The sequence below is a fragment of the Oenanthe melanoleuca genome, chromosome 6 (genome assembly GCF_029582105.1).
Source record: "Oenanthe melanoleuca isolate GR-GAL-2019-014 chromosome 6, OMel1.0, whole genome shotgun sequence".
Classification (NCBI taxonomy): domain Eukaryota; kingdom Metazoa; phylum Chordata; class Aves; order Passeriformes; family Muscicapidae; genus Oenanthe; species Oenanthe melanoleuca.
Window position 1 is genome coordinate 479,679 of NC_079340.1, and position 72,089 is coordinate 551,767.

General features: G+C 41.6%; 1 long non-coding RNA gene across 2 annotated transcripts; it reads left to right on the forward strand.

The window, feature by feature from the left end:
* Positions 1-6,976: 6,976 nt before the first annotated feature.
* LOC130254861 (uncharacterized) lies at positions 6,977-41,207 on the forward strand. 2 transcript variants are annotated; one of them, XR_008840826.1, is made up of 3 exons: positions 6,977-7,206; positions 36,582-36,694; positions 40,383-41,191. It is a non-coding gene; the product is annotated as an uncharacterized LOC130254861 (long non-coding RNA). The 2 variants fall into 2 exon arrangements; XR_008840827.1 differs by lacking the exon at positions 6,977-7,206 and adding an exon at positions 29,261-29,639 and having other exon boundaries at positions 40,383-41,207.
* Positions 41,208-72,089: the final 30,882 nt, after the last annotated feature.

Consider the following 72,089-nt stretch of genomic DNA (forward strand, 5'->3'; position numbering starts at 1 on the left):
TGGGAGTAAAAACTTAATATTTCAGGTGCTGGTGTTTCTTTGAAATCAATAACCTAGTCCTGTATATATTTGATGCAATATAATGCTGTCTGAGGAGAATAGCCATAATAATTTAAAAATTGGCTGAATTGTTCAGAGTTTTCTTTCTTCCCTTTCTTCACTTTTACTCCAGGTTTTTTAGTGTTTTCTCCATGTTTCTGCTTATCATTATGTGTAAGTCTCAGCCAAAGTCCATCAAACAAAATCCAAGGGAATTAATTCTTTTATTCTTTTTGATTGTGCTCCAGGGAGGTTTTGTGTTGGTTCAGCTGCCTCCACAGACGAGGTTACTTTCTCCTTTTGCATATATTGAATGGAGAACACCTGTTCCCTTCTCCCGCTTCAACTCTTCCATGACGATAATAGGCAGAAAACAGGAGTTAAATGGGAATAGAGAAGCTGTCCAATCTGCTGGGCGAGGCAGGAAATAAATTTCCGCCAAAGACTCTCTGTAGTAGTGCAGAATGCCAAGAGCTGAGCCTAGGATGAGATGGAAACATGTAAGTTCTCATTTGCAGCCTGTTGAAGTCTTTTACCAGTTTGGGGGTTCAAGTGTGCCACTCTGGACCTGCTGCTGCAGAATGGAATTGACTGTGGTTGCTTTCCTGGAACGAATTCCTCTGTTCAGTTACTAAAGCACAGCACAGCTGTTTGCCCTGAAGCAGCTCACTTGTGTCCTGTTTGCAGCAAGCATCCCTTTTCCCTTCAGAGGATCAGGATACTTGGCTGCCAGGATTGCCATACAGGGAATGGAGTCTTCATCCTACAATGTAACTACTAAACCAAGTTTGAATAAGCAATAATCTCATTATTAATAAATTAATAAATTTACCTCTTGGTGCAAAATGTAGTCTTCATTGTGTGAGGACTGAAAAAAAAATTAAATCTTTCTGGAAGAGAGAAGGGGGGAATGTGGTGGTAAAAGAGCTTAGTCTGAAGGTGAATGAGGCAACAGTAGCTTGATATTGACCTCTGTCCTTGAATTAGATAGGCACTGGCTGATAAAATATCCCTATTTTTCTAGGTGTCATCACATATTTCCAAAATATCCTACTTACCTGCTGGCTGCACAGCTTTGGAAGCGAGGCCTGCTCTGCCTCTCAATGAAGCCTCTTTATTGGACAGTAGAATAGACATGTTAAACTAACAAATAAAACTAACAGCGAGAAGGTACCACCAAATAAAAGGTTCTGTTTAACATACCAAGTATGAGTTTCCATTTCAGGGAAATGTGCCTTTTCAAATGACATTGCCTCAGCATTAAATACCACAGGCAGCAATGATGCAGAAACAGGACACCATTGTGGCCCTGTTGCAATCTGATCCATCTATTCCGAGAAAATTTGCACAACATGTGAATGCAAATGCAGCTTCTAGGCCAAAAGAGAGAAAGGAGGAGGAAGAAGCCCCACCTCACTGCCATTTCTCATATAACTCTTCGCCAGAACTTGTCTCCTTGGGTGCTGGCGATGCCTGACAGAGCTGTCCATAACCTTTGGCCTCCCAACCCTTGAGCGGGATGAGAGACTGCAGAGCCTCTGTACCTCATTCAGCACTCCAACTCTCAGGGTGAAGGGAAATCTAAAAAACCCTGTCCAGGAAAACAAAATGGTGCCTCCATGTAATGTGTTTGAAAGATCTACAGTGACACTGTTACCTAGGTAGTACAGCAAGTAAATTAGCAACACTGCTGTAAGATAAGCTGATAAACAAGACCTGACTTAAAATTCTAATGGTTGTAAATATGAATGTGAAGGAAATTAGTTCTCTAGGATGTCTCTCTCTATTTCATAGAAAACAATAATATATGGCCCATCATGGAAAGCATTTATCTGTGTTCAACCTTGCCTCCCCCTAAAAATGGTTCTGCATCTGCAGATAGGAATTTAAGTGTGAACACGAGTTTCCACAGATGGATCGCTGTTCGGCAGATCCTTTATCTTACTGTTTTGTCACTAAGGTAAAGTTGCCTTAATTTATAGATATCATTTTGTAGGCTGCTAATTTTAGTCGGTCACAGTAAGTGAAAGTCTTTATCTTCTGTAATTTCTCATCTTTTTGGCGTCTTAAGAAATGCTGGTTTTGATTAGCATGATTTATGTCAATGAAGTTAGTAATTTGATTAAGTTGGGTGGTTGGAAGGCTCTTGAAAGTATAGGACCTTTAGGAATTCTAAACCTAATCATTGTCTACACTCAGAATATCCTTTATATTTAATACCACACTTGATAGGTTGTTTTCTGTATCAGCATGCCAAGATTGCAGGCCTTCATTCCTTATGATGCAATCTCCCCTTTACTTGAATGTACCCTTGTCCACTGGAAACAACATGGTGCTATTCAGTGCTGGGGCATTGGTTCCTCAGCAATGTGTTGTAAAGAGCATCACTGGAATCTCATTGAATGTATCACATCACTAGTGACAGAGAATTACTGCCAGAAAGTTCTCAGGTAATTGGCTAAAAAATACCCCACCTTCCTTTGATTCCTTAATGTATCTTGATATTGAAAGACCTCATAAAATGACTAAGTTTATATTTAAGGATTGTTGCATTTTTCATTTGTTATTAGGCACAGAGAATAAAACATATCAGATTTGGCAATCTTATCTTAATGTATTTTCTTCAGTTGTTTTAAATGCTAACTCTTGTCTAAGGAAAGAGCTGTTCCTTACAAGTCTAGGCAGAATGGAGGCTTAGCAGTAACTTACTATTTTCTTTTGATTTTTGTGTAAACCTTTAAATGGGTTTTCACCCATTTCACCTCTCTGTGTGAATGCTCCCAAAAGTTTATTCCCAGTAGCATTAACACTGTTGTTACCTTTCATTATTTATGGGCAGATAGTAATTGCATATTCAGTTATGAAATTAAGGTGACTTCAAAGTCCAACAGTTCTGTTTCTTCTGTTTAAAGACATTTTCAGGTAACTTTTTAATGCTAATTCCATAATCTGTGCAGATATAAAACTTGGTGAAGTTCTGCAATAGAAGTGAATAGAAACTCCTTCTCCTTGGAGGCTTCTGATAAAAGTCCCCAGATAAATATCTACATTCCCATTTTTTTCTTGTATCACTGGAGGTTGTGTTAAGAGTAAAAATTACTTTAGAAAGTGAACATTTCAAAATGCTCAACCTAGCATTTTATATCTGGAAATCCCTTTTTAGACAATTATATTAATAAATGACCCCTTACTTTTGCTTTTACTGTTCTTTTTTCTAATTCAACTGCACATGGAAATTTGGTCTTCTTTATCTCTTGGATTGCCACAAGTGACACATTACAAAGATATTCTCTGGATATTCTCTGCAATGAAAATTCTCTTTTTTCAGTTTCCTTGGCAAACTGCTATGTCAACAAACTGACTGGGATAGCTGCTGTGCTTTCCTTCCTGGTTTCCTAATAGTTTGCATGACCAAATTCTTTTTTCTGGGTGAGAAATTTCCCAGTGGGAGTCTACTCTTCTACCCCTTACCAGGTAGAAGTGATATATTTTTAATTCTTCTATAATAATTTACATTACCACATACACTGCAGTTTGGATCTGGCAGGGCTGTGGCTTTGCCCTACCCCAGAGGCATTCCAGCTGGTGCTCCTTAAATGACTCTTCTCCAAATTCCAGAGGCTTTTTGTTGTTTTGAAATACATTCTGTCTTAATTTTTCTTTGAAAGACCAAACTATTCATTTGCATTGTTTGCATAGCACCACTTCCAATGGACATGGGACTTTTTCCACCACTCACATCTTAATTAAATACTAGGAATTTATGAAGGATGAGGGCTTTATTCAGTGAAATTATTCAAATTGGTGACGGTGATTATGAAACCACATTTGAATTAATCTGACTTTATCAGCATCAAAAATTGTTTTTGTAATAAAATATATTAACTCCTGATCATATAAATAAATTAAAAAATACAGGTATTGGAGATATGTGATATAAGAGAAAATGTTCTTACATGAAACATTTGCTGATAAGTAGGTATGTACTGCCTATGTTCTGATAACAGTTTCCCTCAAATGCTATTTCAGATTTGCAAATCCTTGACAGAGAACTGCAGGCTGTGAAATTAGTTTGTCTTACAACAAATTATTCAGAAACTTTGTATTAGATGGAAGACAGCCATGTCTACTCTGGGCTGCAGATAATCCAGACAGGAACAATATTCATGTGAGCCTCTTGCATATTAGATCTGGCAGGAAATAAATGCCTTTCCTTGACATTAGCTTCTGCCTACACGGAATTTCCCAGCACCGCTACATGACTGCTTCTTGGCAGGGGGAATGAACCTACATGGGACAGGAGAGTACCTCAAGGTGTTGACTTTTCTCCTGTTCCTCCTCCTGGTGAGGATGCAGGAAGTGGCACAGCACAGGCAATAGTCCCTCATCTCTCCTGTGCTGGACTGCTGCAATATTCTCATGCTCTAGTTCCTTCAACTAAATCAAACTTTCAAATATGTGCTTCTTACAGCAGTCATAGCTAATCTTTGGACTGCTGTTCCTGAATCTGTTTTAAAAAACATTTATGAAGCACTCAGTGCCATGGTTTAGCTGATAAAGATACATTAGGTTGTAGGTTGGGCTTGATGATCTCAAAGATCTTTTCCAATGTAGTTTCTTCTGTGATTCTGTGATTTTAGCTTTTTAATTTTTTTAAATCTTCACTTATGTTTTTTTAAATTTGATTTTTCCATAACTAGTGGGATTTGAATAGCATGTTCTATAGATTCCTTGACGTCCTTTACAGGACAATTCAAAGAGGAGGAAAATGGAAACGTTTCGTTTACTGATCACTATTACAGGGAACTGTAAAATGAGAATGGATACCTGCAATACAGGGAGAAAGTCAAAATACTAACAGAAACTACTAGCTATTATTACATTAAGTAATTGTCATTCAATTCAGCACTTGCACAGTGAATGCAAAATAAATCAATTTTTGACATCTCATCAGTATTGCTACATAGACAATTTGTCAGATTATTAAAAATACTGCTACCTGCAAGCTGGCATTGGGGTATCCCCAGAGAGAGGGTTAATGCTTAATCAAATGGTTTCACATTAGACAAGGTCTCCATGAATCAGTAATGAAATGGTTCATAAAATGGTTTAGTTGCTTTTAACCCAGTAATTTTTTTTTTTTAATTTTTATTTTATGGCAGTGTTAGTGTGTTCTTACACTAATTTACTGCAGTTCTGCCATGGTGCAGTAAAATTGAGCAGGATTAACAATGCCATGTTGGGAATTAGTAAATGCATTATTGTAACTGGTTTCCATTGCTTCAGAAGGCAAGACATCCACATTGCTAAATCCTGTAATGTCTAAAGGCCGTAACACAGGGAGTGGAATGCAAAGGAATCTTCCTATGCAGATGATTTGAGTTGCACTTCCTTTCTCAGAAAGCTCTATGAATTCACAGATTATGAGACAGCTCCATACAAAACCAACCTCCAAACCTCAAACCCTCCAGCGCTCCTTAGCAGCACTGAAATGACTAGGAAGACCTTCAATCTTTCAACTCCGTTTAAAGTCAAATGAAAATCTCTCAAAACTTCAAATTTTTTCTGTAACCACCTCTCTGTTGTGGGCACACCCAGATATCTCTGGAAGATAGCAAGGCTGGAAGGTTTCATACATTATTGGGAGAATTGTGCTTGCTGGGGCTGGAACAGGGATTTGGAGTTTTTCTGAAGATCCATGCTAGTGGCTGGTGTGGAAACCCCGAAGAGGAGCCTTTTGCTTTTTGCCTGGGATGTGCTTGTGGCTAACCAGCTCCTCTTGTGACACAATAATTCAGCATGGTATTTTGTTTAAGACTGCCAAGCACAGCTGGGATTCAGAAATCCTGGAGAATCCTACAAAACAAATACTTCCATGTGCACAGTGGTTAGCTTTGTTCTGCTCTCAAAGATGAACCTGAGGTAATTCTGTAATGGCAAGAAGTGTAAGTAAAAACATAATTTAATCATAACTGAATAGATTATGTTCAGTTCCCAATGGGAATTACACTGAGAGCTGGGCAGAGTTAAGAAAAATGAGCTATCATGGCACCCCTGGGACTGGAGGGAGCCACAGTCCATGAGAAAGCTGCAGGAACTGGCAGGATGGGAGATGGAAAAGACAACAATGAAGCAAGGACTGATGGATGGAAAAAGCTAATCTTGAAAGGTTTTTTTGGGAAAGCATATAGCTCTGCAGAAGATGTTTCTGTCCCTGATATTGGGGACACACCAACAGTTGAATGTCTCAATGGTATTGTGTTTGCAAACTTGGGTATTGCAGTTCAGAACTTGCAAAAAATTAAGGCTTCCATCTCATATGAAAATGTGATATTTTGTGGCTTCATTTCCATAGCCAGGGAACAAACTCCTGACCCATCATTTTGCCCAGATGTCTGTTGTCACAATGAATGACAAGGTCTACACTATGAGAAATCCAAGAAAAGTTAAAATGCAGAATGAAGTGTGTGTGTGTACAAAGAGAGATGTGTGTCTAAGCAGGGCTACATGTATATAAAATGTCATCTGTGTGTCTGTACAAATCTGATTTAACTATTTTCTACAGATTTTATCTAAATTGGAATTTTATTTTATTTTTCTTTGTCATAAAGATCCAAACTGTTGTTTGTTTGGCCATATAGATCCTTCAACACACTGGCTGGCAGTACCCCTATGTGCTTCACAAAAATATCTCTGTTTTTTCACATGATTGTCTTGCTTTGAAAGACAAGTGTCTGCTAAGGAAGGCAGGAGCCTCTCTTGGAATGGAAAATGTAAACCCCTTCCCTCCGAATTATTATAATTTTGAAATTAAGGGGCTCTCAGGCAAAATATGTGAGAATAGGAATAGCAGCTCTTTACTAGTATGTAAAATAAAGCAAACAAACAACAACTACTACAGCAGAAGCAACAAAAGAGAACCAGGAACCAGTGAGAGCTTTCTCTCGGCCGCGGGCACGCTCCCTCTGGTGCAGTTCCGGTCACAGCCGGCAGGGGGCGCGGGCGGGCTCCCGGTGGGCAGCGCAGGTGGCTCGGGCGGCACGCAGCAATGGCGGCTCGGCCCGGGCGGGAAGGGGTGCAGGAGAGGTTTTGCTTCACAGATCCCCAGGGGACAGTCAATCCCGGTGCCCCAGCAGGACTCTTGGAAGCAACAAGCTGGGCCGGCAGGTAGGCTGTACCGGCAGGTAGGGGGTGCAGGGCTACAGTGCAGCGAAAACTCAAAGCAGTGCCGATGAAGCAGCGGTGACCTGGCTCCCAGCATAGGGCAGGGAGAGGCGAGCTCAGGATCCCGGGCACCCGAGCAGATGTTGATAGGTCTCTCTTTTAGTGAGACAGGTGATCATAAGGTCCCAGTTCAGTGCCTGCTCTCACAAACAGAGGCTCACCCCACGGCAGAAGCAGCAGCTCTGGGCTGGACTGCTTCGGCAGCAGCGAATTCCTCTCCCCAAGCAGCAGCTCCGACCATCCTCCTCTGAAGCTGAGAGAGAGAGATAGCAGCTGCCCCCCGCTCTGTCTTTTATGTTTTCTAGCAACTTAAGTGAAAAGGAAAAAAAGGAAAGAAACCTAACCCCCAACAATGATGCAGATTGCCAAATTTGGTAAACTTCCTTAGGAATCATTGAGATTAGCTCTGCCTTGCAACCATCTTTTGGTGTCTGGAGTTTCCTGATCACCTCTCTGCTATAAAACACCCCAGTTTGTGCACTTGCCAGTACATGCCTCTGCTCCTTCTGTTTTCTTTACCAGAGTGAAATGCAGTTGAGTTTTTTTTCTGGATGCAGAGTGATCCTTGCATCTGCACTGTTTGAGCAGAAATTTGCTTTTCACTAAAATTTAGCTGTTCTTTACAAGAATAATTATTCCTTCCTTAAATTCCCAGTAAACAGTAAACCTTTAGTAAGCTACAAAGAAAAGTGTTGATGTGAGCACTGCCCCGGAATGCATGGGAAGCATGACACTGAACATGAGCAGGAGTCTAAGTATTCTCAGTTTAAAATTCCTTATTGGTGTTTCTTAGGGAAACTGAAGAAAAGTAGAAAAAAGCTTTCATGAGCTATATAGGTAGCTTTACTGCTATTTCTATACTTCCAGAAGTAGTTGGAATTTGGCTCGGCAATGGGAATAAGTCTGGGATGAGCTCAGTTGGTCAGAGCATGGTGCTGATAACACCAAGGCCATAGGTTTGATCCCTGTACAAGCCATTCATTTGAGAGTTGGGCTTGGTGATCCTTGTGAGGCCCTTCCAGCTCAGAACATCTGGTGACTGTGACAGGATACAATAGCTTCCTTTAATGTTCTGCATCTTCTAGGACTGATGGGAAGGTTGTTGCAGTGTATTCTCAACACAGAGCTGAAAGAGGGTTTTAACCGTTTTTTCCTTGTTCCTTTTTGGGTGACACAACTGCTTAGAGGTGGTAGGATGGAATTTCAGGGATATTGTGAAAGCATATGTAGGTTGTAGCACAGGATTCCAAGGGAACTGGAGCTGTAATTGTTGCTGGGTGAAGAGCTCTGACTAGCCAGGATTTTTGGCTCCTGTTTTACATGTTTTTTTAACATCACTGGCCTGCCCTGTTCCAAGGAATTTGAAGTGCAGATGTGTATGCACTGCCAGTTTCCTTCCATGACTTACAAAGTCAGCATGTTCTTAGCTGTATGGTGGCCCTGGATAATAAGATTCATCTTTTCCATGACATATTCCAGGGCATGTGCCTTCCCACAACTGTCATAACATAAAAAATACCTGAGTAAATAAAATACAATTTACAAAAATTAAAAATAACAAGAGAAGCAAAATCATTACTGCGAATGATTCAGGAAACCCAATCTAGATTGTACTTCACCATCAGGTTCCTTGGGAAGAGTGATTAGCAGAATCTGTCTGATGCTGAGTGAGCCACATGGAATTTCTTGTAAGATAAAGATTTCAGCACATAATCAGAATTTTAGCATGGACAAAACTTTTATGAGCATGTCTCTTTAGCAGATCTGGGCCTTGTGTGAAAATATGTAGATTATAGCTTTAATGTAATTTGAAATGAGGTTGTTTTGCAGCAAGCAAACCCTTAGAACAGCTTCCATAAATCTTTCAAAAAAAGTAAGAATCCAAAACCAACATACTGCAACTCTGAGGTTTCTTATTTTTGAGAAAGGCCTCTCAGAATGTCATCAGACAGGTATGTTGTTATCAGGCTACTCAAAGCCCACTTATACTTTAGAAGTCATGTCCTGTCTGCTTGTGTTGGTTTTTTCCAGCTGTTGAACAAAGTGATGGCACACATTCAGAGAGACAAAATTGAGGAAGCACAGAGAAAACTCCCATTTGATTTGTTGAATGTAATGTGAAATAAACTCTCCTGTCTTTGCTGGGAACTCAGTGATTTGGAAGAAATATAGTACTGGGCTTCAGTGTAGGTAACATACGTATTATGGTTATTATCCCATGGGGTTGTTGTGTGTTTTAGTAACGACTATTGTCCAATGAGGTGAACAAATAAACCATTTCCTTTCCTAGTGTTGAAAGCACTGCAATAAGCTTATTAAAAGGTCCAGTATCTGTATTGATTATATGGTATCTAGTTGAGCATTAAACATGCTTCAGAAGTGTTTGGACAACAGTTTTAGGCACAGGGTGGGATTATTGGTGTGTCTGTGAAGGTCCAGGAGTTAGGCACAGTGATCCTGATCCCTTCCAGCTCAGGATATTTTGTTATTCTATGATTCTGTTTCCTTCTTGCACTGTCAAGTAGGTAAAGGGACTTACTGCTCCTGAGTTAAACCAGAGGGTGATTGTGAGGTATGGAAATACCTCCAGGACAGCCAGTTCTTTCTCCACATTACAGCCTTTTCTGGATGACTATCCCAAGTTGGTATTGGGGTGAGTGAAGGGATGTTGTATCTACATCTGTATATGACAGGAGTGTCACATCAGTCTTCCCTAAAGGTAACCTAGAGATGCCAGGGAACACACAGTGGGAGAACAGGAAGGGATTTGCAGGATCCAGAGGTGGCCGTGTGCTCTACTGGTGTGTGGGAGCTGATGCAATTGTCACTACAGCACCAATTGGCCAGGAGTGTGCTGTGAGCACGAGAGTGCCTTAGTTAAGTCTGCCAGGTCACACTGCAGTGCTTGCTTTGTCAAATCCAAGACTGTGTGGGGCAGAAGTGTGGGAGCTCCAGCTTCCCTGTGGGAAAGGGTAAAGGGTTGGAATAAGGCTCTGGGGAGCTTCAGTGCCCCAGCATGGCAAAAGCCCAACTCTGAAACTAAACACCTTTCAGAATCTTCCTAAACATTTTATAAGATTCAGGACATAGCCAGAGCCCTGGATAAGTGTCAGAGCTTTCAGGCTCACTCTCTTTAGTGCTTTTTGAAAGGCTCTGTGCCATGGGAGCAGAACCCCAGCTGCTGCTCTTCCCACAGGAGCAGGGGCTGTGATGGCCAGGGGAAATGGGAATGTGAGCTGAGGTGGGCTGGAGCTGGATCTGGTGCTGCCAGTGTGTTCATGGAATGAAAATAATGAGAAACACCCGCAAAAAGGGGGTGGAGTAGGAATAGTAAAGTAAGCAGTGGAGCAGCTTCTGTTTGTAGCTAGTCTTGCAGTTGTGCTCTCAGAGGTTCAGGCATGGCAGGTGAGCTGCTGGTGACACCCAGCACTGCTGTCAGTATGGAGCCCTGGGGCGTTGCTTCTGCCCACATGGCTGGGCACTGTTGTGCTGCAAACAGTTAGACTTTTCCAGCTGGGCCAGGCCCTGGTGCCTGGTGGTAGCTGGAAAGGTGGAGAGCATGGACTTGGAGTGTGGATGAAGCAGAATCCCTTTCAGGGCCTCCCTGGAAAATCATCCCTTAGATGAGAAATTGCTTCCTTAGAATGACTCATGCTAGAAGCATCTCAGCCCCCTGTAGATCCCTGCATTATCTTTTAGTGCTCTAATTGGTCCCTTTTTCCTCTAAGTAATTGGTCACTTCTTCACCTAAAACCTCTAAGTTATTGGATAGTTTTCAATCTCTAATATTATTGGTCTATTTTCTAAGGCACCCCAACCCTATAAAAATCCCTTTGGTACTCTGTGTGCTCAGACTGATGCCGGACCCCTTCATAGAAATAAAGTTGCCTGCAGAACCTCTTTCAGCTTTCTCAGATCTCCTCTTCGCTGGCTAAGAAGGTACTGCGAGCAAAAATGATCTCAGAAAAGAGCTGATAGCCTAAGGTTTAGGCATTGCTTGCATCTAAACACCTTGTGGCTGAAGCCTGCCTGAAGCAGCCAGGAAAAGCTGTTCCATTTGGAATGTTTTATCCTGGCTTGTTGTAACAGTCTGGGGCAAAACACAAGCCCCAGCAGCAACATTGGAGGAGTCTGAAATGGAAAAAGCTTATGCATGAGAATGGCTGAAATAGCACAATAGGTTTGGGAATACCATCTCTCTGTGCCAGTTCCACTCCTCTCAGATCTTCTGCTTTCCTACTTGGCTCTCAGACTTGCATGTCCACTCCTAAGAGAAGTGTGTCCATCTTCCTCCCACACCATGACTTACATTCCTCATCTGTTTCATTAAACCTTCCAGGTACTGCCCATATCCTCTCTGATCCAACAATGCCTGTTTGGATAAGATGGGTTTGGTACAGGCTGTGTTAACTCTCACTGCACACAGAATGGCTACTGCATTTGCCTGCCCAGTCTGATGGTGAAGGCTTGTCTATTGATTTTGATTGTCCTGAATCAGAAAGAAACTACAGTAAATAAATTCCAAATGTATTCTGTTACACAAAAAACCCTACCCAAGCTAGAGGGAAGTAACCATACATTTGCTTCATAGGCACCAAAACAGCCACCCTGAAACCTGTCCTTTCCTCCCTCACTCTCACCCTTGCCCAGGAAATCCCTCAATAACAAGCAACACAGTTTTAGTGTTGCACAGTAAACAACAGTTTTTCCCCAGAAATTATGGGCATAAATCAATGAAAGGTGGGATTAAGACTGCTTGGCTGTTCTGCTGATATTTATATATTGAGTTACTGTGAACCTTGATTAATTTTACAACCCTAAATAAAAAAATCTAAGGATTAACAGTAAGTTAACTGTGACTGATGTCATTTGGAGATGTTAAGAGATTGTAAAGAATCAATGGATAGAATATATGCTAGGGCCAAAAAAAGCAATTTCACTCAGTTATTCTGGGCTTTCTCTCAAAGCCTGTGCTGCAGCATTTGTGTTTTGATGAGGAGATGACGGTGCTCATTTCTCCTCTGCTTGGCAGAGTGCCTTTCTGAGCACTCTGGTGGATGGAGCTGCATCTATTGCAACATGGCTCCATAGGAAAAAAGCTTGGTGTCTTAGGTTACAATGTAAGATGTAACCAAAAGTATGTATTCTATCACCATCTTCATACAGTGTCAAAAACAGTTTTCTTTATCTCTTCCATGAAACATCCCTTCATGACTACTCCCTTCGTGGGGTAGGGGGGATATCTTCTGCTAATGGGCCATCTAGTCTCACTACATTACTGATAAAATTAAATCATCCCATTGTGAAATGCTGCACCCAGGGGGTGGAACCAAACATTCCTACCTGGATGTAGTCTGAGGTTTGGAACACCACTGGCGGACTTATCTACTGGATTCCAAGAGGACAAGCTCAATAACCACCACTGGACCTATCACTTCAACAGGATTGCAGCCACCATTTAATAGGACTGCTACCACCACCCTGACTAACAGGTGTCAGGTTGTATCCTGATTCTGTCAGTTTAAGCCAGTGTTTTCTGCCTCTATTTTAATTTTCCTATTAAATTGTAATTCTAACTTGGAACGTCTCACTGTAGCTTTTAAGCTAGTACACATGGAAACAGGTCGTGTATTTAATATATGAAAGACAGACCAGCAATCTAGGACTTGTAGTGCTTGCAAGAGACAACTGGGGCTTCTTTTCAGTCCCTTCCCTGTATGTGTGAAAAAAGAACCCATATACTTCCAATGTTTTCCTCTTTTGAAGATGGGAATTGACTGTATAAATTCAAAGGGAATTCCTCCCTTGACTGAAGTGTTTACGGCCTAATTGCTGGAAGAATTTGAAGCAGCAGCTATGCTGTGTTTGGGGCAGGGTACTTCAGTGGAAGTGGGATTAAGGCAATATTTCTAGATGGAGCTACAGCCCCCAGCAGTTCAGTAAGCAGGGTAGGGGAGTTTCAGCAGTGAAGAACACTGTAGGCTTGCTGCTCTGTACAATTAGAGTGCTGAAACCAGAGAATTGCCATTGTTTTCATCTTTTGCTTTCGCTGAGGGACATTCACAATATTTAGCATCTTTCTAGGAGATTTCTTTTGAAGGTCAAATCTTTATGCTTCTTGTTATTGTTGATAGGCCTCTGAGTGGGGATTTGATGAAGGCATCTGCAATGGGATGGAAGTGCTAGGGGGGGAAGTAGGTGTAAGGAGAGACAGGAGAATATAACTGAAGGATTAGATGGTTTTTTGGAGCCAGGAGTAGGCTTTGGAAGTGAGTTTAGCCTCAGGCCACCCAGCAAATGGGCTGCTGTCCTAAAAATAAGACACAGGACAACAGATGGAACTTCAGGAATATAATCCAAATTATTTGCTGTGGTAAAGTTTCGTCCTATATTTGAACCTTCAGATGTGGCAATGATAAACACACAGGTCAGTGCATCCTGACAGTCTGTTCTGCAGAATGGGTGCTGGTGCTCAGGATGTGGTGCAAAACTGGGTACCCTTGCACAAGAGGGAAGGGGGATTGACTGAAACAGTAATTGATAGAAACACCAGGACAGGATGTTCTCAGAGGCTTTCCTAAATTCATGTTGTCATTGTACTAAATAATGACATGTTTTTGTGCAATGAAAAATACTGCTCTTCTGAATGCTATGCTCTCTTCACTGAACTATTTGTTCCAAGTTATATCAGTGACCCATCTTTCATAATTAAGTTGACATGCTCTTCAGTGCCCTTGGCAAGTGTTACTCAAAATAATGCAAACAAAAATAGCATATCTCAGTCTCCAGGGCTGAAATTTGCATGTTAATGGTCTTCCAGTGATGCTCTTTAGTCATCGAGTGGTGACTGAAGGTAAAATGCTGTGGAGGAAATGGCAGTGTGTTGGTTGGGAATAGCTCTGCATTTCTGTAGTTGGGGTTCCAGGGCATAGCTATAGTTCTGTTCTTTCTCTTTCCAGCCAAAAACTGCAGTAGATTGTTGGAGATAAAATAATGACAAGGTAATAAAATGCCAGCAAAGTAATTGTTGAGAGATAGCTTGTCATTAACAAATAATGTTGTAGCTTCTAGCTACAAACCTCCTCATGTTCAGCAGGGAGAAATAAAAAAAATACAAAAAGTAAAAGGGATAATTAATTGAGTGAAGAAAAACAAAAGTGTTCACAAACATTGCAGGGGAGGACAGAATAGAAAGTTAAGGAAAGGAAAATAATTGCATGAGAAATCTACAGAAAAAATTGGGTTGTGTTAGATCAGTTCCATATCTATTCATGTTTCCTGAAGAAAGCCCAATCCCACACTGAAAGAAACATGAACACAGAGTGGTTCACAACAGCCCCCTGAAGAGAAAGGATACTTTTTTCACTAAGCTGCTGCTCTGTTACCCAAAGGAACTGAACTGTCTTTCTGACCTCTTAAAATTTTATACGTCACCTTGAGCCAAGGCTTGAATTGCTCTTGTCTGAGGATTTAATGACACATTCCTGTGCAGAAGGATCTGTGAGCAGATTGGTGGTGAGAGGTGACTGGGAATTTTTTAGGAGCTTGTGTGCATGGCAGGAGTAGGGCTGTGAGCCTCAGCTTCCCCAGTGACAGACTCCTGGCCTGGTACATTGCTGCTCTTGGCCTTCTTCCCTGCCAGACCTATTCACTACATAGTGATTAGCCGGGCTACTAATTAGGGACTGGCTGGTTGGGCAGTTCGGGCTGGTGATAATAAAGGCAGCAGAGCTCACCTGAAGGCTTGTTCTCAGGGAGAAAGGAGAGCTGTGTCCTGCCCTGTGCCTCCCTCTTGCCCCTGGCTATTGTCCCCTGTATTGCACTGGCCCTAGGCTCCCTTCACCCTACCATGAGCCAGTTCAATGACATACCAGAAAGTTAGTTGCGGGTTTTTTTTTTTTTTTCTTCTTTTGCCTGATTGCTGTTTTCCATCACGTTAGGGTCTGGTGGTGTCCTTGAAAAGCACAAGTGGTGGAGTTTGGGGCAGGGCTGAATGGATGATGCTGGTCAGCAAAATATTAAAGTTTGAGTTATATGCTTTATTTCCATGCCACTTAAAATTGCAAATTTACTTTTCTGTAATGATTATTTTAAGATAGCCCCACTGCTGCTGGGATCTCCTAATTATCTGAGTATATTTTATCCAAATCCATCCCCAGGATGGCTGGTGCAAGGGCTCACAACAGAAAAGGTAATGAGAATGCAAATGGAGATGTGAGATATCCACGTGAGAAATACAGATGCATGAGTTCTCAACAGTATGCAGGTTGTTATTTATTCTGGCATTTGAACAATGACCTGATCCACTATAGGGTAAAGCTCTGAACTATAATCTGTTACCAGAATGCTCTAAAAGGTTAGGGTTGGTAGCACGCACATAACTTACTATGAGGGATAGGTATTGCCAAATGAAAATGGGAAATAAAAACAAGCAGGGGGCAGGGCAGGAAATGTGAATGAATTGGGAACTTGAAAGCAAACCAAACCAAACCTTTGGTTACAGGACAGTGCATTTCTGAGATATCCCACAGAGAACCATTCTTTTGGGCCATGTTTTGGATACCAGACAAATTAGTTCTAACTTTTATTTTTGGCAGTGGATATGATGATAAAATATTTTAGGGTTTGAATTAGATTAAAAATTTAACTTGTGTAGAAGATCCAGAACACAACAAATAGTAAATAAGTCTAGGTGGTATAGGGCTTTTCATTATCAAGGCTGAAAATTATTTAGAAAGCAAGTCTTTTCTTCTCAGGTTATTTCCCTAAAAACCAAGGAGTGAACCTGGTAAGGCTTGTTACAGGAAACGAGAAAATTACCAAGAGGCATTAGTACAGTTGATGTGAGTAAATAATTCTGTTTGCATTTTGGGGATATAATATTCTTGACTGAACTATCAGAGCTTGAGATATTTTAGCCTTTCATATATATTTGCATGTGTCATTCTGTTGTTGCAGATAAGCAAGCCCAGAGTTCTTTGCATGTACAATAATGTTATTATCTGTTCTGTGATAAGACCAAATGAATGCACTTTCTTTCTTTCCTCCTGATGCAGCTTGGCAGCCAAAATATTCTTGAGTTCAGCAAACCTGAAAATAGTTTCCTTCAATTTTGTGCAAAGGAGAAGAAGAGATGAAGGTTAAAGGATGAAATGAGATGTGAAGTGTGAGGGGTTAGCAAAACCCCCAGATCCAGCTGTGGAGGGGAAGAGAAATGAGGAATTGGTTTATCAAGTGTTGGCAGTTGATGTGCAAATTTACAGAATTGCAGAATGAACAAGGTTGGAAAAGACCTTTAAGATCATCTAGTCCAACATATGAGCTAACACCTCCTCATCAACTAAACTGTGGCACTGAGTTCTATGTCCAGTCTTTTTTCAAATGTGTCCAGGTTCGGTGACTCCACTGCCTCCCTGGGCAGATGATTCCAGTGCTCAGTTTTTCAGTGAAGAATTTCTTATATCTAACCTAAACTCCCCTTGGTTCAGCTTAAGACTGTTGTCTTGTTCTATCAGTGGTTGCCTGGGAGAAGAGACCAACCCCCACCTGGCTACAATCACCTTTTAGGTAGCTGTAGAGAGGGATAAGGCCACCCCTGAGTCTCCTTTTTTTCCAGGCTAAACAAGCCTAGCTCCCTCAGTCATTCCTCATAGAGCTTGTGTTCCAAGCCCCTCACTAGCCTCGTCGCCCTCCTGTGGTGTAACTGTTGGGACAGACATGACATACAAAGTAACACTTGCAACAGGTAAAATGACTTTTTTTTTTGTTATAACTGCGCATTCTCTTTTTATGCATTCTTCAACACGGTGCCTGCTTCATTCATTAGTTACAATAACACAGCTCATCATGTTCATTGGTACAAAGCAGTCAGCATCACTGTTCTTGGGCAGGCTTTTTACAAGAATTTTGCAAACAGATAATAGTTCTGTTTTTCTAACTGCAGGTGTCTGGTGTTTATCTCTGTTCTCTCAGTTCCAATGTGAACAACTTCGTCTTCTTCTTCCCTTCATGGTTAAATATGAATCTTATCAATTTCTTCTTCTGTGAGCTCACTCCACTGGCTCACAGACCAGCTGTCAGCCTCTTCCACACTCTGGATGTGTTTGAAAATCTCAACATCTTTCCTAAATTGAGGGACCCAGAACTGGACAGAGTACTCAAGGTACGGCCTCACCAGTGCCGAGTACAGGAGAAGCATGACCTCCCTGATCCTGCTGGCTACACTATTCTTGATGCAGGCCAGGTGCCATTGGCCTTCTTGGCCACCTGGCTCAGTCAGCTGTCAATCAATACACTGTTCAGCCACTCTGTCCCCAGCATATAGCATTGCAGGAGGTTGTTGTAGACAAAGTGCAAGACCCGGCACTTGGACTTGTTAAACTTCATGTTGTTGGACTCATCATATCTATCCAGCCTGTCCAGGTCCCTTTGCAGAGCCCTCCTACCTTCCAACAGATCAACACATGCTCCCAGCTTAGGGTCATCTACAATTTTAGGGATGGAGGACTCAATCCCCTCATCCAGATCATCAGTGAAGATATTAAAGAGGACTGGCCCCAGCACTGACCCCTGGGGGACACCACTAGTGACTGGCCACCAGCTGGATACAGCACTGTTCACCACCTCCTGTCCATCCAGCCAGGTCTTAACCCAGTGAAGAGTGCTCCTGTCCAAGCCGTGGGCTGCCAGTTTTTCCAGGAGTATGCTGTGGGAGACAGTGGCAAAGGCCTTACTGAAGTCCAGGTAGCCAACATTGACAGCCTTTTCTGCATCAGCCAGGTGGGTCACTTGGTCATAAAAGCAGATCAAGTTGGTCAAGCATGACCTGCCCCTCCTAAACCCATGCTGGCTAGGTGTGATACCCTGGCCATCCCGTGAGTGCTGTGTGATGGCACTCAGTATAAAGTGTTCCATTACCTTACCAGGTACTGAGGTCAGGCTGACTGGCCTAGAATTACCAGGATCCTCCTTCCAGCCCTTCTTGTGGATGGGTGTCACACTGGCCAGTTTCCAGTCATCTGGAACCTCACTAGTGAGCCAGGACTGTTGGCAAATGATGGAGAGTGGCTTTGCAGCTTCCTTATAACCCTAGGATGGATCTTAGATTCATGAGCATCTAAGTGGCTCAGCAGGTCTCTGACTGCTTCCTCCTGGATAACAGGGGGGCTATTCTGCTCCCTGACACCATCTACCAGCCCAAGAGGACTCTTGTCTTGAGGACAACTTGTGTTTCTGTTGAAAGCTGAGGCAAAGACGATGTTCACTACCTCTACTTTTTTCCTCACCTCTAGTTATTGAATTCTCTCCCGCTTCTAATAGAGGACGAAGGTTGTCTTACTCTTAATTTTGCCATTATGTATTTATAAATATATTTTTTATTTTCCTTCACAGAAGTTGCCAGTTTGAGTTCTAACTGGGCTTTTGTCTCTCTATTTTTTTTCTACATTCCCTAGCAACCCCCTGAAATATTTCCTGACATATCTTACCCTCCTTCCAAAGGTGACACACTCTCTTTTTTTTCCTTAGTTCCTTCAAGAGCTCCTTGCCCATCCAGACTGGTTGTTTTTCTTGTTGACTCATCTTTTGGCACATAGTCTGTTCTTTTTCCCTCAAGATCTCTGTTTTGAAGCATGCCCATCCTTCCTGGACTCCTTAAGGAGTTCTTAAGGGCTGCTTCCCAAGGAACTCTCTGAGTAAGTCTCTTGAAGAGGCCAAAGTCTGCCCTCTAGAAGTCCAGTGTGAAAGTTTTATTGATGCTCCTCCTTATTTCACCAAATATTGAGAACTCTATAATTTCATTATCACTATGTCCCAAATGGCCTCCCAACACCGTATCTCCCACCAGCCCATCTGTGTTTGCAAACAGCAGGTCAGGTGTCGTCCCTTCCCTGGTAGGCTCACTTACCAGCAGTGACAAGAAGTTGTCCTCCACACACTCTAAGAACCTCCTAGACTGCCTAATGTCTGCTGTGTTGAGTTCCCAGCAGATGCCTGATAGGTTAAAGTCACCTACAAGAACAAGGGCAGGTGATCTTGAAACATCCTCCAGCTGCTTGTAGAATAAGTTATCCATCTCCTCTTCCTGCTTAGGTGGTAGATAACAGATTCCCACCAGGATGCCTTCCACCTGATTCTTACTCATAGGCACTCAACTTTATTGTCATTAGTTTCAATTTCTATGGCTTCAACAGCCTCCCTCATATAAAGAGCTACCCCTCCACATCTTCTCCCTCTCCAGTCTCTTCTGAAGAGCCTGTAGTCATCCAGTGCAGCGCTCCAGTTATGTGAGTCATCCCACCATGTTTTCGTGATGGTGACCATGTCATGGGTCCCTTGCTGTACCATGACTTCCAGCTCCTCTTGTTTGTTACCCATGCTGCCTGCATTCGTGTATATGCACTTCATATGAGCCGATTTCACCCTGACTCTGGCTTACTACCCTTGGGCTGGCTTCTGGAGAGCTTAGTTGCATCCTCTTCCCCCTTCAAACCCAGTTTAAGACCCTCTCAATGAGTCCCGGCAATTCATGGGCTAGAATTCTTTGGCCCTTAACCGAGAAATGAAGCCCATTTAGGTCCAGCAGGCCAGGTGCTGTGAAAGTTGCCCTGTCATCAAAGAACCCAGAATTCTGCTGATGACATCAGCCTTTAAGCCACTTGTTGATAATGTGGGCTGTCTTGTTTCTTTTGTCATTTGCCTCTGTCACTGAAAGGACTGCGCAAAACACCACCTGTACTCCTTGACCCAGAGACCTGAAGTCACTTTTAATTGCCCTGGTCCTCTTCTTTTCAATCTCATCACTGCCAGCCTGGAGTATCAGCAGTGGGTAATAATCAGAGGGCTGAATCAGCCCAGGGAGTCTCCTGGTGACATCCCATTCCCAGGACCCAGGGAGGCAACAAACCTCCCTGTTGGATGGGTCTGGTTGACATGTAGGGCCCTCTGTTCCCCTCAGAAGGGAGACACCTACTACAACTACCCTTCTTATATTTTTAATGCTAGAGGCAGTGATCCGTCTGACAGATGAAGTGCAATTGGGAGGCTCTCCAGGCAGATTTTTTTTTTTTATGTCATTAGGCTGACTCTCTGGGTCCATGGCCTCATACCAATTCTGAAGTGGCACCTGAGTAGGTGATGGAGTTTGGGAGGAATTTTTATTACCTCTCCGAGGAGGGATCCATTTCCACTCCCCTTCATCAACTAGGTCTCCTTCTGCCTGATGGTAGGAGGCATGGGAGTCCTCTGACATCTGGTGGGCTTCTCTCAGGGGTGGAATGATGAAACTCCACCAGTCTAATTCCCTTTCACTTTCTCTAATACTCCTTAGTCTTCCTACTTCCTCCTTAAGCTCAGCCACCAGACAGAGGAGATCATTCACCTGTTCTCACCACACACAGGTGTACTACTGAAAGGCTCAAACACTCCTTGCAGGAAGTGGCCTGGACAGATGCATCCTTCTTGAAGGATTCTATTTGGCTTGGTACACTTATTGCTTAGAGACCATTGCAGGAAAAAAAAAAAAACAAAAAAACAAACAAAAAAAGAGAAATCACTACCAAAATCAAGCTAAATAAAAATGTCACTAGCAGGAGCATGCCTACAACCCTACCTGTGCAAACTGCTGTGCCATACTCCTGTTTGGCCCCTCCAGATCACCGTGCTCCCTACAGCCTTCTTTTAATCTCGCCTCTGATGGCTGGAGGAAGCCCCTCCCTGCACCTGAATAGCTAGTGAGAAAAAAGGGGAACACCTGCTCAGCTTCCTGAGAACAAGGGAAGCACTTGCTCCAGCAGAAAGAATAATCTCCAAGTATAATTGGAGAATAATTACCAAGTGCTGTGCTGCTACAGAGTCCTTTAAGGATTCAGCTGAAATTTCCTTGCAGTGCAGTGCAGTGCAGAAATCGTGTGCTGAAAAAGCAGCCAGAATTTCCAACGCTTAATGCTGAACCATTAATAGCTGTGATGGAGATCAGGATCTTTAGGATTCAGTCTGAGTGCAAATACCTCTGACAACACTCTGCCTGCTTATAAAGTCAATCTGATAAGGACAGTCCCCACACAAGAAGCCCAGTATTAGGAAGAAAGTTAACAGATAATACACCTTTGTTCAGCACCTGTGAAATGCTAGCAAGGATGCCAACATCTTTGCTAATTCTCCTGCCCCTACTTTTGGCTTTACAACCTCTTCCTCAGGCCCCCTTACTTTTCCCCTGGCTTAGATAAAGATTGAGATTTATGGAAAAAATCAATTTGTCTACAGTGCTCTGTGAAGGGATTGACTTTTAGATTTGTTTTGGTGGTGGTGGTGGTGTTGTTTCGAGCCCATGATGAAAATTCTGGAAATGCAAAGCTCAGGTTGGATGATCAAGTTTGAAATCTTAAGCACTGAGAAGAGATCTTGGAAACAGAGAGAAGTAGATGGAGCCAAGGAACAACAACATTTAAATTAGGCAGATATTGATTTCACTGAAATGACCATCAAGTTTTATTGATCTGAGAGATAAATATTGACGGAAGCATCCTCATGTGTTCCCTAACTTGTGCAGTTGTTTTTCCCCTGAAACAGGTTTCCTTCTTTTCCCTTGTCCCTTCCCAGAGAATATCTTATCTCAGCTGCTCTAAACTTGTGGTGTTTTTTAAAGCCAGCAGTTTTCCACCTTGCTGTTGTAAAAATCAGAGACAGGAAAAATGGCTGTGACTTTATAAATCAATAAAGCCCTGTGCCCAAAAAGCTATTAACAAACTAAAAAGATGCTTGGAAATCCAAACATCCTGTTATAAAGTAATAACAAAAGGCTCTGCAGCATATTCTTGGCTCCCCTTATAGAGAAAATATTTTTTTTAAAAAGTGAAATTGCACTTTGAGGAAGTGACGATTTTTAATTTTTTTAGGGAAAAAAATATTTCCTAATTCCTAATGCTCTCTAAAATATTTTATGGAACTTATACTTTATTACATTAATGTAGATGCCAGTTTACAAGGGCACAGAATCTTTGCAAGTAGTGGAGAAATGAGAATTTGGAGGGAAGGAGCAAAATAGACAATATAGGCCAATAGTGAAACAATTACTTTTGAACTAAAAGACTGGGTATACCTCTGTGGTAAAGGGATGAAAATTCAAACATTTCAAACCTTGAGGAGCAGCTACATGATTGCAGCATGTTCATCTGGACAAGTGCAGGATCCAAGTGAGGAAAGGGGGCTTTTACTATGGATCTTACTGAAATATTTAGAAATGTACAAATTCTGAAATTGTTTTCAAGATTTTATAATGCTTAAGGTTCTGCATGCTGCGCATGGAAGACTGCCCAGGAAGGCAAATGAGTGAGGATCATATGGTAACGCAGATGGAGGGAGGAAGAGACAAACGGCTACAAATCCTCTCCAGGCAAGTTCTTGCCTTTTGAAACACTAAATCATTTTGTTTCCCACTGAAAACAAATTCACATTGGATTTAAGCAATCATGAAATGTGGAGACAGGGAACGCCCCCCCCCGACTTTCTCCCTGTGGATCAGAAGTAACTCTGACCTTTGTATGTCTGAAATTGCCAGTTTGGGCAGCTAAAGAGAAAACCCAAGTGGAATTTAGACCTACATTTATGATAATTTAGATTTCATGGTGACCTAATTCTGAAATTGCTTATCAGTTAATTTCACTCTGAGGAAATGGAGACATATGGCCCAGAGGGAAAGGATTTATTCACAGCAAGCTCCTGTCAGAAGCAGATTGCCAATGGAAGAATGAGTTTGGGTTCATTGTATCTTTCAGATGTAAAGACAAGTTTTGAGTAGAAAGTCTGGAATAACAGAATCACGCGAATGTGGGGTGAAAGTGCCTGCCACCAAGAGAAATCAATCAGTGGGTTTGGAAAGAGCCCAAGGTGGAAGGACCCGGTGGGGTGCCAGAGAAGCTCTGTCCCTCGGGAAGCAAGGAACAGGTATGTTTTTAATTACTAAGCAGCTATCTGTACAGAGCTTTTCAAAAACAGCTTTTTGAAAACCTGTGATTGTTTGGGAAGAAAAATTGTGAAAAATAAACATCCTGATTTCATATTTTATGTCATATTTCCTTCATGGTTTTTTCTCATCGGAAGTCCCTCAGTTACCAGTTGCTGTCTTTCAGCACTGTAGTCGTCTCTGATGTGAAAGCCCCACAATTTTCTTTTAATATCATTTTGTCAGAAATATTTTTTTTGTGTGTGGGAAGAACATCTCCTTTGCTGTATTGTTTGAGAGAGCATCCAGTATGTTCCCGTGTTCACCATGTGCACTTTTTCTGGTATAATTATTGTGATGACGCACAGCTCTGTGTGTTCTTGTGGAAAAAGTTTATCAGAAAATACTATTCAAGCAAAGAGAAAGAATCCCATTTAAAACTCACTGACATTTTCCAGGCAGTTTTTCTGTTTGATTGGTACATTTAATGTCACCAGGTATAGCATTGGTCTTGTAAATGAGAAGCCTGCATTAACAGAAATGGCCTAACAAACCAGGGACTGGGGAAGCATTCAGGTTGGCAACAAATGTGGAAAGAGAGATAGTTTTAGAAGAATCATGACATGCTAAGACTATGACATTCCTGAAACAAACAGGCATCCTTAAGCATGGTCATGCTATGATGAGCTGGGAATCATTTCTGCTACCTTCTCCTTCAAATTCCTTTGCCTAAGGTAAGATGGGATGAGTTCTGTGTATCCTCCAGAACTGAACCAACATTTTTCTTATCACCAGGTACTTTTACTGTATCTTCCTCTTAGATTTCATAAAAATAGCCCTGAAGGACAAGTTTTTATTCCTCCCAGATTCTTGGAGTTTCCTAAGCTTCAAAAAAACCTCAAACTTGAGGATTTTCTTCCTTCTCATCTCAACATTCACGTAGAATTCCACCTGCTTAAAACAAATCCCTATCAGTGCACAGGGCAGTGCAAGCAGACAGTGCCAAGCTGCTGCGGCTCCTCTCCAAGGATATAGGATCAGCCCGGGCCAAACTGAAAGTCACTGCCAGTAATGAGTTGCAGATATTTTTCTTTCTGCTCACTGAAAAATATGTGGTGATTTCTTGAGGCCCTAAATGCAGGCAGGATTGCTCTCCTTGCAGAAAGCTCTATGTGTGTGCAAATGCCTTGAGATGGGGACAGTTGAGATGGAGCCCACTTGGCACAGGACCTGTAGTGATGTGGCCTGAGGAGCATGCAATCATCACCTTCTTTCATTCTTCTGACTTCATCCTTACCAGGTATTTTTTCTGTTCTCAAACTTTCTGTTTTCTGTGGAGATAAACAGAGGTTTTCACCCACAGCAGTCTTCCAGTCAACTGGAAGGAAAGACTGCAGGAACGGACTGGAGGCTCAGATGATCCTAAAAATCATAGGATTAATCTTCATTTGTGATGGCTACGTATATGCAGTGCTCAGAAAATGTAAGAGCTCCCAGCAAATTTATATCATAGCTGTTTATTTTATTGTGCTTGTTCTTCAGCTGTCTCAAGCTGCATTGTTTTAACAGAGGCATGGCTTTTCCTACAGCTTCCTACTTCTTCCTTGCAGGACATTGCTGGATAGGAAAAGGACAAAAGGAAAAATATTATGGAGGGACATGTGGCTGAATAAATTGACAGCCCAGGGAAAAAGCAATAAGATGGGAGTAGATGTGGATCTCAAGCAAAGACAGAATATTGTGAGTAGCTTATTATGGAGAATATGACAAATTTCTCAAGTCAGTCAGTCAATTTCTCAAGCAAGTCAGTAGACATTTGTAAGTTGTTAATTAGTGATGAAATAATTATTTTAAAGCAGAAGGTAAATTTAATTGGTTTCTTTGCAAAGTAGTAAAGTTTAGAGCACCAAATACTTTTAAATGCGGTATTAAAGCTACAACAGTGATTCTGCCCATCACCTTAGGATCTTGGGTGTTAGATTCTGCCTTTCTTTCACAAACTGCTGGGTTGCGTCAGATCCAATTTTGGCTCTGTTTTGATGTAGGACACCACAGATGCTTTGAATACATGCTCATAAATAGAACATGGAAGTAATGGAAAGACTCCTTTGTAACTTGATATTGCAAGGGAATACATCATGATATACTAACCCTGTTAGTAAGTTAAATGAAATTTGACTTATGAAAATTGCTGTGTGAATCCATAGAGAAAATTAAAATCAAACCTGACTTTGAAAGTTTGAAATATCACATTTATTTCTCACTCCATCCCATTATTTTTCACGATCTCATACTATCTTGAGACCAGAAAAAATAAATTGGAAAGAGAGGAGTTCTTCCCTAATTCTACTTCTCCAGAAAAACAGGAATCTTACAAAGAAATCCTCTTCCTATGAGAATTTGAATACAATTTGCAGCCCTCCAAAAAGTGAGGTATTTAACAAAATAATTCAGTTAGAATCTGGACTGGAAGCCTTCCACTTGGCAGCTCTTTTGTGACTGATCTCTGCAAAACTTCAGCAGTACAGATGTGGTAAGATTTATTTCAGGAAGCGTATCTGTTTGTATTTATTCTGGCTCTTTAGTGAATGTCACAGGTAAGGATGTTATTGGAGGGAAAGGATATTGCAGCTGCACAGCATGGTTTAAGTTCTAGCATGTTTTACTAACATTTCCACAAACAATACCCACAGCCAAAAGCAATGTCCTCATTTTTAAACAGTGATCCACCTGCAGCCTAACTTAATTGTTTTGTATGACTAGGTCCTATAACGATTTTCCCTCTCCTCTCCTCTCCTCTCCTCTCCTCTCCTCTCCTCTCCTCTCCTCTCCTCTCCTCTCCTCTCCTCTCCTCTCCTCTCCTCTCCTCTCCTCTCCTCTCCTCTCCTCTCCTCTCCTCTCCTCTCCTCTCCTCTCCTCTCCTCTCCTCTCCTCTCCTCTCCTCTCCTCTCCTCTCCTCTCCTCTCCTCTCCTCTCCTCTCCTCTCCTCTCCTCTCCTCTCCTCTCCTCTCCTCTCCTCTCCTCTCCTCTCCTCTCCTCTCTTTTGTAGTAATTCAAACCAGTCATGTTTGCAAACTAGTTTTGCTATTGATTTTATTGACTGTTCTTCCAGAATTTCTCCTTTGACAAGTTTCTTATTGTTCCTTATGTGCTTATCTATTAAAATTAGCATGTGAACTTAGAGCATGAGGATATGGCCTTGCTTTATGTTTTCTGGAGGTGACAGCAGCCTGTGCACTGGGATTTCCTGAGCACACAGGTATGGAGTGTCTCTGGGGAGCTCCATCATGATGGCTGTGCACAGATTGGCTCAGCAGTTTCAGTGTTTGCAGGAGCCCAGAGGCAGAGGGGTTTTTTTCTGCTTTATAGCACAACTCCTGCTGTTACAGACAACAAGAAGAAAAAAGGCAATTGTGTTATTTGTTTGGAAAAAGTGGCTGAGCTATATTTTCTCTGTGCCCTTATGATGACAAAATTTTGTGAGATCTGTCTTGAAATTAAGATGTGTCGGAATACACTCTTGAATTTTAACATATAGTTTGATACTTTACTATAGAAAAGATATATTGGAGCTACCAAGTCATCATCATGCAGTTATCTCTTATACTGTAGGAGTTTTCAGCTGCACTCTCAGGAAGAACAAACTCTTTTTGAAGCTAATGGCTCTTTTTACTCATTGTAAGTCACATACAGCTGAGTATCAGGTGCTTGCATAAGACCACACAACTCACAGATCTGCTCTTACAAATGGAAGAACTAAAGAGCAATCTCATATGCCACTCTTTAAACATAAGAAAGAGAGCAATTTGAAAACTCTGGTACCATGCTTATTATTTTTTAATGTTTAAAACAGGGTTTCTCTCTTGCCTATGTCTTCTTCCAGAGGAAATGCTCTGAGGTGCTGTAGTACTAATCCTCATCACAGTCTGTCTAAGATGATTTCTGGTGCTTAAACACAACCCCGGAAATCCAAGTTAAATTAGTTGGAGTAAATGTGAAGCCACTAAAGAGAAGCACTAGAATACTAACAGATCTTTACTATGGTGCAACACTACATGTATGCAATGCAGTCTCTGTTGCTTTTAGAATATTGACATCTATGAATGGTATACTGACATGAAACCTTAACAATTAAAATAGTCATGTGCGAGGTGTAAGGAATTTGTAACACTGCTCCAGCTTGAAAAAAACTAGGAGATTGACTCTTTGGAACAGTGAAATCTCTCTTTTACCTGAGGATTATAAATGGACCGGGTTTATATTTCCTTTTAATATCAGTAAAGGACTGTTTTGCCATATTTCTTTATTCCACTAATGTTTTCACTGTAGGAGTATTTGATATTTCCTCATTCTTGCATATGTATGAACTAGTGTCAGTGAAATCTCCACCAGACACAAAACATTTCAGATATGCTGGCAAGAATCATTAACATGCTTAGTAATTTTAAAAAGGACTTTCGAGTATCTTAATCCAGTTGTACCATTGATTGCTACTAGCTCCACCTAGTACAGATTTGCATGAAGCTCCTTGGATGAAAAAATTCAAAAAAGAATTTGCAGTTTTAGGCAACCTTAAGGTAGGGTTTTCTTAATTGGAAAATAGAGGAAATTTCTAAAGAGAGGGAATTCAGTTGCTTTCTAAGATGGAATTCCTTGCTGTTGTAATGCCAAAATTAGAGTCACCCAATGACTGTTCCAGTCTCCTCCTTAGACCTGCCTATGGGAGGAGAAGCTGGAGTACAGAGGAGACAGCAGGGAAGAGAAACCAATTGACATAATAAAAATGACATTAAATATTACCAGAGGAGAAAGTGAAAATGTGTCATGTAGTTTAGTGGGAATAAGCATTTATTCTTGTAGTGGTTTTGGTTCACCAATTTGAGATTTCTCGGCTCATGTACCAATTTATGTGGTGGATCTAGCACTGGCTAAATTGCCAGTGCACTCACTAGAATTATTTACTCATTTCCTTGCCATGAGATAGGATTAGAAGGAAGGGAAAATAGGCTCAGACTTTAAGGAGTACAAAGAAAACCTTTATTACTAGAAACTATAAGAAAAAATAAGGACCAGAATAAAAGTTTCAGAACACTTTCTCCTCCCCCCACGACTCCTTTTCTTTTTCACTGATGACATACAGAAACAAATCAGTCAGTTTACCATCTGTAAAATGGTCTTCTTCAATTTATGTAGGGAGAGGAGACTTCTCTTCAGTCTATGGAGATTTTTTTCTCCACAGGAAACAATTTTCTCGTGTCTTTGATGTCACAGTGGATCAGCTGCCCAGGAGAATGGAAATCTGATCACTGTAAAAATTTTTTCCTCGCCTAACAGTCTTCCCACAACTGTTATAGAGGACCATGTTCAACTTAGGGGCACACTTAAAGGATTATAACAATTCAAACAAAAGTTCTCTTCATCTTTGAACAGAGGTCTTTCTTCTTCTCTTCCCTGGGGGGCAGGCCTCTCTGTTCAAACTTCTCATGGGATCACATCTACTTCAACATCTGGTTACTTTAGCACAAGTGCCTTTGCTTGTATCTACAGCTAGAACATTTCATCCACCCCATAATGCATTCCATGAGTTACACGGAAAAAAAGAGTCTGATATATCAATAATATTTTCTCCATACCCTTAAAAGGAGGATTTCAGCTCAAGAGTGAGGCGTCTCCATCAATCCCTCCATCTGGAACCTGACTTCTTCTTCACTGACCTTGATGTCTTCATGTTGTTTCTCAGTGTGTCTATCACTGTCCTTTTCTTTGACTCAGGAGAGAGAACATAGTGTCCGTCAGTCTCATCTGGGCAATGAAAGAGTTAATATCTGCCTGGGCCTGCAGATGGTCATGTGATCCCTGCCAGATGCTGGATGGAGCTGCTTACCATGGATCATTCTTTGGTAGCCATGCTGGGGAACAGCTAGCATCTTAGCAGGGGCCCAGCCAGAATGGTGTGTACTGCTCTGGCTGAATTCCCTTCCAAGGGTGCCCGGCTCAGCCCCCTCCATGCTGGGCCACAGGGGCTGTAGCAGGCAGGCCCAGCCCGGAGCCACTCCCAGGGCCCCTTGGACCCCCTGGCTTGGCCCAGGCCAGCAGTAGGGCTGGGTTTTAATGTCGGCCAGATGCTCAGCTGAGCCATAGGCCCCCAGGCCGTGCCGGGGTAGGGGGGCACTAGGATCTTAACAGCTGAGCAGGCCTCCCCTCCCTATTGTATCAAACACTAGGGGCCTCGGCCGAAAATGGGGCCCAATGGGCTTCCTGAGCCCTGCATCAGAGCCCACTCGACCCTGCCTGGCCCGGCTCGGCCTGGCCTCGCTAGGCCCTCAGGCTGCGCGGGGCCTGGCCTGGAAGACTAGGACTGGTTACCTTCTGAGAGGCCGGAAACAGAAAAGAGATTCCCAGAGTTTATTCATCTTAAAATGTGAATTTCACAGAGGTGTGTCCATCTCTTTCAGCTGTTTAACTGGTTGTCAGTTCTCAAAACCAATCACTGATTACTTTTTTTGTCAGACATAGAGGAAGCTACCCACAGGGAACTATTTCAGGAAATTAATACAAACTACTGCAACTCTGCACAATCACTACTTAATGAACAGATCTAGCAAAATGCGCATTTTGTGTGTAGAACTGTAGTTTCACTCATAAAGTGAAGTGAAGGAACTGTAGGCTTTGAAATATGAAAGTTTTAAATTAGTGTGCGTAGATGGGAAATGGATGTTTATTAGTTATAAAATAACACATTAATGATTCTCTGGTGATACTGAGTAATCTCTTTGTAGCAGAGTATGTAATATTCCAGTCAGTAATTCCACTCATAGGGCTCGGAAATAGGTGGCTTACTGGAGGCTCCTGTCCTTGTCCATTGACAATTTTGGAAGCCAAAGTATATGACTCAGTCTTAATGGTTCATTTTTGGATGGTGAAACTTAGGCAGTTTAGGGAAGTAAGTCCTATGCTCTCCATGATGCAGATCCTTAGATATTGTTAAGCTGCCAAATAAATTTTAAAGTGAAGATTGAGGCCAAACATCTGTGAGAGTGCCTACCATGACAAACCTGGATCTCCTGTTAAGCAGCCTGCTCCCTGCTTCGGTATGAACTTAAGCAGCCTTACACATTAGAATCCTTTGTACTTTTCCTGGGCTTAGTTTAAAGCTTTTTTTTTTTTGCTTTCTCTTTGTTTTTCTCTTTGCTCTCAACTTCTGTTTTCCTCATTTCTTAATGATGGAGTTGTGCCATGTCATTAACTGTAAGAAGTGTGTCTGCAAATGTTAAAAGAATCATGGATTTTATTATGCTGTCACCACAGCCATGTTGAGGAGGCCATCTTTAATGTATTATTGATACTCTAAACCATTATTTTTAATAGCATTATGCACTGGGATAATGCTGCCAGTGGAATGGAAGTTTCAGATGAAGAACAGTTCTGGAGCAATAATCCAAGTCAGTCTCTCAGAAGCATGATTGAACACGTGCACTCCTTTACTTTGAACCATTAACTGTGAAGGATGGATATACTGCTGGAAATATAGGATAATTTGATAACTTTTATTTAATTTTTATATAGGTAAAAATCACATGGATAGAACTTACATGGTAAATTTTTACTCTTTTTCAGACCTAGCTAAATGAATTCCCTGTGGCAGTCCAGCATCAGTCATTGTAGGCACATGGTTTTGTAAGTGGTTCATGCATTATTTCCTCCTTGTCTTGGTTTGAAAGACAGATGTCTGCTAAGGAAGGCAGGAGCCTCTCTTGAAATGGAAAATGTATCCCTCCAAATTATTATAAATTTGAAATTAAGGAGCTCTCAGGCAAAGATATGGAAATAGGCATAACAGTTCTTTATGAGGAAAAAAAATAAAGTAAAAATATAGTAATACAAAAAACCCAAACAAACAAACAAACAAACAAAAAAAAAACCAAATAAAACCAAACCAAAACAAAACCCAAAACACTGACAGAGTCAGACTACAACCTGACACCCCATCAGTCAGGGTGTTGGTAGCAGTCCAATTAAATGGTGGCTGCAGTCCTCCTAGAGCGACAGATGTGGTTCAGTTGAAGTAGTGCTCCTATAGAAGGAGTTTTTCTCTGAAGGTCCAGTGATGATATGGAAAGATCTGGTTTTTCTGTGGGAATCCAGTGGAAAAAGACTGCTCTGATGTCCCAAATCTCAGATTTTATCCAGGTAGAAAATACTTGTCTCCTCCTCCTGGATGGAGCATCTCACAATGCAATGATGTAATTTTATCAGTCATGTAGTGGGACTCAATGGCCCATTAGCAGAAGATATCTCCCTGGAGGAAGGATGGGCTGTGGAAAAAATAAAGAATGCTTCCCCACCTGGTTTCAACAGATGGTCCATTAAGATATCTCCCCCAGAGGTAGAGATCACTGCCCCACATGGTTTCAACAGATGGTGATAGAATACATACTTTTGGTTACATCCTGCTTTGCAAGCCGAAACACTCATTTTCCAGCATTTTTAGTTTGGATTTTAGTTTGTTTTTCTTTTTCCTCACCCATAAGACTGAAAAGTTAGTGTATTTTCTAACTTACAGTTTCTGTAGGTAATTCCAAATCTAGAGCAACATTATGCCACCAAATAACTAAGCTTTATCTTCTAGGAATGAAGGATTTTATTTCTAATTTTCAGTACTTGAAAACATAAATTTTCAAATATCTTCCTTGCCAGCATAAAGGTTAGAGTGAGTCTTTGCCCCAGGGGGCATACATGATGTGTTGCTTCCACACTGACATCTCAAAACCTGCCAGAGGCCCAAAAGGGAGGCAGATAATCCCCTGAGTTGGTGACAATATCATAAAATAGATGTGGTGAAATTTGCATTTTAGTGCCCAAATTAAGGTTTCTCTATTTACCTCACCTCTTGCAAGGTGAAAACAGCGTTGAACATGTTTATTTACATTCATGTATTGTAAATACATTCAAAGAAACTCTGAAGCCTGACATTACCCAGAGGAAATTAATCTGTTTCTCTCTTGTTTTGTGTTTATAAGGAGAAATTCAGTGGTCTGCCTTGAGCTTTTCCTGTTAGAGAAGAACTCCCAAGGGGCTCCCAGCTGGGGTTCTATGTCTGCACGTGAAAGGCAAAGTGAATGTGATATGACAGGCTCTGATGCTTGAGCTAAAAAACCCAAAAACCTAGCAAATTCCAGCAGTAAGGAAGGGTGCCAGAGGACAGTTTTAGGCCAGGCTGGAGAATTTTGTACATTATGGATTCTAATCCTACAAACAGAGCAAGAGGGAATTCCTGATAAAATAAGCAGGTGAATGTCAATGTTGATGTTGCTTTTCTGCCAAATTAGCAAGGCAGAAGGCAGGTGCTAGCACAAGGGTTGGGTTATTCAGCTCAGATTGAGGATGTGTTTTCTTCAGGCATTATGTCTTTGTTTCTTGGGGCTGCCTTGTTATTACACCCACCTCTTTCCAAAGCCTCAGCATAAACCAGTGCCCTCCCTTAGAGTTCCCTTCTGTGCCAGCTCCTTCTCCAGCCAGGGAAGTGCCAGCTCGGCCCCCTGGTTCTAGCCAGGTGACCTTTCAAATCCAAGGAAGAGAGGAAAAAAAAGCCATCATCAAGCAAAGCACAAACAACCTGCTGGTCTGCCAATTGATGGGGGTGATTTAAAGAATACAGACACCAATGGAAAGAATGATCTTATTTTGCTATGAAAATAAAGGCAACACAAAAGTAAAAAATACATTGAATAAAACTACGCACTTGGCTTTAGCAACAAGCAAAAGTAAGCAAGGTAATGCACCTAATCATTACTATATGAGAGAAAAGAAAGAATAGTGATTAAGAAAGATACATCATTAATTGCCCAAATACTCCACCATCATCCAGAGACTGTGTTCTCTGGGGATCCCCATTTCACATTGAGGACCTGGAGAACCTTCTCAGCAATTGGGAAAATCCTGTGTGGTGTGTCCACCCATAGGTGAGGTCTCTGAATTTATCCTGAAAGTGGGTCCAGTTTTATATGCCCAAACCAATAAGTTGAAATGACTTGGTTATATGTTTAGCAGAGAAACTCCTGTATCTGATGGCACGCTTCCCAACCAGCCAGGACCCGGGCCTCAGTTGGGAGGATTTTCCCAAAAAAAAACCCCTGCAAACAAGCCTCTCTTCATGTCAGTTGGGAAAATTTCTTAAAATGAGTCATTTCTTGCAGATAACTACATGAGGTGATACAGAGCTAGCATAAGCATCTTTGTCATCTAATTTTAGCTAAATAATACAGATGGTATTAATCACATAATGCCCAGGATTCATCTTGTAATTCAACTCTGGCCAAAGCTTGCTACACAGTGTGATGATCAAAAAAGATCACACTGGTCATAAAAACCAGTGATCAAAACAGTTATTCTTTCTCACCCACTGCCTTTGGGCAAAGGGAATTCTTTTGATGTTCTTAATGTTAGAAATTTTGTAGGTATTTTATTTCTTTTGCCTTGCATCTGTCTTCATTCTTTTGCAGCTGTACCTGTGGCACTTCCCTGCTCATGTGCCATCCATCCTAGGCACAGAGAGCTGTTCAGTCCTGCAGCCTATTGCCTGATGGAGCTATTGCAGTGTCCTGTCCTCCTGCTGCTCCTCAGGCAAAGCAGGTCCAATTCTGCCATCTCTTCCTGCCCCTCTGTCCATGTACAGCACAGGGACATTTCCTTCCCACCAGGAATAATCCTGGAGCTGTGTGTGTATATGGCATATGCATGGTCTGTAGGGTTATATCCAATGTCTTTATAGCAAGCAATCATAGAGATTCATACCTTCAGCATTTGTTTTGTTACATGGAGCTAAAGGACAAGTTGCCTTTTCCCCAAACACAAACATTCCCTTTTCCTTCCAGCCCATGCACGCAGCCCGTGCATGGTGCTGAATGCACCTGCTGCTGCAGGAAAAGCCATTCCTCACCATTGGAGTCAGGACAGTGTCCTTGCAGTGCTGGCATGGCATTCCAGAAGCATCATTTGACATTGTCTCAGTGGTATGCAGGACCATGACTCTGAAATATGATGCTCCTTTACTAAAAAGTCACTCTGCCTCCTGGTCACTGAAGTTCTTCCATGGAGAGGAGTGTCTGAAGGAAAAAGGGGTTTTTCGGAAGTACATATGTGTGTTCTGGTTTCACTTGAGCAATGCAGTGGTACCTTTTACAATTTTAATTTCTGTTCTGAGGATGTTAATTGCACCTGGAGCTGCATCCAACACTGAGTTGTTACGTGCTCATAAATATTCTGGATCTGCCAATGTTGCTGAGGTGTTGCTGGAACCTTCTCAAGAATACCCATCTAACAACAGTTTCCTTGAATGGAAGTACTTTCAGAGGCCTGCCAGGGTCTGTTTAATGGGAAAGATTTAATAATATGGAGTAATTGGTGCGGCAGACAAATTGACAATGTGCATGGATTTGTATTTCCATGCTAAATATTTGCCAACATTAAAATCCCTTAACAATTATCTTGTTTTCCCACCTCCATGAAGCCAGTTATTACCCACATTACGTTGCACTGAACTCTCAGTTCCTAGACAACCTTACACTTGCTATAAAGATCTGAAAATTTCTGATAATTTTGTGCTGGGGAAAAAAAAGGGAAATATCTGATCATATATAAAACTTTTGAGCTTATGGTGTAGTAACATTGTGTAATGAATGAAAATAGTGTCTGACAACTCTAAACAATAACAGTGTTGCTGTGATCTTAACCAGGAATAAAATTTCATCTTTTCTGGTCCTGTTACAGCAACAAATTTTCTTAAGAAGTGGAGCAAGTTCATAATTGTAGATTCAGTAGTTCAAACTTGTTTGGCTACTAAAATTTTTGGATTAGAAATGCAGGGAGAACAAGTAGATTATTAGGAAAGTAAACTCCTTTTAGCTGCTTGCTATGAGATTAGAAGAGAGGTCATGGAACAGGGGAAGGTAAGCACACAGAGTAGCTCTGTGCTGTCTTATAAAACTGATGTTTCAAAACCCAGTAAATCCAGAAATTGCTTCCATCTACATGTGTATAATATTTTGATCTAGATGAAAAATTTGCTTTTAGCTTCTAAGGGTCCTTTACAGAAGTTTTACATCACTAAGGATGCTCTTGATTTTAAGGGTTTTCTTCCTACTGAGCTATGTGTTGTTTCTACAAGAGTAAATTATTTAGAAGCTTATCTTCAGGGTAGGTAAAAGGGCAGAGAGGTAAGTTAATGTATCAGGCACAGTGATGCTTAGCAGATATGTGTAAACAACCTTTATGGCATTTTCATGGCTCGGGGTTTCCTGGCTGCACAGCTGTAGCAAGAATGTTGCTTTTGCTGGCCAGGAGCAACATGGGGCATTGACCTACCTGTCATTCCCAAGCACCACTGAAGCTTGACACTGAAGTAGTGTCAGATATTAGAGAAGCCTTTATCTGTCTTTTGCCAAGGCTGCCCTTGACAGAGCACCTCAAATCATCTCTCTGCCTTTTCTGCCTTGTCCTTGGGTCTGCAGCTGCTGAGAGTCTTCGAGGATTCTCCTGCCATGAACAGGCAGAGTTCAGACACATCCCTGGAGGGCTGACTCGGCTCCTTTCATGATGTACTGGGAATGAAGTCCTGCTTTCTGCTTTTGAATATCACATGAAATGTTGGGCCTCATTGTGTCCAAGGCACATCAGCCTCCTTCCTTCTGTGCAGGCCTGCTCTGGATGTCAGAGCGTCATGGCTAACTCTGCGTGTGTGCAGACTTGCCCCCAAGCAAGCCTCAGGGCAGGGCTTGTGCTTCATCTTTTCAGGTGTCCCCCTTGGCTTGGCAGAGAGCTCATGTTTGTCTGCTGAGCACAGCCAAGCCATGGTGGAGCATCCTCAGGCAGGATGGTGACCCTAGCCCCTTCTGCCTGACCTGGGGCTTTTGTTTAAACGTTTGGCTCCAGACACTTAAGCAGTTGATATAATTTCAAACTAAAACTGGCAACTGGCATTCCAGCTGCTGAGCTGTGTCAGGTTGGAACACCCCACTGATATGCACAAACAAATGAGACTAGGATTTTTACTCCCTTAACATCAGACTCTTCTCATTTCTGTCATTTTCAGGAACTCTCTGCCCATTACAGCTACAAGTTCTGACATTGTATTTACCTGCTCCTCATTTAAGTGCTTCTAGGAGGACGCAATCTCTGAAGCCCACTTTCCCTCTTTATACTATAACTGGATTAAAAACTTAGGTAAAGCATCCTCCCTTAGCCTGTTTCCCCAGTGGAAGCAGAGCTCAAATGGTAATGCATCCTTGCTGGTGATTCTACGTCTTAGAGCAATGGTTATTCATATTTGTCTACAGTTTTCTCTAGAATACTAACTTAGTTTTTTTTTTTCTTTCTGCAGGCACTTCTGATTATGCATTTGAGCTCCAGAGGTCTTTTTATGGTCACCTTATGGAAATTTGTTCAACCCTACTGTTAAGAATTATTTCTGCTTGAAATTTTCTTCCTCACAAGGTTATTTCACTTTTCTGGACACTCTGTTTCTTATTTAGGAGGTGTCAGTGATATATCTCTTATTTTTTCTTTTGCAGAAACAAGAAAAAAATTACATCTTTAAAAAAAGATTTGCAGGGATATTGTTTGGAAGAAATTTTTATGTGTTCAGCCATCTTATTCAATGCATTTTTTCAACTGAGATAAGGAGTTTTTTGCCATGGTGAATTCACACTGGGTGGGAACTTCTGCATTCAGAATCAGTATGTTCAGTGGTAAAGTAACTGTGGGAAATCCTAAAGGATGTTATGGAGTTTGTGGTACTGAATGTGTAGCCAGGATCTAATCTGGTCTTCTAAAGGTGTCATTGGTACATAAAGGCAAAGTGGAAAAATACTAAGTTGATGAATCATATTTGGAACTGAAATAAAGCTGAAACATCCGCTTTATACACAACCCCACACCTTCGCACATACAAAAATGCTTTAATTTAGAAGAACATCCAGGTCTTTGCTCATATTGCCAGAGCAAAGTAATTTGGGATTGATCTGTGTCCAAGTAAAACCCCTGAGCAAAAGCCTGTCCTTGAGATCTTTCACACTTGAGTATTTCCATTGCTCCTATAATTCTCAATATACATTTATTCCCTTATCTTTCTATGACACTAATAATGATATTATATCTCCTATTATAGCCTAAGAACAAAAATTATCCTTATCTGGCTTGACTTGGGAAGCTTATTTTCTCTTCAAGGGTTCTTGAGATTCAAAGCCAGAGGTTTGCTCTCCAGCAGTTTTAATGAGGGATTGTGAATAGCAGCACATTGTCAGGTTTTGCAGTCACATTTAATCCTTAGTTTACCCCTTTTACTAAGATGTGTCTAGAATTTATTTGGATAAATGGGCAGATGTTCAGTTGCAGTGAATTGGCACAGTTTTGTTTCAATGGGTGCATTTACCCTATGTGAATGTTGAGCTACAATAATTAGCTGAAATATGTTTACTGAATTATGAAATATGTTACTGTTAGGGTAACCTTTTTTTTTTTTTTTTTTTTGTTTCCTTGCAGAAAATTGGATTTCTGTTAGGTAAAATGTTAGTAGCAAAAGTGCTCCAAAGAGTATAAAAATGAGTTTGAGTCTGCTTGTATAGACTTCACATAAATTCCTTATGTGAATTACATCTGTCTGATAAGGGAGTAGATAAATTGCTGTGTGACCCTGAAGACCATGCAGATGGCACATTACAGACAGCCACTATTTGAAATATCAGTTTTCGTCAAAAAATTGCAGGCAGATGCAAATATGCTGAGCTGTGTTTCAGTAAAGTTCTGGATAACAAGCCTAGAGTGAAAGTTTGCAAGTAGCCAGAAGGCATAGCATTTCTCCAGGATCATTCATTCATCTGAATTGGGAATGTGCCTGGAGAATGTTTCTTCAGGGGGATTGTACAAGCAGAGATTCTGCCCATGAATGATGCTTCACATCCTGCCAATACTGGAACAGACTGGGGGAAGGAAGGAGCAGTCCCTGGGCCCTGGGATCAATGTGCTGGACTGGGACAGGCTGTTGGAAATATAGGACTCCCCTGGACACAGGTATACATGTAGCTTAGCAGACTAGATGTAATCCTCTTCATTGTCTGAAGAATGAATAGTCTATGCCATGTCACAGCATTTCCTCAGCTTAGGAAAGCCTGCCCAGAGATATTTGCTGATGTTCTCTCATCCCCTTACAGCAGCAAGATGAAAATGAAACCATTTGCTCAAACTGCCCTTAAAAATTACAATCCAAAGTGATACAGGTCAATGGACAATAGAAGACATTGAGAATACCAAGAATTTAAAAACTAGTTTATACAAAGCACAAGAAAATGTAGCACTGCTCTGGGATAGGGAAGGATGAATAGATATGCTTGCAGCCCACAAAGACGACTGTGTCCTGGGCTGATCCCACATTGTAGGCAGCAGGTTGAGAGGGCATTTTGCCTCTCTACTCTACTTAGGTGAGATCCCACCTTCAGAGCTGCATTGAGCTATGGGGCCCTAGTGCAGGAGGATATGGAGCTGTTGGAGTGAGTCCAGAGGAGGTCATGGAGCTGTTCCGAAAGCTGGAGCCCCTCTTCTCTGGAGCCAGGCTGGGAGAGCTGGGGATGTTCACCTGGAGAAGAGAAGGCTCCAAGGGGACCTCAGAGCCCCTTCCGGTGCCTAAAGGGGCTCCGGGAGAGCTGGAGAAGGGACTGGGGACAAGGTGTGGAGGGAGAGGACACAGGGAATAGCTTCCCAGAGCCAGAGGGCAGGGATGGATGGGATATTGGGAAGGAATTGTTCCCTGTGAGGGTGGGTAGGCCCTGGCACAGGGTGCCCAGAGCAGCTGTGGCTGTCCCTGGATCCCTGGAAGCGTCCAAGGTCAGGTTGGACAGGGCTTGGAGCAATCTGGAATAGTAGAAGATGTCCCTGCCCATGGCAGAGCGGAGGAACTGGATGGGTTTAAGATCCCTTCCAACCCAAACTGTCTGTGATTCTGTGATACTGCCCATCTGATTTGGATTTGCCTGCTCCCTTCAGGAAAACTGTCAGAACTAAGCACCTGTCTAAGGGGAGTTACTAACAGGGTTGTCTTTGGGCACTTTTACCACAGACAAAGTTTGGGAATGTAGCCCAGACTTCAGGGGCCTGTAGACAAAAAATAAGCTGGATGGCAAATGCATACATGTATGTCCGTGCATGTCTGCCTGGTTAGAAAGCTGAGGTTTGTGTGCTACTGCTGCATTGCCAGCAGGTGGGCTAAAGATGTGTCCTTTCTATAATGATTTTAAGTAGGTGTCCTGGGATGACTTTGTGGTGCTTGTATCCCCAGTTGTCTGTTCTCTTTATGCTGGATATTGAGTTCTGCACCTTTAAGACTGATTCTGAGAGCAAAGGGTGAGAAAAGAAGTGACAAAGTTTTTTGTCAGAAACTGCACTTGCTCCCCTGAATCCTTCTCCTGGACTGTGTTGTCTGCAGCACGGGCGGACAGGGAGAGAGAACTCGCCTTTGCTTTATAGTTAGTTTTTTTTTTTAGCTAGCTTTTTTTTTTAGAGGCAGTGAAGTTACCTGTGATATGTGGAAAGACTTTATAACTTGTGAGAAATGGGAGTCATAAAGTAGGTATGCATTTATTCAGTGCTGAGGTGCGTGGGGGATACCTCCTCCCAAAGTACACACCACAAAACTTCAAACTACTGCTCTATTTATTCCTTAAAAGCATAGGATTACACAATATGCCTAGTACATATTCATGTCCTAGCCCTGCTTAGTCCCACCTAACCTCGCTTCGTATTAAAATGGACCAAAAGTCTTTTTGCACTTACGCCTCCCCAGTGCAGGAGGGTCTCTGATGAAGGCTTCCAAACTCTTCATCGCATTTAAACTTTTCAACTTCGTATCCAGAGCATGCATCTTAGCCTTTGGGCACATTCCAGTCCTTGAGATTAGTTGTCTCAGGTTCAAGGTTTTGGATTTATCATTTAACACTGGTAGCCTTGCACCCCTCACCCTGTTTGCAAGTTCTGACTCCATTTATTGCAAACCAGTCTGCCTCTCCTCTCGATTTTGCAAGCGCAGTAAATGTCAGGCATTCCTCATTGTTTTGGTTAGCTAATTTTGATGAACTATTCCTTATTCCTCAATTCCCCATCTCACCTGGACTGTGGTTTTTCTTTTTCTTAGAACTGTTCAAACCTGTTCTGGACTGAAAACCCAGAAGAACACTGGGACCTCATACCTATGGCCCACCGAGGCCTGGGATGCTGCATTCTGCATTCCAGTGCTGGAGGGACTGATAAGAGACTGAGAAGAAGAAGTACATCTCACAAAAAGGACTTTTCTGAATTTGTTGTCTCTTCAAAACAGTGAAAGGTTTTATTGTTTAATATTATTCATTTTTTTGTGCTTGAGAATGCTTTGCCTGTTGAATAAACAGGTTTTTTTCCACCTTTCTCCAATGAAATATTTTCCCAAACCAGTTGAGGGAGGAGCCACTTGAATCTGCTTTCCAGAGTGATCCCATTCAGAGGTTTCCTCACAAATTTTGCCCTAAACCAAAACAGCAGGTTAGGTATTTTCATGTGGCTACTGTCAAAGTAAACATGTAACTTCTGTGTTAAAACTCTGTCTCATCATATAGACATTGGATTGTGTTTTAAATAATCTTAAAATCAAATAATCAAACCACTTACTTAAGGTGATTTTTCTAGTGTTTACTTTTAATCCTCAGTAAGAAAAAGTTCATTCTGATTGCAGGTAGTTTCAGCCTCCAACAGTTTCAAATTTCCTGCTTTTTTTGACTGGAAAGCAACCTAATCTGTTGTTATTTCCCATGGAATCTGTCCTAATGTATTTTAAGCTGTTGTAAACCATCATCAAGTCATCTCTGTGACTGTTCTTGAATAAGGCAAACAGCTTGAGCTTCCCAGAAGTTTCAGTATGATGATTTCCAAAGTTTTCCATTTCACGCACTTTTAAAAATTTTTTTTTTTCCCAAAGCACATACCCAAAAAAGGGCACAGGACTTCATTAATACATTTTGTAGAAGTAATACACTTCTTTTGCTAATCTGATGTTGCATTGGTTATATTTTAAATAAAATCAGCTTGAGTGTTATTCTTCAAGGTAATTACTGATTCACACCTGGCGAAACTCCTAAGGGCTACTCGGAGTATGGATTCTGTTTTATGGGGTGCAGGGTCTTTTTTTATTAGCATGCAATGAAGTTAATCACTTTCTAATATTCATCTAAGTGTTGACATTTGTCCTCTCACTTCTCATGACTGATTTCTGCTTTGTAAAACTTCCTTTTTAGAGAGTTATGATCTGGATTAATGACAACACCAAAGTTAGGAAGGTGAGATCTTTGGAGCTCTAGGTTTTTGTGTGCAGGAGACCAATAGGACATGTTGTTGCTGGCTCAGAAGATGCTGGGATATCTAATACACACAGTTAGGAAATACAGGCAAGAAGGGATCATGGGCAGAATAATTACTAAAAAAGAAAGAAGATCAGATGCCTCTACAGTCCTTTCTAGAGAGGACACTACTGGCATTTCTGCAAAAGGAGATGCAGGAGATGAATTACAACAAGTGTGAGATGGGCAGGAGAAAGAGGCTTTGGTAGCAAAAGAAGACAACTGCTTGGGTTTTGGAGAGTTCTTTTTGCTGTAGGCCAGGGAGCTGAGTACCACAGTGTTTCTGAGATGCAGGGCAAGGATGCTGGGGGCTGTGCGTCAATAATCAAGGCTGGAGAAAATTAAGAAGGTTATGGCAGCACAGGTTCTTCTCAAATTGTTTAAATAATTTCATGCTTACACTGGAGAAGTTCATATGCAAGTCTTTTCTAGGAGAAAATGACTCCTTTACTCATAGGTTATGGACAGACATGGATACCAATATGTCTTTTTTTTTTTTTTTTTTTGTTAAAAGATTCAAAATGTTTTCTATTTCTTAAGAGTTTTATTTTTTTAGTGAGAGCATTTAGTATTTGGAGGAAATTAGTATTTGAAAGGAGAGGAGAGTTAAGAAATCTCATCTAAAAATTATTTTTGACAGATTTTTTTTTTAATATTCAATAATTCCTTCATATCATCATTGGCGTCTCAGAATAAAGATTAAGTAACAGAAAAGGCTTGTAAATATATAACTTTTTATCTCCTTTTTGGGGGCAGATTTTTTGCTAGCAAGTCCCCAAAATCATCATCTTCTCTGATCTGAGGTGAATCCTTACACAAAGGAGTCAGCAGGATTGGGTAGACTCGGTGGTCCAGTAAAGCTATTACCTAGAGAAGATAGTTTGATTATATTTTTTAGCTTCAGTACACTTTGAAAAAATGTTGGAAATGAAAGAAAATTGGATGTTTAGATTCTTTGCATACTAGGATGCCAGTAGCTGTTGCTGGGTGTTACATATAGAGATGACTGGGAGAGAATGTCTGGAAAAAGGAACCCTTGAGGCTTCCTGGAGTGGTGTTTGGCCAACTAAAGAGTGTTTCATGTTAGGTGTCCCATGTGAAATAACTATCCAGAGGGTAATAATAGGAAAGTGTGTTAGCAATCGCGGGCAGAGTGAGCTGGGTGTGTCCCAGGCCAAGACATGGAGAGCTCAGCCTTTAAACAGGAGCCACCTTCCCTGTGTGCTGGCACCTGCATAGTCCAGTGGTATCTGTGTTAGTAATACACAGTGTCCTGGTGTTGTGGCAGTAATTTAATCACAGAATGAGGGTTTCCGCATTCATAAACAGGAAAAGCAGGAAAGCTGTAGGCTGGGGGAGAGGTTTGGGGGAAGAAGTGACCTTGTATATCAGTCTCCAAAGCAAAGCCTCAGCAGCCTGTGCCTGTGCAGGTCACCTCAGCCCAGGAAAGGCAGCTGGCTCCTGCCCAGAGCTCAGGTAACTTTTTGCTGCCCTGAACTGCCTGCACAGTCCTTGAGCAAGTCTTCGTCATTTCCCCTAAACCAAATTTTTCTTCTTTGATCTCCTTCAGCTCTTGGCACCTAGTCATTGGTGTGCAATTCTCCTGGGTCTCCTGTATTATCCTGTGTCCCACTTTTAAGGCCACATTTATCATCTTCTTCATTTATGTCTGCTCTGCATCCCTGCCTCGGTTTTCCTGATCTCAGCACTATTCCATGCTCCTGTTTCTCTGTGCCACATCTTTAGGCAGGCACTGTTAATAGTCCTTCTGCACAGGATAACTGCTCACTGTCACTGTCCATATCAAAGTTATGGTTGCACCACATGATTATACAATGCAAGCAAAGCATAAAAAGCCACTTAGTCATTAAAAAAATTATGTTACAGCTAAAGGAACTGAAATAATGTTCCAGGCAGGCCTGGGAAAACCTGTAGAAAGTGAGTTTCTGTCATCAGGCTTTGCAGCGACCCTATCTCTGGGGATTGCTGATGGTATTACTATATGGACAGGGTAGGAGGCTCCCTTGCCTCTGGGCATCTCCATCAGGAGCCATTCCCATGTCTGTTATGTTTAAAAAAGAGAAGCTCTTTCCCCTTTGGCAAGTCCCTTCCCTCTGAGTCCTGGGGAATCTTGTATCTCTCAAGGTTTGCAACAAGAGATCTTCCCAGTTTTTTGTGCATCATAAAAAAAAAGGGACTCTTTCAGTGTTTTCGGTAAAGAAAGATTAACGTTTTGCCACTGATCTTTTTTATATTCTGTATGGGGAGCATCACTCCACTCAACCTTATGAAACAGGAGAAGCTCTTGTAAGCTGCCTGCTATGTACACAGTTAATTGGACAGCAAAATATTTAATCCTTCAGCTCTTTCATCCTACTTTTCCACATCTGTCACTGATACACTTTCCCCTGGTCCTAGGACCATGATGGACACTACTCTGGTTGCACAAGTGTTTTACAGATCCTAGGGCAGTGAAGAGGTTTGTTGTAGCACAACCTATGTGTGTGCTTACAGTGCACATCCACTAAACCTATAATTTGCCATCTGTTTATATTAGAGGGAAGTACTTGTAAATCCCACAGGCCTGTGTGGTCACACAGAGGACAGAGGTGTTCACAGCCCCCAGGGTAAGTAAGAAGTTTCCTCATGTGGAAGTTCAGTGTCTTACACAGAGTAAGGAGTTTTGAGTTCCAAATTTGGCCAGTCTTTTAGAAGATCTGGCTCCTAGGGCAGAATAAATCTTGATAAATGTATATATTACATACTGCTAGCCTGAATGAGATCAGAAATGAGCTCGACAAGATGCACAGCTACAGAAACCAGCAACCACCTGTAAACATTTTTGTTGTTCCAGAATGAGTCAAAATTTACTTGCTAATTCTTTGTTTTGGGAAATGCATTTGTTTTACCTCAGCAGAAAAGTGTATCTTAAATCAATGTGATGCTTTAATTCTACTGTGAATCTAACTGGAGATTTGATTTCAAGATCTCCCTTAAAATGCAAATTAGTTGGAGACAGCTTAAATTACTAATAGCTAGCAGGTAGGAAATTATGAACTTGGATACCAGTAGGATGTCATCCGCTGCCTCTTTTTTACCTAACATGGGGAGAAAAAATTAAGTCCTTTGTCTTTATGTGAGTCATAAAACTACTGAAAGACAAATGATGAAAGAGGAGAGTTTTACTGCTTGGGTTTTTTCCCCCAGATTTGCATTTTTTAAATGTTTTATTATGGCTGAACTTAAATTGGCTTTTATTGCTCATGGGATTGCCCTCAAAACATCAATTTCATCCAGCACTGATTTTACATCTGTCCATCTGCATGACTTCTTTAAATCATGAGCCAAATTGAGGCCAACATATGTATCATAAACAGCAATGCTTTTAATTCTGGTCTTCACTTGCCTTCAGTTTCATGTGCTCCTAGCCCTCTTACAAGCATTCAGCTATCTATATATTTCAGAGAAAATGTTATAAACCTGTGAGGGATGATTTGTAGAAAACAAATATTTGTAAAGTAATAGCTTGACAGAAGATACATCTTAAAGAGGCAATACTGCAGCCATAATTAATGGCCAGAGCCTGGAAACAGTCAGGAGGAATATTGCTCCATTTCAACAATGGATGAGAGAATCATGAAGTAAATCAGATCTCAGTAAAACAAGAAGCTGGTTAAAAGCCTCATAAACAATGCATGAATGAGAAGAAGATTGCTGTGGAGTAAACAATTAACCAGAGACAGAGCTGAAAAGTAGTTAATGACATGGGCATAATAATGGGACTTCTAATGACAACAAAATCAGGAAGATAATACTATCTTCCCATGGAGTAAGGCATTCTGGCACTGAAATGTTTAGAATTCATGTTGTATTATTTTAATAGAGAATTTTTAGAATGGAGTCTACTTGTGCAAGGATCTTTCTCTGCTGTTATGACAGGAAAAAAAATTTCAAATTTCAAAAGCTGCAAACCCCTCCCCCCCATTCATTTATCAGAACTGCAGAAAATCCCCAATGACTGGCTTTCTCATGATCTCTTTTCCTTCCAATATACTGTGTTTCTTACATGTCCCCTTAGTTATATTTTATAAAAATAAAGAAGTTATAAAGTTATATTATAAATTTATGTTTTAAAAATAAAGAAAAAATATATGTGCTTACTTGAAACCTAGATAAGAAAAGTTTAATGAGACAGGAATATAAATAACAGCTTTCAATGCTGATGGCTTGGAATGCTGTATAGAAATTCACACATATCCTTCAGAGGAAATGGTAAGTGAATCAAAAATAACAATAATAATATCAACAGCAATATTAAAAATAACAACTACAATAAAACCGATAATATACCTTTGGTTGCTCTTAATATTATTATTTCATATATGTTATTCTGGGAGGGAGATAAAGCTTTTCTGGCTCCTGGTGCTGGTGCATACAGTGATTTGACCCAGAGAGGATGTGCTAAAAATACAGTTGACTTTAAAAAAAAAATTAAAGAGAAATTGGAAATACAGATAGATTCCCTTAGAGAAGAAAATGGAATTTTAAAATCTCAGTTGTCTGAAGCAGAAAAATATGAAAAATATCTTCAAGAAAAATTGGATCTTTTTATAAGCCAGTCAGTCTCTCTGGAAACAGCTAGTCAAAATCACAAATCAACCCATAATGAGGATTCTGAGACTTGGGATGAGGATGTCTGCGATTATAGTGGTGAGTATTTTATTTCAACCTTTGACCTTTTACCTGACTCTCCCTTTTTGGCTATTAATTAAAACTGAAGTTACTAATGAGGGTGAGTATGGCACTGCATACAACTCCTTGGTGTCCTGCAGAATTGGCTGAACTGCAGGAATATTCCAAGCATTGGGAAGAATCCAAGATGGAATATGTGTGACAAAATACTTGTGGCAAGTCTGTCTGACTGAGGAAGATTGATTTTTATGGGGTGGGTAAGAAATGGAAGTGTATTGGGGTCCTGGTGATTTTTTAACCAGAGATCATTATTGTTCTTTAACTGCATGGGTGGTATATTGGGCAGGAGGGACCAGGGAGGATAGGGGAGATCCACAGTTTTTTAGAACTACTGGACTCTCAGGTCTCTAGCTTTTGTGAAGGATGAAATATGGGAGGTTTGTGTTTAAAACATCACAGCTCCTGAGCATTCCACAGCAAATATTCCTGTCTGGGGTTTTGGGGAAAAAGAGTTGACTAAGGCTGAAGTGCTTGTGGGGGCCACCTAAACACAATTTTTAGGATATTGTTTATTTTATGGGTGCACCTGGAAACTCCTGTGTGGAATCTTACGGAGTTTCACAGTGAGATGGACTGGTTTGCTGAGGGTACAAATAGAACCCAAATGAATGTGAGACTATTCAGACTCTGAAAAGTTTATCAATCTATTGAGACGTCAGTACCACTGCCTTATTCTAAAATATCTAATGTAAAACAGTTTCTCCTGCCAGCAACAGCACTTTAAGGCACCGACAGGAGGGTTGGCAGATTCCTTAAAAAGAAGCACCATTAAAAGTATTCATCTGCCTTTTAATTCACTTGTGTGTCCAGTAAAGAAGCCTGCTTGTTTTATAGTTGTTTACTGATGTTTTAATGGCAGACCCATTAACATCTGCAGTACCTAGTATTGCAAATTTAACAGCCATGGATAGCAGTACTAGATACAAAAGATATGTTATTTGTAATTCTCTTACAAGGGGAGCACAAAGAGAAATTTGCTTTTCTCTAGGAAGGTTTATAGTATCCCTTTAATAGACTCCCTCAGGGATATAAACCTTCATCCACTGCTGCTCATGCTGTACTTACTGAGTTGTTACCATCTCACTCCTCCCAGATGTGAAACTCTACCAACACATGGATGACATCTGATTGGAGGAGATTCCCTTGAAGAACTGGGAGAAGCAACACCGGTCATATGGGAAGCATTACATAAAGCAGAAATTTAAATTCTACCTGAAAAACGCCAAAAACTAAGTAAAGAAGTAACATTTGGGTATTTGGATAGAGACAGTGTAGTAGTTCCTCCAGACACTTCAAAAGCAATAGAACAGGAACAAATAGATGCCCCAATCTAAGAAAGAATTAAAACAGTTAATGGGAACTTTAGGGTACTGGTGAAAATGTGCTTGGTGTTTCTATCATTGCTCTTTACTCTGAGCAGTTCAACAACCTGAGGAAGGTACATCAGGAACAAATTCTATTGTCTGTAGAAACCAGAGAACCATTTAATTTGCTGGAGTCTATTTTACAGTGGTATGCTCTCCCAGAAGAAGGTGCACAAAAATTTACAGTCAGGAAATTGAGTGCCTCATTAATGGCAGCTGCAAGAGGAAAAGATTAACAGAAGGACCAACTGACGTTTCTAAATTACAAATTACAATCAATGCAGATCCATTAGCATTACACAACCTTTCAAATCTTCACCAATTTTAGATGCACCTCCCCTTATCAGGGAGACATCAACAGAAGATATTTGGGTCACTGATGCCTCAGCAAAGAGGGTAAATGGTAAATAGCAGTACAAGGCTGTTGTATTAAACATCAACACCAACAAACAAGTAATAGAAGAGGGTGAAAGTAGTGAACAGGTAGGAGAGTTAAGAGCAGCTGTTTGAGCAGCTCAGAATTGAGCAAAAATAATCTGCGTGGGCTCCTGTGCTGTTGGGGCTGGTGCTACCCAGTGGGTCTGCCTATAGGAATTACTAAATTGGGAAGCAAAAAAATCTTCCATCTGGAGATGTCAAGAGTGGAAATTATTAAATGTAACCAGAAAAATGCCATACTGAATAGGATGACTCAAAGCCCATGCCAGGGACAACAAAGCAGACACAAACTGGAATTGAAAGGTGGATGAATTAACTAAAATCAGGGAAATAGAGATAAGAGGTTCCTCAAGTCAGGAACAGTATTGACTGGGAGAATGGGACCATCAGAAATTAGGGCGCACTGGTAAGGAAGCACACTGCTTTGCTGCACAGGGCAAAGGTTGGCCCCTATACAAGAAAACCTGTGAAACCATTTTTACAGAATACCTTCAGTGTAGATTAAATTACAATTAGATCATCCTGCTAAAACACCCTACGTATCAGTGAAGGAAAAACTCTATGATCCACATGGCAAATTGATTCCATGGGGCCATTCAGACCCTCTGCAGGGCAAGATCCATCCTCACAGGTGTAGGAGGAATCTCGGGCTATGCACGGCAACCAAATGCCAAAGGGCTGATGGGCAGAGCACAGTAAGGGGTCTGTCATCATGGTTTTTAAATCTGCCTACTTCTGATACCATCCAAAATGGCTCGTTTCTCCAACAGGCCAAACAGAAAGGAATTCAATGGGTATTCCACACCCCATACTACTCCCAGTCCAATGGAATAATGAAAAGATCCAATGACTTATTGAAAAGGAGTCTTAAACCACACATCTGGGCAGGATGTTTCTCTCTCCAAAATACTTCAGCATCAGAATAATTGGTATGGACTTACTGGGAGCCCTATAAGTTGAGGATTCTTTGCAAAATCAGGTGCTCCACCTTCCATCAAAGAGGAACATCTGACAGGACTACAACCAGGACAGCCTGTCATGGTAAAATTATCCCAAACTGGAACTTTGCCTATGACTCTGACTAAACCTTGTGGCCTACTTGCTCAAGAAGCTACTGAGAACAGTGTTACAAAACATGGAATTAGTGTATGTTGGACTTTTCCTTCCATGGGAAGTAGTGGGGTAACCTGTCTGAGCAAGCCATGTTGAGACTTGGTTTATTTTACTTTTTCAGAAATTAATCTTGGGAATGATGCCAGCGTGTCACCACTGAAGATTGAGTTATTCTTCTTCCAGAAGGAATCAGTGCCAGAATGAGCCAGGCTGGGCACACATATCACCAAGCCCAACCCATGGGAGGGAGATCCTCACTTTTCCTATCTGTAAATGGTCACTATGGCAACAGTTGTACCCATGCTTGAGCCTGAATGCATTTCCATGACAATTGCTGATAAAAGAAGTTCTTATTGGACAAATCTAGGAGCTTGAATTTGGCAGAGGAAAATTTCACTATAATAGGTGAAATACAACCTCCAACCACTTAAGGGGAAATTTGCTTACTCAGTTTCCAGTATATGCCCTTCAAAAATCAGAGCAGATGTTACAAGACCAGCAGCTGCTCAGAGCATTGCACAGAAACAATATATGGTAAAAGGAGGAGGTAACACGCGGAGGTGTAGTGTATCCACAGCCATAACTGGACTAATGTGTTTTGGCACAAGAGAATTTAACCCTCTCAGTGCTTTCCACACCTCCCAGGATTGGACCCTATGCCATATACAGGCTAGCAACAAGTGCTATTTAGTTCTTCCTGGTCCCTCAAATGAGTGGGGTGCTCAATGCAGATCAGTATCTCTGCAATCAAAGCTCTGCTCACCATTCCTGGCCTCATCCTTGCAGGGTGGTGGGCATGGTTGTGTGGGTGGACCCTCACCTCTCCAACATGATCATGGGACGTGGGCTATTTGCTCCCATGTTATCATGTTCCCAGGGATTCTTTTGTGAGTGAGGCAGAGAGATGGGACTTCTGGTTGCTTCTAAGCACCTTCTGGTTGCTTAGAAAGTGCGGTTTATTTTTCTTATCTTCTACAGAAAACGTGAGTTCTTGTTACAGGTGTTGAGAACATGACCAGAAGTCACAAAACTTACGGTTACAAGATCTTTTAAGGTCTTATTAACCAATAAAACACTGCCAAAAAGGATATTTATGTTTCTAATCCAATACTGAGAAATTTCATCTAGTTACAGTGTGACCTTTCTCAGCCAATCCTGTTGTAACACAGATCTATTATTAAAACTTTTCTGTTACCTTTATACCTACTTTATTCTTTCTATACCTTAAACTTTATAGCCAAACTTTTCTCTACTTAACATGTCTCTGCTTTAAGCTTGATATCTACATTCTTACTTCTAACACCTAAGCCTGGAAGCTTTTCCCAAGGCCTCAGTTCAAATCCTGTATTCTTTTCTTTTGATTTACCAGCCCAATGTCCTGAGAGTTTCTTTCATTCTGAATTCCAACAATGGAGAGATGTCACTGGTGTCCTAGGGACAAGAATTAGGAGTGTTAAATAGCATGAAAGCTGGAATCCTAGCAAGCAAACTAAACTCAGTAACAACTAATTTATACCAGCTGAAACATCCATTGCAATCTTCCCCATCAGCATTAGGAACTAATCAATGGCTCTTTTCAGATGTATTACCTCATTGGGAAAGAATTGATGAAAAGGATCGCCAGCTAATAGAGAGTGCCCTTAAACCAACATCTTTCGTGTGCTCAGCTGAATCCAATTGCATCATTTGCATTATGCATCAATTGTGGATATATTTTACTATATTGGCAATTATATGGGAGGGACCATGGAGGTCCATAGCCCAATGACATTTGAAAGGTGATCTGGGATAATGCAAGCAAATTTATAAGAGAATTACACTCTTGGTGATGTCTACTTAACCTTATCTATGACCCTACTGTACCAAACCCACAGCTTTAGTTTAAAGACTACATAATGCTTTGGTAAAGTCCATCTACACAGGCATTACCCTGGGTTAAATCCCCAAGGAGCTATAGTATATCCTATACAACAGGGTTTGGGCCCAACAAATGAGGACAAAATGGGAACTGTTGATGTTGATATCTGAAGTTCCTGTGAGGCTGGTACAGGAGCTGCATCCTTGGTTGTTTACTTGGAATGGGCTTTAGGCTCCATTTCCATTGAAAGAGTATCTAGAAACCCAGGAGAACATGGGTGAGTCTTGGGCTTTATCTGTAGATGAAGCCTACAGTTTACTTTTTTTTGGATCTGGAACAGTGAGGAGCCAATGATGTAAAACCAATTTTCAGGGCTTTTCCAGTTTTCTGGTTATTGGCATTTTCTATTGATGTTATTAAGCAACCTACTTGAAAATCTGTCAGTTTTCTCCTGGAAATTTAGAAGTCAGGATTCATCTTTACTACTGCATTTTGGGAATAGGGGAAAAAAATTCAGAAAAGCCAATAGTTTCCACAAAAGGTTTTTGCTTCAGGTAAGTACTCCTTCTCACAAAACTAAGTTTGGTGAAGGATGGTCTGCCCTACTCTGCCTTTGGGGTGGCCAGAATTCCTCTTTTCTGGAGAATGAGATCACTGTTTACTATTGACTGCTAATACGTACCAGCTGAAGAAGGGAGTTTTTTACCAATTCAAATTTGTTTCAGTGTTGCTCTTAAAATGATGAACTAGAAATAAAATTAATTAAGATGATCAAAAAATAAGATTTAGGTTAAAATTTTAAGGTGAAATTGTAAGGCCGACTAAAGCCAGAGCCGAGTGATATTTGAGCCGTAAGGACAGACTTTATGGCAGGTAAAGAAAAGTGTACTTCAACTGCCTTCACTCGAAGTTTGAAGTATTTCAGAGGGTAAAGTAAATGTATCACATGTATCACCCCAGTGAAACATTGGACTATTGTGTCAAACCTGGAATGATGATGAATATCCATCAAGGCCTTGATGTAGCATCATTTCATGTGCTTTTTTGAGAGAGCTGCTTATTTTGTGGGTTTGGATGGGGCTCAGAAAGAACTCTTGTTCTGCAATTTGCTGGTTTGAAGTGAGGCTCCTGTTGGAGTCAGTGTGGCCACATCAGGAAATACATGAGAGGTGGTTCATTTGCTCACCACAGTTACATGACTATTCCTCTTGATGTACAACTGCATTTCTCAATCTTGTTTTTGCTAAAATACAGTTCAAGTTTAAAAAATGTTGTAAGATTAAATATTTATAAAATATATTTTTAAAAAATTATATCTTTAAATATATCAGCAAAGTGCTTTCCACTGGCTGTTGCTGAGAGCTAAAATCTGAGAGGAATGGATGCCTGTTAAGAGGGTGACTGGCTTTTTCTCAGTAGGTTTTGGTGTCCCTTGCCACTTACAGAGGCCCCAGAATTTAATGAAAATAATTTTTTTCTAACTATTATGTAATGGGATCTGGCTAGTCTCCAACAAGCAATCCTGTTGAACTTCTGACAAAATTCTGGCCTGAGTGTAGTCCACCTGCTTTTTCTCACTGCAAGAATTGTGTTCTTTGTTTCAGTTTGTAATTGTAATTTTTCACTGAAATCTCCCACATTTGTGCTTGATCTGCTGGAGGAGAAGCAAAAGGTGAAAAGTTTTTATTAATGTATTTAACTGCACCATTTGGATATAACAGTGAATATATAGAAGGAACTGCTCTAATAATGGCACTAAGACCACTTTCATGTAGCTCCACCTCAGAGAATATTGTTGCAAAATCTGCTAAATAATAGTTGGAATAAATAGAACACAGTATTAATTTTAGGCTATTTCCAGAGCTTGCTGCTCTCAGGAAACTTTGGGTATTTCAGGTCGAGTAAAAATTTTTGTTCTTCATTGTACCATTCTCCCAGTCTCTTACTATTTAGAAGAGTAATCTGTGCCTCTTCTGCGGATGAGGCATAGAAGTGGATGAGGATCCTGGATTTTTGTGAAACTCACCATGTTGGTCAGTGTTCTTCCCTTCAGGGTATATTTGCTTTTCTCAGTTTCTATAACTATGAATATTAATAGCTTATATTTCCAGAGCCACCTTCTGAAAGGTGAAAACAAGACTTTGTGCTGAAAATTCTGTTTAGAGCAATAAAAAAGCAATAGTGTTAGATATCCTAATGAGAAAGGCTTCCCTATTTAAACTAATTCTGAGGCTTCTCAAATTTAAATTTCTCTGAAAAACCATTTTTGGTGCCTGCCTATCTATTAAAAAAAAGTCTCCATTATAATTCATGGTTTAAATTCTCATTATTTTTAAAGTGATCTGGCTTGCTCCTTGTCTCTTCCCATAAAAGCCAATGTTGTTCAATTTTTCCTAGTTAAGGATTTTCCAGATGTATTAAACACAGAAACTGGCTGTGTCCTGTATTTCCCAATTGATTGCTGGGATGGCGCAGCGCATCCTACTCAGTGGAGATGACAATGCCATGCAATGTCACGTGCATGAGGCTTTTCACCTCTTTTCCTGAGGCTTCCAGGGGACTGGGCTATGTGTTTTATATCCCAGTGGAGGTTTTGTTCTCTGTTAATCAAATGTAAGATGTTCAAACACTTGTCAATTTAAAAAAATTTGATTGTTTTTCTCCCTAGAAAGAACAGCTAAAAGTCAATGAAGTTATACTAAGTTTCTGTGATGCCAGCAAACTATTCTATTAAAAAAAAAAAAAAAAAAAAAGAAACAACTAAACAACTCCACCTCTGTTATTTCAGCCTCAGGTAGGAGAGTTGCCATGTTCCTCCTTCAGCAGTTGCTGCTAAAATAAGAGTTGCACCAATGCAGTTCTGTGTGCAGACAGAAGAGAGGGATTGAGTCTAGAAGGAACAGAGAGCAGGCTCGTTGGGCATGAATTTGTCAGAATTCACTCTTGATTTAATCTGTCTTGATTTGAATGCTATGTGGATTGGGTCTGTTTCTTGCTAGGGCTTTTTTTAGGGCTTTTGTTTGTTTTTGGGGGGATTTTTTGTGTGGAGTTTTTTGGTTGGTTGATTTCTTTGTTTTGGGTTTTTTGGTGTTTTTTTGTTTGCCTCTCCCTCCCTCTCTCCAGTCCCCCCATCCTTTTGTCTGGAAGGAGAAAAGCTGCAAGGCACTCAACTCACATTAGGGGAAGAGTTCATCAAGTCAAACAACATCAGGACCATCTCAGCCATAAGGACTGTAATTTCCTGTTTTGATTCACAGGTTTTTGCTGTAGATATGTGAGCAGAGGAGTGTTTGAACACTGATTGTTTCTGTATCTGAGTATTTCTAGATTTTGTGATAGTGATCACCTGCCCTGTGGTCGCTGCAAACTCTAAAACAGTTAGTCCTTAACTCAGACAGCTTTAGATAGATAAATCATATTTTCCAGACATTTATCCCAGTTGCATAAGTAGGTCTTGGTAAAACCGGCTATTTTCAAGTTGAGATGACCAAGTTGGTCAGGGCTTGAAGCAGCCTGGTCTAGTAGAAGGTGTCCCTGCCCATGGCAGGGGGTTGGAACAAGATGACCTTTAAGGTCTTTTGCAACACAAACTAATCTTGATTACTGAAACTCAGAAACATACAGGGAAAAAATAGTATTTATTAAAAATATAGTATAATTTATGTGTTTAAAGTACTTGCAACAGAGAAAAGGTTGAAAATGTCTATATGCCACAGCAGTGGCTGCTGTGCAGTGGGGTTGGGAGAGGTCTGGGCTGAACACGGGTGTTTTCAGCTCTTTTGCAAACTGATGTACAAAGAAGAAAGATATCCTCTGGCCTTGAGGCCATGGGGAGCAGCATCAACACCACTAATGTGTTCTGTTTCAGAACTGTCAGGTCATTGTGCAGGGGAATGCAAGTTAAAGAATTCCAGTTTAAACAAAATAAGAATTTCTGTAAAATCTTCATTAATGTCAATAAATGCTGGAATAGGGGAATGCCACAGAAGTACTCTTCAAGGGATTTTTCCATATCTTGATTCATGCAGAAGGAGAAATGCTAAAGAAGCCACTTCCCTGTTATGCTCAGTAGAGAATAATGTGTCAGTGAGTGTGTCTGGTAACTGAGTCATGGGGGAACAGCAGTGGAAGGTGCCCTGGCACATCCAGGGATAACTTTAAGGTCAGCAATTCTAATATATGGCAGGTCAATTTGAAGGGTCCTGTTCCCCTTATTTCCTGTTCCACTTATTTGCCCACCCGTTTTTGGGTATTGTTGGCAATAACAGAAATCTTTGCCTTTGATGTATTCTGTGATAGCTCTGCAGAAGAGCTGTTCTATCTGGTCCTGACAGTAACAAATGTTCTCTGCGAAGGAAATTGTCGCGTTCCAGGGGGTTCACCCCTTGCGACAGCCTTATCGGTTTAACCGGGTAATAGGGTGGCTGTATTATAAAGCGAGACAGGTACGATGGGGTGCCAGAGATATCATTTAATCCACATGGTCCGAGAAGCAGTATCCAAAAACTTGTTATTCCGAGTGAAACACTAATTTTAGAAAATTAGAATTTTAGTTACCTTGCTGAAAACAATTAAGAGTTAGAAGGGAGTAGTTATCTGAAACTTAAATAATTGATTGTCATTTCATGTTTGCTCAGCAATGTAAGCTGTGCTTACAATGGGAAAAGATGAAACTAGTGAGCAGATCCAAAGGAATATCAACAATGTAACCAGAAACTCATTCTTTGGAAAATTGGACTATCCCCAGAAATCATTTGTATTGTCAGTGATAGAAAAGGTCAAGAGTTTAAGGTGAGGAAGACTCACCTTACTTCCTCCTTTTAAGACCCCTCCCCACAAAAACGACCCCAGACTTAATTTAAAAAGTCAATCACGCATGCTTAATAGCTAATTACCATAGGAAGCAGGGGATGGGAGGGGCTGTTATTAGGAATATGTATTTGTTTGAATCCTTTGCTAATAAATAGACTCTGTGATCACCTGTGATTTTGCAGTGTGTATTAGAGGATTACCTCACGCTGCTGCCCAGCGCCGAATAAACATACACTTTCTAACTTTAAACTGTTAGAGAGTCTTTTGTCTGTCACAGCTGAGTATCGGTATTAGACCAATACTCATATTTTGGTAATTCACAAGGACAGGCAATGACTAAAGATGGGCGTCAAGGGATTGAGTTCACAATACGCAGGGAATACCGGAGAGCAAAGGTCCAATCCCGAAGGACTTGACCTTGGTTGGTCTCAGACCAACTGAGAATCAGAGCTAGGAATAAGATTTACTTTGGAATGAGTTATTTAACATCTTTGCAGTGCCTGATTTCCTAGGGTCTCAGGTTTATGACTCCTGTTTCAGTTGATTCAATTACCACAGGAAACATTGTGTTGAAGTTAATCTACTCCCTCTGAAGCCATAGTAACCTGTCTGACACACAGCTCCAACCTTCTCCTGGCCAGGGAATCTCTGGCTGCCAAGCTGCTGCTTTAGTTTTCCCTGGCTAAGGAGTACTGCCACCATTCCCTGCCTAATACCTGGGATGTGACACATTCTAAAAGGTAGAGGCCTCTTCACTCTATCATAGGCTGCAATGGCCAGTTGCAAAAGAAGATTCATTCCAGTTGCCTCAACATCAAACCTGTTTGAACCCTTTTAATTCCAAAGCAGATTGATTTAGCTAAGTCCTTTTTTTTTCCTCCCATAAATGTTTCTAGTAGCTGTTCGATCATTTTGAAGTCTTGTGTTTTTAATTCAGTCCTTCTGAAGTTGGTTACAAGCAGCTAGCAATCCTGGCCAAGTCCTTTTAAATAAATGAGATAGAAAAGCATTTACTGTGCTCCAGTAATGTTGAATTACTTTTTAAATAGAGCAAATTAGATCCAAGACTTAATCTCTCATCAGTATCCTCCCATGTCACAGTGTCAACTCAGGATTGCTTTAGTCATTGCCATTTCAATAACAAGATATATTCGTATTTTCTTTGACAGAATAGTTCAGAGTCTGTTGGAGAAGATGAAACTGAGGAATCTTGCAAATATGAATGCTCAGATTCTGGGAATATAGAAACCATGGATGAAATTGAAATGAAAGCCACGTTTGAGATACCAAGCCCTAGTTACTGAATAACCAGGTATACAATGGGATGGCTCACCGAAGCTAATCCACTCTTAACTAAACAATGCTTTTGGCCAGAGGGCAAGGCCAAAAGACACAAAAGACTGACCTGCACCCAAAGATTAGATCTTAGAGTTTAGAATGTCACATGCTATGCTAATGTAAGATTTCCTATAGGTTATATGTAAATGCTATAGAATTAGTATTTTGCATTGGATTGGTTCTTAGGGAATTAGAATAGTCATGAATGAAGTGGATTTATTGTGTTACAAACGGGAAGTCACTCTCTCTCCTCTCCTCTCCTCTTCTCTTCTCTCTTTCTCTTCCTATCTTTACTCCTTGCTCTTCTTCTCCCACTTCTGCTCTCCTTTCCCTCTCCCTTTACCCCAATATCCTTTTAACCCATTTCTCCTCTCCTCTTCTTCCTCTCTTCTCTTTTCCTCTTCTCTTCCCCTCTTTACCTTCTTTACTCTCTCTCTATACCCTCCTTCTTCTCTCTTTCTCTCCCCCTTTTATCTCTTTAATCTGCACGTGGCTGTGCCGGGCAGCTCCTTGCAGACTCCCTTATAATAAACTGCAACTGTAGCTTTTAGCATTTACAGAGCGTCTGAGTCTTGTTCCTCGCGTCCACCCTGATACAAAGAGTCCAGGAGTCTCTCGCAAGAGTCTTGGGTACCCTTTCTCAGTTGGTCCATTTGTATATTAAATTGGTGCTCTTGGTAATTCTATGCCCCAAGGAAAGGTGATTTGGCTGCAAGATCAGCACTACTGATAAATGAGATGGTTTGTTGTCACAACAAAATAAATAAGCCTTAAAAAAGAAGTGTGTTGAGTTTTACTTACCTAAAAAATTAGGTGGCATAAAATAAATGATGAGACTCATTCAGACAGGATTTTAAATGGAGTGCACTTCAGATTTCTCCCAAACTTTAAGTACCCACTCTCTACTCCTAGTCACTGGCTGTATTTCTGAAAAAGAAGACAGACACGAGTGTTGTGCCTTTGGTTAAATTTTTATGGCATTGTGGCTTTGCTGAAGAGAGGGGGGTCAAGAAAACAGGCAGGTTGTATGCTTATCCTGATTTTTTTTATAAATGCTCTCACCTATGTTGTTAAAAGTGTTGCAGCTCAGGGAAGGTCTGGAAGACATAGGGACAAAAAGCTATCAGATGAATCACCCTGATGCATCCTTTGCTGTGGGCATTGTTCGATCTCTTCAGACATTTTGTAGGGAATTTCAGGTGATGAAAATTTTATTTCAGAAATAAACTGAGTGTTCATCCATGGAAGCAGAAATTTCTGTAAATCAAGGAGATGAGTGTCTCAGTCACCCCAAGACAATGAGAAACCTCTAGGCAGATCCAATGACAGCTCCTTAGGTCCTTTCTTCCATCATTTAATGATCAGAAAACATGTAGGAGAAAAGGAAGTTCAGCAGGATGGATAGAAGCTTCATCTTGAACACCTTATGCTGCAAAACACCCCTCAAAGTCTTGCATAAAATCTGTGCTGAAAGAGCAAACCCCCATTTGGATGTTTGTGTCCTGCAGGGGAAACAGAAGAGATGAAGGATGTTACTGATGTCTTGGGCAGCTGCACAGCAGGGAATGTGTGAGGCAGATTCCTGGTTGATTTCCAGTGGCCCATGCAATGGAGGCAAATAAAACCTGTTCAGTATTTCTGCCAGGTCTTAAATCCACACCCTAGAAGGCAGATCTATTCTTGGAAGCATGATCAAGATAGCCTACCCAAACACCACGGCAATCAAATTACTCAGCAGAAGGGATAATAGTAAGCAGAGGCAGAGGTGGAGAGGAAATAAATTGAATGTCTCTAGAAATTATTTGGCTAAAGACCTCTTTCCTGCTGATGGGGAAATATATTGAACTTGGATGAGAATAGTTCTACTCCACTGCTTGTGCAAGTTTGTGCCAGTTTTGTGTTATCTTTTTATGATGCCCTGGCCACTGCTGGCTGTGATGTAAATAATCTGTTTCTGAATAAATGCACTTCTGAAAGGAGCAAAGCCTCACAGGAAGTGGGTTTGCTTGGACCAAGTAAGCTGTCACTGAAAGACTGAGCAGAAGCAAGAATTGGCAGGAAAGGAAAATGTCTCTCAAGCAGCAGAAAAAGGAAATGTTCATTTCTTTCTTTCTTTCATTGTGTGTCCAGAGTTCCTGTTTCTTCTCCTTTGTGCCCCCCTTTAGGCCTTTCTGTCTGCAGTCCATGGTGCCCAGTGTGGCACATCCCTGTCTCTGAGGGGAGAGCACAGGACCTGCTGTTGGAGTTTGTTGCCCGTCACTCTGTTGTGCTTTTCCTTCACTAAAACAGGGAGATCCTCTCTGAGTGGCCAAGCAGAGCAATCTGATACTCTGGTTACTCTATCAGATTGTAACCTGGGCCTTTTCGAGCACTGTTCATTCTCTGTCAACTTGTTTATTTTCTCCTTTCAGTGGAAACAAATGTGTGGATCTCCACAAGCAATACAGTGGCGCAGCAGAAACATGTTCCAATAACAGATTCTGCCACAGCTTGCTGGGATCTTGCCAGATGGATTTTCAAAGTCCTAAATAAACTTGTGCCTTTTGGTTTCCCACACAGGTGGGATCAGTCATTTCACTCAAAGAGAGAAATATTTCACTTCAGTTTCTAACCCATATAATAGGAATTTATGTAATTGAAACCAGGTGTTTGCAAAATATCTGTGTTGGACTCAGGCTGAAGATAAAAATAAAGTGTTCTGGGATCTGAGAACTTTACAGTCACCTAACAATTTGTTCACAAAAAACCTCTCTCAAGGCAGAATTCACTTACTAATTAGTCACAGACCTCTAGTATAATTATGCCCCTGTGGGAACAGTGTGGGTAATAAATTGATCATGTGAGGCTTTTTTACCTTTATATATCATCTAATGGGTTTGTCCTGCAAGTTGTTGCTCTCAAGAACTGATGAAAAGCAGTACTGTTAGGCACTGAAATTTATAAACCAATTTACATTGTGGAAGGAATAATGTTTTCCATTTAGTTAATGGTTAATTATCTGAGATTTTTTATTCCTTATTTCCTGCAGCTAAATTGGTTTGTCACTCCTGTTAATTAATTAGACAAAAGAAAAGACATAATCAAGAGCCCTATTGCTCAAATTAGTGTCAGCTATGGGTTTAGTGCATGGTTTATTGCCCCATGAACACAGGCAAGGCCAGTGTGGGCTCGGAAGCTGAGCCACTGGCAGCACTGAGGAAAGAGGAAATAGGAAATGAGCCTTTTCAGGCTTGGGCAGATCAGGAATACCCGACTGTCTCCAGCTGGAGAGAAGTCCTGCTCCTTTAGCACTGTGACCTTAAATATGTCAGCACTAGGAAATGTCATGGCAGTGACTACACTTGGCTTTAAAGGGACTTATTTTGGACTTGAGTGCCAGTGGTGATGTGAGGGTTGCCAAGGTTACCAGGAGCCCTCAGTGATGTGCACTGACATTCAGGAAGGAGAAAGCAAGAAACTGAGTAAAGAAAACAATTTTGAGAAATGGGCTTTCAAGTATATTTGGATGACAATTTTCTTACCTTTCCTCCTGACACCTGAGAGCTCCATAGCAGCAATTTAGGAAACTATATCACCAGGACACAATAGGCTGTGTACACCTCTTTCTCCCCACCAATCATACAGTTAGGAGGGATGTTTTATTAAGAAAAAAACATGGTGGAGTACAGATGAGACATTGCTCTGTTTTAATATAGTCTGCAGGAAACATATTTTTTTTTAACCTTCTTTACCTTGAGTGATAAGGATGCAGAGCATGAGATTGAGATGTGGGAACATGTCCCCACCTCCTCTCTTCACCCAGCCTCAGATTGTCCCTCCTTAGCCGCCAAAACCCTGCTGAAAGGAGCCCCAAGAAGCAGTGGGGAAAGATGGGCTTGTCAAGGCTCCACTCCATTTCATTTGTGCTATAAAACTGTCTGGTAGAGATAAGTGAATTCATTATTTTTCTTTTGGAAAGAAGGGGGAGCTGAGCTGGCTTGGTGACTGTTTTGTACAGCTGTGATGGAAAGACTCTAGAGGGATGGCAGCACTCCTGTGCATCAGAGAAAATAGCAATGCTGCTACTCCAGATCCCTATAGACTAACCAATTCCAGCCAATTTTATAGGACATAGTGCTAAAAAAGGAGGCAGACACTTGCAGTCTCTTTTTCCATAGCCTTCAAAATGTGTCCAACCCTGATCCCGAATGCTAATGGTGAGATCTCTTTAATGTATGGAAATAGGGACAGTCAGTGTAAGGCAGCATGGGAGAGTCTGCTGGCAAGGCTTATGTATAAACAGTACCCTGGGGGTACTTTTATAGCCCCCTGATTTTCAGTTTCACTTCCCTGCCTGTCAGTCTGTGTAATGCTTACAGTAAATAACAGAGAATTTACTTCTTTTTTTTTTTCTTTTAAAATAGGAATGTAAGGAAAAATAGTAGGGTACATCGCATTTTTTTAAGTGTTTGCTTTTTAATTAATGGAGGATAAAATAGAAGCCCGGGCATGATTCTCAGTAAATAAGTACCACTGTGCTGTGAATAATATGGTTGTCATCAGGCTCTGTACCCACCATCAACAGAAATGATGGGAAACAGGGAAATTTGAAATGTTAATTAAAACATGGAAATAAATAGCAGTGTTTAAGAAAGAAGATAGTAAAGCATGAAAGGAGAATCCCACTAAATCAAACAGCTTTTCTGAAGGAGTATTCTTAATATAATACATGGCTCCTGTATTCAGAAATTTTCTTAACATTGTCTTTAGAAGCCTAGTTCCAACTTAGAGTTGGGTGCATTTTAGGTCTTTGAATAAACCTCACTGGTAGGGCTCTGGATTTTTCTCCTGGATACATAATATATTAGGATATTTCACATCTAAAAAGAAACCTCAGACTAAGCCTTTATTATTCCTCAAGTATTGCTACTGCTATTCATTGAGAAATCATGGTGTTAAAATCATGCCAGTGAAACCATATCCTTCCCTCTTTTTATTTTTTATTCTTTGACTCTGTTCAATTTTTTTCCTTCATATTTACTTTTCTCCCTCATGGTCTTGGTTCCACAGCTGTTTCAGGAGGGTTTGTAGTGATTCCAGGTGCACACATGATGTGGAAAGCACCAACCTTGATCCTTGTCAGACTACTGTAAGCCTGGTAGTCAAAAATGCGATTTTATCCCCCAGCAACAGGTGTCCCTTAGACTTGCTGAGATGGAGATATCAAGATAGTTTAATATCAATAGCTGGATTTATTTGTTGTGAACTTGTCCAGCTGTGCTTTTCAACAGTTTTAGCTATCCTGGAATCGAAACTCCTTGTTTGCTTCATTTTCAGTGACAGATGAGAGAGGGGGAAATGTAAATAGTGTAGTCCCGCCAATTGATTGTCTAACAGAGCTGAAACTGAACTGGGATGGATGGCCAGACTTTTAAATGAAGGCAGGGAGAGCCTTGCTGGTCTGGAGACACACCTGAATTGGGTGTTAGGGACTGTCAATCTCTTCTCTAAACCAGGCATGGGAATGGAGAAAGATCCATGATGAGCAAAGGTACTACAGGTACTAAACTGAGAGAGAGAGTTTGCTTTTTCTTGTCATTGCAGGTTAATGAGGTGTTCTCATTTCTGGTACAACGTTGTTTGCAGGCTCAGGGAGAAGGTGGCCTAGGAGGCTCTACTTCCTGAGACAAACAGACAGGCTCCTTTGCTGAAGGGTTTTCACCTGCACTGCTCAGGTGCTATCTGGTCTCTAATGCCTGCTCTTCCTGCTGCAGAGGGAGGCTGCCAGAGGGACTGGGAAGAAAGGTGTTAAGGGCTGTATTGGGTTTGCATGGCCTGGTTTGGTACCAGGGGGGTCACAGGGGTGGCTTCTGTGAGAAGCTGCCAGAAGCTTCTACCACATCTGGCAGAGCCAGTCCCTGGAGCTCCAAAGGTGGATTGTATGGTTGGCCAAGGCTGGGCAAATTAGAAATGGTGGAACTGCCTCTGGGATAACAGATTGAAGAAGAAAAAAGGAAAAATACCCGTTGTTGCACAGATCTAATTGCAGACAGAGAAGAGAGGGGTGAGAACATGTGAGAGGAATGGCTCTGCAGACAGTAAGGACAGTGCAGGAAGAGGAGCAGGAGGTGCTCCAGGCACTGGAGCCAACATTCCACTGCAACCTATGGTGAGGCTACGGTGAGGCAGCTGCAGCCCCTGGAGATCCACGAGGATGCAGAAATCCACCCACAGCCCCTGGAGATCCCGCCACAACCCTTGGAGCAGCCCCTGCTGGAGCAGGGAGATGTCTGAGGAGAGGCTGTGACCCTGTGGAAGACCATGGGCAGAGGGGTCTCCGCTGGAGCAGCCTTGCAGGACTGACCCCATGGCAGAGTGACCCACGCTGAAGCAGTTGGAGGAGGGCTGCTGCCCATGGGATAGACTTATATTGGAGAAATTCCTGGAGAATTCCCCCGTGGGAGGGACCCCCAGGGTGCAGAAGGGGAACGACTCCTGTCCCTGAGCAGCAGGAGAAGCCATGGTGGATGAGCTGCCCAGAATCCCCATTTCCATATCCCTGCACCACTGTGGGAGGAAATAGAACTGTGATGGGGGGAGGGGGGGTGGGGTGAGGGAGAGAAGGTGTTTTTGAGGTGTTTATTTCACTTCTCATTAACCTGCTGTGATTTTGTTAGTAACAAACTCACTTCCTGTCTCTAGAACCTGTTTTGCCCATGATGGTATTTGCTGAGTGAACCCTCCCAGTTCTTATCTCAACCCTTGAACTCTTAATGAAATTTTCTCTTCTCTGTTCAGCTGTGGAGGGGAGTAAGAGAGAGGCTTTGGTGGGTGCCTGGTATCCAACTAGTGTCTACCCACAACAGGAAGGAGAAGCAGTTCATTCCTCCATGAAATATTTTGAAATTCTGTGTTTGCCATCACAAATCTGTAGTAGAAGGGATCTTGGCTACCTGTCAGGTGTTGTTCTGAGATGCCATGGAAAGATTTGTGCATGCTGCAGGTAAGCAAGCTGTGAGTTGGGTCTTCCCTCCAAGCCCTCCATGCTCAATGGGAGGGTTTTCCTCTCAATTAGTGTACAAGTTTCACACAGTTGTACTTTCTCTAATTTCAATGGGTTTTCTTGTGACATACTTGTGTCAAGTTCAGATTCAGTATTCATTGGTTTTGCAAAACCAAGTTGAAATAAAGTAAGAAAAAAAGTTTTCTAAACAACATTTATAGTTTCTCATTTGCAGCTTGGGACTTAATGCACCATGAAACCTTATATTGTGTGGTTTCTTTAGTAGTACTCTGATGCTTCTGCAGAGAAAAACAAGATGGGGAATTACTCAGAAATGAAAACTGAGAAGCAAAATATAGTTTCCATGCTTCTTTTGGGATCTTTAGAGAGAAGTCACTTTTTCAGTGGTTCGTCATATGTAACTGTGTCCATGTGCCAATCTCAGCTGTGGTACTGCCAACAACTTCAAAACCTGAAAGAATCTGGGGACCTTCATAGGTTATAGAAATGTAAAACAGTATTATTAGGCTGGTGACAAGTTGTATTCTGTCAGGAAAATCCACAAATGCCAGAGGTTGGTATCCAAAAAGGAGACAGAGGAGTCCTTCAACTTTATCTGAATAAAGGGAGAGAGTCCACTGGGGCACACACCCACGGAATTTTCTCTCTCAAGGTTTTGGAGGGCACAGCCTCCTTTTATCCCAGAATTGCAGAATCAACTATGTTGCAAAAGACCTTTAAGATCATCTAGTGCAACATATGACCTAGCATCTCGTCATCAACTAAACCATAGCATGAGTGCTACGTCCAGTTTTTTTTTAAACATGTCCAGGGACAGTGACTCCACCACCTCCCTGGGCAGATGACTGCAGTGCCCAGTCACTCTTTCTATAAAGAATTTTCATCTGATGTCTAACCTAAACTTCCCCTGGAGCAGCTTAATACTGTGTCTTCTTGTTCTGTCAGCAGTTGCCTGGGAGAAGAGAATGACCCCCGCCTGGCTACAATCACCTTTCAGATAGCTGTAGAGAGTGATAAGATCACCCCTGAGTCTCCTTTTCTCCAGGCTAAACAACCCCAACTCCCTCAAGCGTTCCTCACAGGGTTTGTGTTCCAAGCCCCTCACCAGCCTCGTTTCCCTCCTCTGGACACACTCAAGCATCTTAATGTCCTTCCTAAACTGAGGGGCCCAGAACTGGGCACAGCACTCAAGGTACGGCCTCACCAGTGCTGAGTACAAGGGAAGAATGACCGCCCTGGTCCTGCTGGCCACACCATTCCAGATCCAGACCAGGTGCTGTTTGCCTTCTTGGCCACCAGGGCACACTGCTGGCTCATGTTCAGTCAGCTGTCAACCAATACCCCCAGGTCTCTTTCTGCCTGGGCATTGTCCAGCCACTCTGTCCCCAGCCTGTAGCATTGCAGGAGGTTGTTGTGGACAAAGTGCAAGACTTGGACTTGTTAAACTTCATGTTGTTGGACCCATCACATCTATCCAGCCTGTCCAGGTCCCTTTGCAGAGCCCTCCTACCTTCCAACAGATCAACACATGCTCCCAGCTTAGGGTCATCTGCAAATTTAGCGATGGAGGACTCAATCCCCTCATCCAGATCATCAGTGAAGATATTAAAGAGGACTGGCCCCAGCACTGACCCCTGGGGGACACCACTAGTGACTGGCCACCAGCTGGATGCAGCACTGTTCACCACCTCCTGTCAATCCAGCCAGGTCTTAACCCAGTGAAGAGTGCTCCTGTCCAAGCCGTGGGCTGCCAGTTTTTCCAGGAGTATGCTGTGGGAGACAGTGGCAAAGGCCTTACTGAAGTCCAGGTAGCCAACATTGACAGCCTTTTCTGCATCAGCCAGGTGGGTCACTTGGTCATAAAAGCAGATCAAGTTGGTCAAGCATGACCTGCCCCTCCTAAACCCATGCTGGCTGGGTGTGATACCCTGGCCATCCTGTGAGTGCTGTGTGATGGCACTCAGTATAAAGTGTTCCATTACCTTACCAGGTACTGAGGTCAGGCTGACTGGCCTAGAATTACCAGGATCCTCCTTCCAGCCCTTCTTGTGGATGGGTGTCACACTGGCCAGTTTCCAGTCATCTGGAACCTCACTAGTGAGCCAGGACTGTTGGCAAATGATGGAGAGTGGCTTTGCAAGCTCACCTGCTGGCTCCCTCATAACCCCAGGATGGATCCTATCTGGTCCCACAGATGCATGAGCATCTAAGTGGCTTAACACTAAACTCCCGCCTGCATGTTGCTCTCTTCCTTTCCCCATTGTCTGAGGTACTAGGAAGGTACAGTGTTCCCAAACTGCCTACCACATATTCCCCCTTGAATACATAATTTACCCCCAAAGTTCAGAGGATCAGGCTTGTGCTGACCATTTGTCTATTTCAGGAGCCAAACTCTCTGGGCCTGATAACAAACCTGCTGCCCAAAGTCAGTAGATACATTAGGACTCTTGTAAAAGAGATTAACACCCATCAAATTGTTTGTAAAGACATTAGCACACATCTTCCCTCTCAGTCTGAAATATCTTGCATGTAGTTTTTGAGATGAAAGACTTGACAACAGCAGTGACTGGTAAAATGTCTAGAATCCAGAGTTCACATATGCTGAAAGTATCAGATTTTCATTTTATGAATAATTCTGACAACAAAACCAACATTTCAAATTGTAACTGAAATATACATGTATTTTTAGGCAAGCATTAGCTGTCTATAAAATGCCTCTTCTCTCTTCCCTTAGTAAGATAATGAATGCCTTAGGGTATTTTACATATTTCTGGAAGCCACGTTGGCATGGCAGTGGTTCAGGGACTTGCCTTGTGTTTTGCTCAGGGATATGCATAGCAGTTTTGTTAAGATTACAAATAAAAATACATTTTTCAGATTCTTATTGCAGCACACTACTTGTTAGCTGAGAATTGAGCTGTGATGTCTCTGCTCCCCCTGCTGTCAGCTGTTCTGGGCTGCCAGCACTGACTGCAGGAATAGTTCAGGCCAACTGGACAGCCTTGGTGCCTGACTCAGCTGTTGATGGCCCAGCATCTCTTCAGCTGGAGCAACATGGTCTGTCCTGGGAACACCCAGGTCTGGGGATATTCTTGCCACTTTTCTCCTTCCTACCAGGGCATGTAAGCATGCCTCTGTTCTGCAAGGCTAGCCCTGGGACTGCCTGTTGAATTCTCTCTGGACCCCGAGGCGAGGCAGTGCTGGCAGGGTGGCAGATTTCCCTTTTGGGGCTGGGTTTCCTGGCACTAGAGGAACAACAGTGTGAGAATGAGAACACCTTCCGTGGCTCCAAGAGGTGCCTTTCTCCATTCACACTGTCCTAGGTTACAATGTAAAGATATGCCCAAAAGTATGTATTCTATCACCATCTGCTGAAACCAGGTGGGGCAGTGATTCTTATCTCAGTGGGAGATATCCTCTGCTAATGGGCCATCTGATAAAAACCAGATGTGGCAATGTTCTTTATCTTTCCCATGACCCATCCTTCCTCCAGGAATATATCTTCTGTTAATGGGCCATTGAGTCCCACTGCATGACTGATAAAATTACACCATCCCATTGTGAAATGCTCCATCCAGGGGGAGGAGCTAAGCCTTTCCTACCTAGATAAAAACTGAGATTTGGAACACCAAAGCTGCCCTTACCCACTGGTTTCCAGGGGACAAGAGCTACCAGACCTTTCTACAGGATCACTGCTTCAACAAGACCGCTTCAACTGGACTGCTATCACCCCGCTAACTAGTGGGGTGTCAGGTTGTATTCTGACTCAGTCAGTGGTTTTACTTTTGTATTATTGCATGTATTTTATTTTTCTCTTTTTTTCTATTAAATTGTATTTCTGACTTGGAGTCTCTCACTGGTTTTGCTTTCAAAACCATTACACACACATACTCCTCTCATCTTTCAATGCCCCTGCTGGGAAGGTGTAAGAGTCAGTCTGAAGTTTCTCTGATCTGCCTCACGACCATCATCAGAGACTGAGATCCCGGGACCCCACCACTCGCCTGAGTTCTGGCCTGGCCAAGGTGGATGCTTGCCAAAGACTGTTTGTAGGTGTGCCTGGTTCTTGCCATGGTACACTGCGATCGAGCAGGGTACTGGCTGCAGTGTCCTCTTCCTGCACCTGTTTCTTGGAGCAATGATCTCCGCATACAATAGTCCATAAATCTTCCCACCTTTTGGCCAGAGGCCACTTGCTTTGGAAAAGGACTATAAAAAGTGACTTTCCTAAAGAGACTTTGAGATCTCTTTCTCCCCAATGGATTGAAGACATGTCTCGTTGGACGGCCACGAGGATGTGTCCCATCTGTTGTAGCTATATCCCATCCCTCTCTCTCTCTCTCTCTCTCTCTCCTTTTCACTTCATCTCTCTCCTTCACTTTCTGTCGCAAACAATAAACTGCATTACTGCTTTCTGCTAAACAAACCTGAGTCTCTTGCCTTTTTTCTTTTGCACCCTGGGGTCAAACGAACCATCACGACTCCTGCTCGGGTTGAGAGGATTGTGACAGAAGGAGTGCTCTCCTTTAAGAGATTTTTTCCTTTTAACAGATATCACACCATCAGCTGGTTGGCTCTTGGCTGTGATCTTTGTTACAGTGTTTGTCAGGAACAAAAATCAATGCCCTGCCTGCCTGCCATTGTCAGAAGTTTCGTTGTCTCTCCAGCTCTCAGCTTGAACTGTCAACAATAGCAGCCACAAAGTCAGGCTCTTCTGGGTGATTAGAGTAGCTGCTATGAGATCAGAGCATCAGCAAACAGGACACTCAGATGCCATTTTTGAGGCAGGTGCTGACAACAGAAATACAGAAATCCTGCCCTCTAGAGAGATGGGAATCCAATGAAACAGAAATTCCGAACTGCCCTCTCCCTCCCCCTCCCCCTCCCCCTCTCCCTCTCCCTCTCCCTCTCCCTCTCCCTCTCCCTCTCCCTCTCCCTCTCCCTCTCCTCTCTCCTTCTGCATTGGAACTTTTAGCAGCAGTCATAGAAGTTACTATTTCCTGATATGCTTTTTCCTCTGACTGACACTATGTTAGTTTGAGGATGCAGTAATGCAATGTAGTATGTTGCAGAATAAGGACTTTACAATTTAAAATTGTAAAGTGGTATGTCTTATTTCCAGCTGGGACACATGGTGGGGATATTTCCACCTTGCATGCATACCTGTCACGCATACTTGACATGTGTACGTGTCAGAACAGGTTACAAGTTTAAATATATATAGATACCACAAACCTACACCTCCCTGCCTACCCATTCACTGCCCACTCTTCACCTCCTTGTGCTTCATATTACAATTAGTCTTCTGTGGTGCCACACCTCCTGGTGGTTGCAGGTGGACATCTTGATGAAGTAAAGAGGTCTTCCTCAGGTGTTTGCTGTTTGACCTCTATCTCTGGGCAAGCACAATGGAGGTTTGGCTAGCTCCTGGGTCAGCTTGTCCTAGGCGAAACCAGGGGCCTGGTTCTTGCTGTGTTTTTTAAACCACAGGTTCTGCTTTATCAGGTTTTCACAATACCTAAGTCTTGTTTTATCAAGTTTTCACAATATAAATCTTATCTTTATAGCTTTTGCCTAGCAACTAAATTCCTATGTGTTCTGTTACAAATTGTTTCTACCTAATAAGTTGCATTCCTATATGTTCTATTACAAGTTGTTTCTCTACTTCTACAAAATTGCTAAATAAGCTATGTAATTCTGTTTTCCCTTCCACTTTCTTGAGAACATTATATGCTTTTAAAATTCTGAATTATCATAGACGTATATTTTTCCCATGTCAGTAGTTTCTGGCTGCATTAAAATATGGGCATGGGAGATCAGGTGTGCCTGCTGAAGTTGATGTTGGCATGCCATAGAGCAGAGTTTTTACCAGGAAGAGATTTCACTTTTATTCAGACATCTGCATGTATGGTGAATAAAGCAGAGAATACAATGGAACTGATAAAGGGGCCTGTTATCTTAGGCCTGATATAGCAGAAACAGTAGGTGTGACAGACGCAAGATAAGTGTTCCCTGGGCAAGAAGTGACCAAGAAACAAGCTGTGAGACTTTGGGACAAGATGTTACCAGGTAATGTGATGTCATGAATAGTGCATAACCAATGGGAAAATGTTACCAAAATTGGAATCTTATTTAAGTACCATACAAGTAAAACCCTATAAAAACCCCTGTATACTCGATAAAATTGGCTTCTGATCACAACTCAGAATGTACCCCTCTCTCAATCACTGATAGGCATTTTTAGGCATGACACTTTCACAAAGATCTATTTAAGTGTGCCAGGACTCTCACTGCCTACAAAGGTTTCCAGTCTAAGAGAGCAAGATACAGCAGCCAAGACAAGGATCTGAGCCAGCAGGTAAAGGGATGCATGTGGTCAGGCCCTCAGCTGCAGGAGTGAGGAAGGAGAGAGCTCTGAAGGGTCTTGTGAGATCATGAAAAGAGGTGGGGATAAGTCAGAGTAGCAGAAAGTGGAGTGCTTCAGGTTTGGCTATATTAGTTCTGGTGCAGTGAAAATAGAAGGTTCATAGATGTTTTGGCCATTTTGCTGTCCAGAGCTCTGAGTCATGGGACATGGCTCAAAGTGTCAATTCCTTCTTTGCTGGGATGTTTGCTAGGATCTGCTACTTGGTTGATCAGTTGCTTCCAAAGCTGCCAAAACTTGTCTGGAGATCCTGGAGAATCCCAGTCTGCCAGAGAGATGAAAACACTGTGTGTAGATAAACAGATCTTTGAGAGCTACCAATGTAACACTCAGTTCAAAAGCAGAATCAAAGATAAATTTCTGGGGTCAATACTCAAGAAAATCATTCTGTTTTGTATCAACAGGAAGATTTTACACAATTAAAACTTTTCTCCAGGGAAGTGTCTTCAGTGATCTAAAGTGTGCACTGGAGGATGATTGTCTTGCATCACACATAGAGATAATTCAACCATGAGAATGCAATAATGTTTCTAATAATTAAAAGTATGTACCTGCTTTTATGCTTGGATATCCTTTCCTGGCCGGTGATTAAACTGTTCAGTGTTAGGACATGCAATACTGGTGTAAAATATGTACCAGCAATAATTTGTGTCAAATCTTCATTACCTTGTGTAATAAGCAAGGCCCACAACTTTCTGGGTGGTGTAGGAAAATAACAGTGGGTTTGGAGTGGATTATTTGTACTATTGCTCATTTTCTGTGTCTGGGATATTTATGGGTGGGAATGACTGCAGTCAAATCACTGTTACAATGAGAGTAAATAGGCTTCTGGATGTCCCTTCCAATGTGAGTTTTTTTGTGATCTAAAAAAAAAAATTTTTATTCTGACTTTGAAAATCCTCACCAGCATGGAAGTCAGAATTCTGTCAGATCACAACAATAACAAAGTAAATAGGGCCATTCAGTACTCTGCAGCATTCCTAAATTTTGCAGGACATGCAAAAATCTACTGAATAAGAAACTATGTAGTAAAGTGTACAAATTCTGCAGAGGGACCTGGCAACGCCCAAAAGGCTTGGGTTGGGCAACTCACTGCCTGTCATGTCCAGCCATGATGGTCTTTAAGTAATTGAAAATGTATAATTCTATAATGCTTAAAATAAATGAAAAATTACTGAAGAAATTATGTCATGGAGGGTCTTAGAATGAGTTACACAAGGTAGAATATGGCCCAGTGAAGTGGGATTTGCTGTATGTCACAAGCTCCATCTGACTCCACCAACACAATCTTTGACCTTGAAAGAGTTATTACATCATTCAGTACTAGAAGATGCAAAAATGGGCTTTCACCCTCTTTTGCCTCCTTGTTTT